This window comes from Alosa sapidissima, chromosome 13, assembly GCF_018492685.1.
Source record: "Alosa sapidissima isolate fAloSap1 chromosome 13, fAloSap1.pri, whole genome shotgun sequence".
Classification (NCBI taxonomy): domain Eukaryota; kingdom Metazoa; phylum Chordata; class Actinopteri; order Clupeiformes; family Clupeidae; genus Alosa; species Alosa sapidissima.
This window is the reverse complement of record NC_055969.1, coordinates 28352929-28423685: the sequence shown is the minus strand read 5'-3', so window position 1 is coordinate 28423685 and position 70757 is coordinate 28352929. Positions and strand designations below refer to the sequence as shown.

The window sequence follows — 70757 nt, the reverse complement described above, 5'->3', positions numbered from 1 at the left end:
AGGGAGTACCTCGTGCTTTTCCCTAGTGGGATGTCTAATGTAGTCATTCTTCTTGCTCTTTGGTTTGCCTGCATTTTCTTCCAACAATCTAGGAGCCGCTGAAATGTCAGAAAGCAAAGTCTCTTTCTTGGCATGAGCCACTGGTTTGTCCAAGCCTTTGCTGTTCCTCTGGGCCAGCCTGGTCTCAAAAGTGTCCGTCTTGTTCTTTGCCCCTACTGTTTTCTGTTTGACTCCACTGTCCATACGCACTGAGGGTTCAGTAGTGCTGATTTTATCACTTGCCGTTTTTTGCTTGGCTCCATTCTCAACCTCAGCCAGTGGCACTGCTTCTGTTTTTCCTGTTGCCACAGCCTGATGGTGTTTCTTCTTTCTCTTCCCCTGGGCTTTGGGGGTGATTTTCTCTGTGATGACTATGGTCTCAATTACAGTCACCGTTCCATCCTCACAACTGGCATCGGCTAACGAGGAGCTGCTTTGAAACTTGGGATGAACGTTCTCTTGTTTCTTGGAGACGTGTGCTGTCGAGTGATGGCCTCCTGACTTGTCCTTGTGCCTGAAGCGGCCTTTGCCCTCAGCAGCCTTGGAGGTCTTGTGAGACATTGCGGCGCTCTGTATTTGTTCTATCTCACTCTTCGGTTTGGCCGTATTTAAAGGGTTGTGTCTTACAACACACTGAGGGAGATATGGACTGTAGTTTGTGTCAAGAGTGAGGCAGGCCACGCGGTCCTGCTCCGAAACCGCAAAGCGTTCACCTGTCGCTATGAGCAGCTTAGTACATTCTTTGCTAAGGTCACTCGCCTTACGCAAGGACTCTTGGTCAGCGCACTTGTCAGAACACAAATCAGTCAGAGCAGCTTGCTCGTCAGAAGAAGAGGACGCGTATGCGGGAGAGGAGGACTCACGACTGGTGGATGTGTCTGTGGTGTCAGAGGGACTTCTGAGCTCACACGTCACATGTTCGCCAGGCTTCTTGGCAGTGGGAAGCTTTAGATGGGACTTCAAATGATTCCGAGCGTATGGAGGAAGGAGAGAGGCAAGGATGCTGCCATGTGAGTTTATCCAAGTGTGAGGCTCCTCTGGCAGGCCCCTGGCACCAAGGTGGTCCCCTGGCAAAGAGCAGTTAATGGGTGTCTGGAGAGTGTTGCCGAGGCTAGAGTGGCAGAGAGGGGCTAAGGGCATAATAAACTGTGGAAATCCGCTCTTCTCCCTCTGTAGTTGAGATCCACACCCCGGTGAACCTGTCTGGTCCGAACTGCAGGTCAAGGGTCCTGTGTCTGTGGCCGAGCGTGTTGTGCACACACTGTGCCCTCCTTCAAGCCTGACTGTAGGAACTGCTCGGCTGGAGTAATCGGAGATGTTCAGCGAGCCATAACTCCGTTCACCTTCCTCCTCAATGCTCAAGACGGGCAGGGACTTGCCGTCCTCGTTCACCTCCCACAGAGCGGTGGGCTCTGCCTGAAGAGGGTAGAAAAGGCTTAACGTTTAGGCTTGTGACTTCCAGGGAATCCTGAAGACTGCCAAAAGGGCACGTTCAAAAAGGCTGAAGACCACGCTCAAGAGGCTACGATATTACACAAACAAACACAAACAGTTTAGATCAATGGACTGCCAGACTAACATTCCACTTGTATTCATTTTCCATATCGGTTTCCATGTAGTCACCGTTTCACTCTTTGCGTACTTACCTTGCTGGAGTATTAACTTTACTTAGTCCCAAACCCATGATGCCTTACTGAAGGAGTCCAGTGGGCATTTAGGCTCAGTCGAATTCCATCACTGTTATATGTGGCACACTATCTACGTAAGTCATATACAGTAACACTGAGCCAATGAGAAGGGTCTTCCTCGCTGGCGGGCCAGTTAGATGTGTGAGAGTGGAGCGGACTGAGTTACTGAGGGATCTGACGGAGTCGTGTTTCAGTGCTCACTGCTCCCCACCACCACATAGCCCCACACCGCCACTCCTACTGGGTGTGTGCTATTATCATGCACCCATCTATAATTAGCCTCTTGCTTTCCTTATCTATTTTTTTCTTCTACTTCCTATCCAGTTGCAGCTGTCAGTCTTAGTAAATGTTTTTGTGTCATTGTGTGTGTGTGTGTGTGGTGTGTGTGTGTACGTGTGTGTGTGTGTGTACGTGTGTATGTGTGTGTACGTGTGTACACGTTTCACGTGAGTATATATGTGTGAGCTCCCACGTGTTCCTAGTATGTTTTCAACTGTCTTTAATGTTATGAAAGTGTACTAGCCTGCAGGTCAGTGAATACATGACTGTATGCATCTGTGTACGCGGCTTGTGATTTATATAGCTATAATGTTTCCAGGCAAACTGAGATCCTCACAGTCCTCCTGGTCACTCTGCAAGCATTTGTGCACCTCAACCTGACTCCACACCTCTGCCAGCACTCAGCTACCGTATCATAATAAATACTGCAAACAATGACAGAAATGTCTGGCATTGCAGCATGCTATATTAAGGGTATCAAGGACAAACAATAAAGGTTTGACCCAGCTTCAAACAGATCCTCACAGAGAAAATACATATAGTCATGACATACTTTAAGTATGTATATGTACATCTACTTGACACTTGATACACTAAAACCTCTGAAACACAGGCCGGTGTAGGAAGTAGGCTGCTTCCTCTTTATGAGCAGAAAAATGAATAGCCTTTGTCAAAACAGACACATGATTGCAATGGAGATAGTGATGCTTGCTCACCTTTACATATTGTTGTCCACCGCTTTCGTATGCAAGCTGTAAGGAAGGTGGTACCTGGTGGTATAACTCCGCAAAATGGTCTGTCTGAATCCTATAGCCGTCCCCATAAAGCATGTCAGCGGGAAAGTCAGATGGGTGTATACAAGAGTCACCCACCGAGAGTGTGTCACAGGAAGCCCCCATGTCACTGGGCAGAGCCGTTCCCTTCTGTGAGGGCGGTGGAAGGCGGCAGCATGTTAACGGGTCTGATGTCAGTCCTCTGGGGTCGGCTTGTGTTTCCGTTCTGACCTCAGCTGAGTGATGTCCATCCAGAACCAACAGATTTTGTGGGAGGGTAGTGAGCACCTGTCCCCTGTGAGCTGATCCATCTGGGCTTTGCTCCACTGCCTGGTCCTGGATCGCCATGCTGGCCTCTGGCTGCCTCTCACCGCTGAACGGATCCTCTGGATGGGCAGACAGAGCGGGAGCCCAGTCCGAGAGCGCACTGACCCAGCTGTCCGTGGACGACCATCTCTCGACAGGTGGCCTCCAGAAAGCAGAGTCACTGACTGACCTGCTAGTGGTCGCTCCCCTCGGGGAACCGGACTCCTTTGTGTTGTGTGTTGATGCACCAGAGCTCCTCCTGGTGGGAGAATGCCCCCACTCGTCCAAAATAGACTCCTCATTCTCCTCACCTGCCAGGAACTGGCAAGCATCCAGCCACAACTCATGAGGCGAATCAGAGTCCTCCGACTTGAAACCAACTCCTTCTTTTCCTGCGGAGACATCGGCTAAGTCTCCCAGGGCAACAGCTGCCTGCCTCTGACCTGTCTCTGACTGATCCCACTTACCACTGTCACTTAGCGAGTGGCTGTCTGTCGCTGGATTCTGGAAGTTATGGGTCAAGGGATGGGTGACAAAGGCTCCATCAGTAATACAAGCCTCCACCGTTTCATCTTCAGAGCTAATCTCAGCAGCTTTCGTGGTGAAATTCTCAGCAGTCTGCATCAGAAGATGTTTGTCACAGTAACCTAAAGCCTCATCCTCACAGTCATGGCTAAGTCTATGGTCCGCTGTTAATGACTCCTTAAGATACTGTGATACAGTGTATGTGTTAGAGTCCCCACTAAGCATACAGTCTCCCTCAGTGTTACCTTCCTGGAAACCCTGAGGTTCCTCTGTCGTCAGAGTCTCTGAAGGCTGACCTAAGGCTTGTGTTTCAAAATGTCCGAGTTGGCTATCTTCTTCTGTACTGCCACTATCTATCTGTGTCCATCTTTCTGCCTCACATGCACCTCTGACCTCTTCTCCATCAGGAGCACATTGAAATGGAGGCTCCTCAACCACCACATTAGTCATCTGTGTCAATTCAAGAGAGTCACAGTTCATGCACTTCTCTATGACACCCTCCCTAGTCTCCTCTTGTGTGTCAGTGAGATGAGGGTCTGTTTCTAGGTATTGTGCATCACATACAAAGTCCGTTCTGGTGTCAGGCATTAGGTCGATTGCACTGCTAGATGTGGGATGCATACTGCAGGCCTCAGGATTACTCAAAAGGTTCATGGTACTGTTTGTGTTGGGGGTGATGTGATCTGTAGAGCTGTGTACAGGTGGGCTACTAGGAAGAGAATAAAGAGCCATGTTAGTGTCAGTGGGAGAAGTGACTGGCTCCTGGTTCCTGGGTACAGAGAGGGTGAATGGGTCCACTGTGCTTTCTAAAAGTGGGTTGAGCTGGTCCATGCTACCCTCTATGGCAAGGGTAGTGAAGACTATGCCAGTGTCACTGGAAGGGCTGGCAGGATCTTTGCACATCTCTACCTGTCGACTGATGAAAGTGCAGCCTTCTACGGGGGAATTTAACTCCCTGCCACTTGGCAATGAAGACATACTAGTGTCCAAACTAGAGTAGCTAGAGTCTGTTGGAGAGATGGTGGGATCATTGCAAATGTCTAAATCTCCTAAAAAGGAATTCAGGCATCTGGCCGGTATACTAGTGGCCAAATGAGAGCTGTTAGTGTCGGGGGTTGGACTGATGGACATAATGCTACAGTCTACAGGAGGCCAGCAGGGCTCCACGCCTGGGTCTGTGAGAGGGCCAGCAAAGACGTCACTGTCCTCAATCTGATCAATGTCACTGCTGGCTTTCCTCTCAGTCAGAGGAGTTAAAGTGGACTGTGCCTGGATAAGGCACATGTCCTGGGCTGTTGGGTCAGCCCTGCTGGTGTCCAGATGACCTCCAGTCATTGTTGTGATTAAGCCTACAATCACACTGTTGGGCTCACTCTCTGAAAGTGGGGCACTGCAGGGTGAGAAAGAAAGAGAGAGAAAAGGAGAGAGAGATAGATAGAGAGAGAGAGAAATAGAGAGAGAGAGAGAGAGAGAGAGAGAGATTGTCAAATGATGACATTCCACATTCCAGAGGCCGATAAATGAAGGTTGATCACAAATAATGTGCGAATAATACTTCTATCATGTGAGCTGCCACAGCTCTCCTTAGCTTAATCCACATGCATCAACATGCTTTCATCCACAAGCATGTTACCATGAGACAGCTGGGGCTTTGAGCCTTCTGATCCATCCAAACTCTGAGTATTCATATTCATACTCATCCTCTTGTCTGTCATTCATGTCAGTCATGTCATTCATGAAGTCTTAATCTCGACCTGTGGAAAGAGCAGAGGAGACGCAGAGGTTGCAGAGGCAAATGAGATGCTCCTCAGTTCAGTGTTGGAAGCAGAGAGGTTTCTTAGACCTAAATCTGCTCTGTAATCATTACAATTTCATATTCCTGGAGGAGTGTAAACAGCGCCTAGGCTGTAATTAGAATAGTGTTTGAGGAGATTGGTGGCGCTGTTCCCAGATGGCCAGAAGCATCCCAGGCGCCTCCAGACTCCCTCCTGATCCCCTTGAGAACATGGGCCCATCTGATACAGCTCTGATATAGCTCTCCTGTGGAACTTGGACACTCACCCACACTCACTACTCCAAGTGCCAATTACTTTCTTTGGTCACATTCTACATAATGTAGCCAGACGACCTTTGGACATAGTACAGTAGGGATCAAGTGTATTGCCACTGTTAAGACAAAATACAGAAATGCTCTACATTTTTTGCTCTGAAGTCTTTGGTTGGATTTAAAATTGATACCACCTGCCAAAGTTCAATACAGAATGCTGCCTCCCTTTTTGAGCCAGGATCTAGTTCAACTATTAAGTTAATTTACTTTTTTTGAGTGCCAGTTTAGTCAGGAATGTAATGTGATTAATCATACATGCCTTAAGCCCTGTAAGCCCTGAATGAATGAAGTTCATACATACAGGGCTTAATGCATGTATGATTAATCACATTACATTCAATGAACCACTCACATATTGATGTGATGAGGTTTGTGAGTGCTCATATGATGTATGTATATTCAGTTTGTTTTGGAGATTTAATGAGGCACTAGTCTTAGTCATTCAGTGCCTCCATGCAGGGAGCTACCCAGTGGTGTGAGCAGTGTTGGAGGAATTGGTCTCATTCTATCCCTCTGAGAAAGCGGAGATGGAGCTGAAGACTACAGGTTGGAGCATGCATGGGTGCTATATGGTTACTCATGAGTCTAAATGGAGGCCGCACAGTTTCCATGATTAAAAGAGTCACAGGCACACAGACTATTAGAGGTTACTGCTGTTTCTGTATTTAATAACAGCTCTATAAGGGTTCTTGCAATGTTTTATATTTTGAAACCCTGTGTAAAACTGCACCTAATAGCGAATGAAACTTCTCTGTGGAGAGAAGCACATCTGAGAACAAATGAAGAATTGCTTTCAATGTAAAATAATCTGATAGCTTGATTTGTTGCAGTTGTTTTGTACCCAAACAAAGTAGCAGTCAGAATGCAAAACAAAAAAAAGATCACTTCAGATTGACTGTAGGCTCCACTCTTGGAAAATTGCACTAGATGACAGCCCAGTTGACAGCATGATCTTCCATCCTGAGACATTGACACTGTTCACAACTACTTACAAGGGTGTCATTTGTTATTGTGTGAACCTCCAAATGTGTTGTTGTTTTGCAGTAGTACATAGACTTTGAATGGAAAAAAATGAACACTAACAAGTATTTATACAAGTATTTAACCTGGCTCTCTTGTACCAGGGAAGTTGATCACTGGATTAAAAGGGTTTGATCTATTGACCTCCACATGATTTTATTTAAGGTTCAATAAAACTGTCATCACCTGTTTGCAGAGTAGTATCATAACACAAGTTGTATTCCTGTCCTACTCCTCTTCCCTTTAACTAAGAATACAGTGACCATGCAAAGGATGATGTAGTATTGTCATTGTTTGTCTTGGGTAAATTAGCAACAAAAAAGCACATTTATGCAGAATGCTTCCAAATAATTAAAACAAAATTGAATTATCTACAATTATTAGGATATTCTTTACTGCATACACAACACGGTTCTGATGACTTTACCAGTCTTAAGACATACAGTAGAGCAAGTCAATGCAGTAAGGATTTGAATACAAAATACTATCTGAGAAAGTCTGCAAAAATGACTTGTAGTCAATTTATAGATTCCATCAGTAAACAACTAATGAAATTAGTTGAATGCTTGCTTTTAGTCTAAACATGCTTCTTAACTAATCATAACTAATGATCAGTCGAAAGCATACTACTCATAAACATGCCAGGCTAAGTCTCTGTCCCCAGACTGTCTTGTGTCCCCAGGCTCAGCTACCACTGAATTAAAGCACATGCTGCGTTAATTACCCCTGAATGCGAGGCCTTGGCCGTCACAATGGACCTGTCTTTCCTTCAGGATATTTCCAGAATGTTTTTACATACCTTTTTAACAGCCGTAAGACTATAACTGACCAGTGATATAGGGCACAGGACCATATTCACGCAAAGGACTGTAGGGACTTGGGGAGGTGGGCTCTATTTTTAGCTGTTGTCCCCCCTAAGTACAAAGTCAGTTACCTGATAGCTTAGACATGTGCCGGCTCTGGCCACTTAACACCACATGGCTATATTTGCCCTCTTTTTCACTGATCGTCCATCATGGATCCCTCTACTTTCTCTCTGACTGTTTTCTTTTAATCAGCGGCGGGCTGTGAAATCAGAGGATGGGGACGGCCGGAGTGCTTTCAGATGGCCCCGAGCCTTGGCGCCAGTGCCGCACAGCTTCCATGCCAAGTATCGGGGTCTTGGTATTCAGCGACATTTTAATGTACCACATGGGAATAGGAACGCAGTTTTGTTGAGAGATTTGTGGATTAGTGCAATTTCTGGGTCCTGTGAGGAGTTTAGAGCTATAAGAGGTCATTAATACACTGTATATTCATGTTTTTATGCTCTCAGGTCTTCTCCCCCTCTCTGTCTGTCGGTGTGTCTCTCCTCGGCTCTCCCTCAGGGAGTGCTACGACGCACGTGTGAGTGAAATGTGAGGTGCCTTGACAGGTGGTTGTTTTCATAAACCTCCATGACATGGTTCTATTGCTCAATTCGAGGAACACATAGGAAATTGGCAACGGGTGGATGGTATTGTGACATGGAAAATTTCTCTCCATCGCTTCACTGATGAGTTGAATTTACTGCCAAGAGAGGCGCATAGAGACGCCTTACAGTCACTTCGGCTTCTACGGTTTGGCACAGCAGGTAGACATTCTTAAGTGTTATACATCTTCTTAAGGTGGACACATGTTACTTATTCTTACTTTTTCTTTTTGTTTTTATCGATCGTTTAATATAACAAATACCAAAGCTGATGTGACGTGAGTCTGGGAATGGTTTGTTTTGTTTTGAGGTCCTTCTTTAAGTGCAGTCTAACAGCTGATAAACTGAAAGATAAGATCTGAGCTGGAGTCTCAAGGATGAAGGAGTTTCTGGCATCACTTTGATCTCAAGTCATGAATAGTTTCCACACACAAACACACACACACACACACACACACACACACACACGCATACACACGCACACGCACGCACAACACACACACACACACACACACACACACACACACACACACGAGCGCGCACACACACACGAGCGCGCACACACACACGAGCGCACACACACGCACGCACGCACGCACGCACACATGCACATGCACATGCACACACACACACACACACACACACGCACACGCACGCACACACACGCACACACACACACACACACACACACACACACACACACACACACACACAAAAACACACACACACACACACACACACGCACAAAAACACACACACACACACACAAAAACACACACACACACACACACACACACACACACACACACACACACACACACACACACACACACACACACACACACACACACACACACTTGCATCTGCCTAGTCACTCAATCACACACATTCTCTCACATATTTCTCTTAGGTTGTCTCCTGACCATCCTACAGGAGCATCTTTGAGATTTGGTGACTTTTAAAATAGCCCAGGTTTGGTTTCCCTGCGAAGGATTGCTAAGCCTCCTGGGAACAAAACGTTTGTGTCTTGCCACTCCTCACCCTCATCTCACCCCACAGTGTCCCCTCAAACCTTTAGTCTCACCATGTTAGCATTCAACATGTCTGCCTACGCCTTATCGAATGAACAGCTTAAGGTCAGGAAGCATGACTACACTTAGCTGCTTACACTTGTGTTATCAGCTCAGCTTGAACTCGCAAATATCACAACACACACAGACCTAAACAAGACTCGCCAATGGGCTTGCACTTACAGTACTAAGTATGTAAGTATTCACGTTAGAACTATTTATGTATTTTTCTGTGTCTATTTGGTGAGTTATCCATTTTGTCCAAACTGTACAAGTGTATCAATTTGTAGATCATACTTATTGAAAATCCACCTAGCAACCACCTTTCTCAAGTGACATTATTTGTATAGTGATAAGTCTGAGACTATTTTTCCATCATATGACAAACTAGCTACATCTCTGGCTCCATTTCACATTACGTAAGCCCTGATACAGGCTGGCAAGTGAATGGAAGAATGGAAAGCGTCTATGCATGTGAGTGATTTACACAGAGGTGTAATTTATGATCTCTCAGGTCCTCATTCATTGTTAGTAAAAGGGAGACAGGTGTGAAGGTGCCTGGAGGTCCTCTAAACTCAGCAGGGCTGTTCGTATGTGTTTAATGAGGGCCAGAAACATTGGCCAAGTGTGGCTGATATGAGTAGCGGGGGTGGGGGGGGGGGGTTTGGGAGGCTAGGTTAGAGATTTACAATGACAACATATGTCCAGCACGCACGCACGCACGTACGCACACACACACACACACACACACACACACACACACACACACACACACACACACACACACACACACACACACACACACATAAAGCCTAACACGTCTCTAGGACACAGTTTTGAAATGCCACAAGCACTTTCTTAAGGCATAGTTGCATGAGGCCAAGCATACACGCAGGACACCTGTCTGAGTGAGATTTGAACTTAAAGCACTAATATATTCCTGCCACCTGAACTGTCCACAGTTGTAAAGAATCCATCTGCAATTAATTTCCCTGGGGCAATTTGAAATTCTGAACTAATGGGCAGTTGCTTTCCTGTCCTGACATGACTGACATCCATGTAGTCTTCATGCCATATCAAGGAACAAAGTGGCGCCTCTGATAATGACCACTACACTGTAAATTCAAGTGTGACCACTAGTCAGAGGACTGCTGCAAAACAGATGGTTTATCAAAGAGGGTATCAACAGCTCTGTTATGACTGCTATGTGCTGCTAGATTTCAGTTTACAGTGCTGTAGGCACCTGACAGGTCAGATTAGCCATAACAAAATCTGCACTGAGATTTCACAAAGCAATAAAGGCCAGTTGCTATTTTAAGCAATATGTTGAATGTCAAGTCTACTTTTAAGTCAAGCACTCAAGTACTGAAGTCAAGTACTGAATAATAATCTCGTCTTACGAGCCATGGAAGAGTATACACACATGCACACACACACAAACACACACACACACACGCATTCATCATCTTACAAGTGATGGAGGAGTATACACACACACACACACACACATACAAACACACACACACACATGCATCCTCTTACGAGTCATTGAAGAGTATACACACACGCGTGCGCGCGCACACACACACACACACACGCACGCACGCACGCACGCACGCACACACACACACACACACACACACACACACACATTCAAACAAGCACACACACACACGCATCATCTTACGAGGCATTGAAGAGTATACACACACGCACACAGCCACACACACACACTCACACACACACACACATGCATCACCTTACAAGTAATTGAAGATATACACACACACACACACACACACACACACCGATGCATTACCTTACAAGTGATTGAAGAGTATACACACACACACACACACACACACACACACACACACAAACACACACACACACACACACACACATTGTGCATGAGCAGAGTTGTATTTCAGTATAAGATGTGGCAATTCAATTCAATCAATTATTTGATTATAAGAGCTGTATTTCATTTTTAAGATGTGGCAAATCATACTTACAGTAGTATACTATAGTGATACACAATATCACTAATATGATATCAGCTCACATTGTGTGTTCTCACTAATATGATATCAGCTCACATTGTGAGTTCTCACTAATATGATATCAGCTCACAATTGTAAGTTCTCACTAATATGATATCAGCTCACATTGTGTGTTCTCACTAATATGATATCAGCTCACATTGTGTGTTCTCTGTGTGTGAGTGCACATGTGTAGTATTCACAGAATGCATGTGTGTAACTGCAGTTAGGTGTATGTGGGTTAAGTCTATACGTATGTGTCACTCATAGATTTAGGGGTTGATGGGTGTGTGTCCTCTTTGGCCTGAGTTGGGTATGCGTCTGTGGCAGCGGTGTGGCCCGCGGCAGTGTCGTGTTTCTGCGGTGGGGGTAAATTTAAACGCTGCCGTGGCTCTGGAAGGCGCCTGGAGCTCCGGCTGCGTGCTGTGACTCACGCCGGCAGGCCAGCTGGACGCGCTGGGTGTCACACGCGTAACTCAGACTGCCCTTTGCCTGCCCTCTCCGTCCCGTAAGCGCCCCCCCTGAGGAGGCCGACAACACGGCCTCTGCCTCACACATCCAGGGGGCGATGGCTTTGAGTTCCTGGGGCGCTGAGAAGCCTCCGCACCCACATTGAACAGGTCCAGTCATTTAAAAGGCATGGGGCAGAGTGATTGGTGAGATTAACAGAGTGCCACAGGAAAGTTGGAGGGCCGCTGTGTACAGCCTGTCTTATGTCATCATCATGTGTGGTCTCATAAACAGTGTCCTGTTCAAAAGAGCTACATTTCAACTCTTACGTCATTGCATAATAAATATAACCAGTATTTACTCATTTTTCAGAAATGAACCTTTACATTTAAGTTCTGCCAGTAATTGTGGTTTAGTCATCGATTGCTAATATTTCACTTTATTTATGTCACTTAAAGGTACACTGCGTAACTTTGTTGCAAAATAACTTTGTTCACATTCATGTGCTGACAACATTTTAACATATAGATGATATAACTGTTATACCTTACTGGATAAAATCTTTTTTAAATGCATTTATATCCTCCTAACAGGAAATCGTTCAGCAATCCAGATCGATTAGGAGCTGTTACTATATCTAAATTGAAATGTTTATGAATGACTGAATTACAGACATATGAATAGCCTATTAGGACCACTTTTCTGATATTATGCCAACTGACAAGCATCAACAATCTTGTCTAAATATAGTTTATTATGTTTATGTTTATTTTCCTAGAGCAGAAAATATGTGCATTTACTTGGTCTATTCACAGCTCTTTCAAAACCAAGGGTCTCAAACGTGTGGTCGTACACAAGTACAGAAATAGTAGTCACCTGTCACAAGATGCCAGCTATGTCCAGACAATTGGGTCAGTTATCTGACCCACACAGTTAACACTGTCATCCCTTAACAGCTTCTCCCATTAACAATGTAAGAGGAATTGTTTTGACGTGTCTTTGAGCTGAATGGTTAAGAAAGTCTAATCATGTACTGTCCAAATGTATTTGAACTGGCTTCTCTTATCCATCTCATATGGTTTACAGGGTTCAGACTTTTAGTGTTATTATTACTTTTACCACAAATGTAATTTCTTCTTCATTATGCTATGTGTGGCTGGCTGGTGGAATTTCGACTCCCAATACGTTACTTAATATGGCCACTGGAGGGGGCTATCTGACATAAAAAGATTCACACCCCATTCCCACTGAGAAAGCACTAATGCCAAGTTCAAAATGGTTCATAATTACAGGTTCACAAAAATAAAAAATAATAATTGGCCGACACATAAAGTTAATAATGTGGAATATTGAACATAATGTGGCTACTTGATTACCACCATCTCTGACTTAATGGGCACTTAGGGACAAAAAGGCTCTGTGAATGATTCATTCAACCACAAGAGGAAAAATAATGGAAGGAAAATGAGAACAGAGAAGAGGAATAGCAAAGAAAGAAAGAAAAGCAAGAAGAAGAGAACGTGAGAGGAGGATGGGGAGGGGCACACACATCACCATTTAAAGCACCGGCACATTGTGGAGCATTAGAATCTGAATTAGCATGAATTCATTTACATTACCTTATTACATATCCTTTCCTATCTAAAATCACAATGGCAATATATACACTTCAATATGAGCCCTAGTACCTACAGGGTCTTGTGTTTTTTTCCCTGATATCACATCGTCCACTTCAGTGAGGCTTCCCATGGCTGGCCTTCAGGAAGAGGTACGGCTTCTCAATCAGTACGGTCAGCACGTAGCCCAGAGAGAGGCTCAGAGCAGTGTGGCCCAGGAACAGGTACAACTGGACGAGAGAGGTCAGAGTTACAAATACAAACTGAAAAGGGAAAACATAACGGTCAGTAAAGAGGATAAATGGGAAACACTCACAAAGTTGAGGTCAGTGTAGTGAATGGCCGTTTCCCGTTTGCCATTGTAGAGAATGATGAGCATGGGGTGGATGAGATAACAGGCGAAGCTGATGTTGGACAGAGGAATCCACACGCTCAGAGACAGAATCCTATCCACAAACCCTACACAGGTGCAGAGAGAACACATGACTGTAACAGCTATCATAGACCATAACCATAGCAACGCACAATAACAACTTGTCCATTCCTCTAGTCTCCTCAGTCCAGTCCAGTCCAGGCCAGGCAGTCTGCCCTGGCCAGTGGCTGCCCTCACCTCCATAGCCCTCCTCACAGGCCAGGATGACCCAGGCCAGCGCCAGGGCCCACAGGGTGCGGTGAAGACCCTGGTAGATGGCATGGGGCAGGGAGGGTCCCGGGGGGACTTCCCTCAGGCTGTAGGCCAGGCCCACCACAGCCATCATCACAGACAGAGAGGAGAACCAGCCCAGACCTGCCTGCCACTGACAGCACAAGGGAAACAAAGGACAACAAGGAAACCAGAGGATCAGGAACATTATATCACAAATCAGCAACAATACAGCTCAGATGGTGCAATTGAACTTACTGTGACTTTTACATCAAAGCAATTTGATTAAAGGGACACCAGGCAAGCCTGACGCTTTTTCTCTACGAAACTCCCCCTCACTCGGTCTGAAGCTCTTTTCCTTTTCTTTGCATCTTCCATTAAGAGTTTTCGCTGCTTCTTCGCCGGCTCTGCCATTATACACACGTTTGCAACAATCGCTAGCGTTTCGTTAGCTTGTCTCTGTGCTGTGGATGCAGGATGTAAACTGATCCTGCTTTGGTCGGCGGTTACGATACACTGAACTTGCAAGCGGGATATTCCTACAGGCAGTAGGGGCGGGCGAGAGAGTCTTCATTCGCCCTGTAATGAGTCATTTAACCATATACCGACTTACGAAGATGAGTAATTAACACGAAAACGTTGCCTGGTGTCCCCTTAAGACTTGCTGTGTCAATGATAATAATGATCCAGGAATTTACCCGATGTCTCACAAAGGGTCCACTTTTGGTCGTCATATAGATTCCCGCAAGGATGCCAACCAGATATGGTCCATATCTAGTGTAGGGTTTGTTGTAATAATACTGAAAGTAGCTCTCAAATGATCTGTGAATAAAGTAAAAAAAACAGGCGCAATACCAGGGATTAACACTTGAAGGGTGCTGCGTTAACTCTCCAGTGTCAGATTCAGGGGCGAAAGGAAAAAATAAAAAGGGCACTAACAGTACAACATCACTCACCAATGTTGCCACTAGGACAGAGCAGAGCAGAGCAGAGCATTTTATCCCGCCCCTCTTGACCCCCCTCCCTGAGTCCACCAGTGAAACACCAGCAGTGACCATGAACTAGCTGACTTACAGTGTGGTGGGCTGGTGAACAGGCAGACGCAAGACGGCTGTGAGGAGGGCACTGGTCAAGCACGTCAGCACCATGAGAAGGACCGCCACAGCTGCAAGCACCCTCTTGTTCCTGAACCACAGGTAACAGTGCACTGAGAGCATAGTTGTCAACAAACAAACAAACAAGCAAACACAAGCAAACACAACAACAGAGTAAGGAAAGACAGAGTACGCACAATAACTCACCATCTGTATAGAAGTATGAGTATAGGGGTGGTGATGTAGAACTGAAAGTCGATGGATAGGTACCAGGTCCATGGTGCACACTTAAAGAAAAACAGCCATTAGACCCCAAAACTCACACATCTCCCTCAGTCCACCTCTGCACTAAGGATTAGCAGAGGTGCTGTATAATAACTCACATCTGACCAGGCAAAGGTACGCACTATGTCAGTGATGGTGAAAAGATTGTTCACCAGCAGCAGGTTTGACCACCAGTATTTCTTACAGTTCAGGATCTCGTCATCAGCGATGAACCAGAAAGCCCCTCGCTGGACGACAGAGAAAAGACCAATGGCCAGGCACACAATGAAGAGGTGGAGAGGCTGAACTCTGACACAAAAGAAATAAATCAGCACTGTTAAATTCAACAATTCTGGAAAAAAAAAAATCAATCCTGCTCTCTCGTCTTTTGCTTCCAAGGGTAGCACACTGTTATATATTATACAGTATATGTGTCTGTACATCGCAGTACTCTGGTTATACGGCTCTGAAATAGCCCTGTCTGTTGTTAAACATGTCCTGTCTACTATAGATTTGAAAGGCTTACCTCTTAAACCTCTTGAACAGGAAATGTGTCACAAGTCCTGGGCTCAGTTTATCCTCTGATCTCTGAATGGAAGCCAAAAGGGACTTGGCACTCAAAAGACCTCTGAGACACACAGGAGAGATACTTTCAGTAAAAAGTGTGGTTTTGTGTGTGTGAATCTGTGTGTGTGTGTGTGTGTGTGTGTGGAGGGGGGAGGGGGGTATTTCTCGAGATGTGAAAATGTCAACAACACCATCACCATTCCATTATAATTATAATCCTAAACAGATCTGTAATTGTGCACCTGTGCTCCACTACACTATGTGCTCCACTACACTATGTGCCCCACTACACTATGTGCTCCACTACACTATGTGCTCCACTACACTATGCGTTACCCCAGCAGCAGGAAGGAGTCCACAGCCAGATACACAGGACCACTGAATGCAAACACATAGAGAGGGCTCCTCTCCACTCTCTCTTTCCAGCGCTTAGCATTATCTGAAAGGGACAAACACAGAACAGTATAAGTGTGTGTCTGTGTGTCTGTGTGTGTGTGTGTGTGTGTGTGTGTGTGTGTGTGTGTGTGTGTGTGTGTGTGTGTGTCTGTGTGTGTGTGTGTGTGTGTCTGTGTGTGTGTGTGTGTCTGTGTGTGTGTGTGTGTGTGTGTGTGTGTGTGTGTGTGTGTGTGTCTGTGTGTGTGTGTGTCTGTGTGTGTGTGTGTACGTGTCTGTGTGTGTGTGTGTGTGTGTGTGTCTGTGTGTGTGTCTGTGTCTCTCTCTGTGTGTGTGTCTGTGTCTGTGTGTGTGTGTGTCTGTGTGTGTGTCAGTGTGTGTCTGTGTGTGTGTGTGCGTCTGTGTGTGTGTGTGTGGATAAAAATTGATTAGCGATATGAGTGTACTGCATGATCATTTGATCCGTGCTGGTTATTTGAAGAGTACTTGATGCGCTGCGTTACCCAGGTTGTTCCATGCACTGAGCTGCACGTTGTGGCCTGAGAGGATCCAGAGCAGGCTGAGCATGCGGATGCCGTTGAGGGAGGAATAGCTGTCAGCACTGCCTGACCCCACGCTCAGGCCTCCCGCGCTCAGACCTCCCGCGCTGCTGTCCTGCAGGGAGAGGCTCAGGACTCCCGCGCTGCTGTCCTGCAGGGAGAGGCTCTGCAGCCAGGACAAGAAGCGACCTGCAAGGGACACGGCCATTCAGTCACCAAACACTCTGATTTGTTTCTGTTTCGTTTAAGTATATTTTGGGACTTTTTGCCTTTTATTCAGACTGGACAGTGAAGAGTGACAGGAGGGGGAGCGAGAGATGGGGTGGGCTTGGGAAATTACTGCGGGAGCGGCTGGATTCAAACTCGGGTCCCCGTGAGCGCCTGGACCCAAATGTGCTACAGATGCTGGCTCAGCACCCCCAGTACACTCTGAACCCTCAGGCAGTCTGACTTAACCCCCTAACACAACCATCACACAGAAATGACACCATTCTACTGGGTGCAAGACTAAGTACCCATATGGAAAAAGTATGTTGGTCATAGACAATACTCACAGGATAAATCTGTAGCAAAGTGTTTGCATATTTCACACTAACATGGCAACTTCAACATGCAAGGTAGATTATATACATACTATTTTTGTTTTACTGTATATGAACAGGGGAACAATTGTGTGTGTTAATACCTTTATTGTACATACCAGTAGTATAGACCCTTTCAATCTGTTCCTAGAGGGTTTCCGGTTGAAACGTTCAAAACTAATGCAGATATTTTTTTATTTAAAATTAATCTGACAATTAGTGTAATTCTCTACAAAATGCCAACTTTAAAACTTTTTTTTCCATCTTTGGTTGTTCCAAAGATACCATTAGCTCAATGTTGTTTTCTGTGCCACCGGAAATGCCTTAGGAATGCACACACTGTATTTGTTTAGGCAGTGGAAAGAGTCTATATAAAAATAAACAACTTTAAAGATTTTTCCTTATTGCACTTAAACTTTCCTTCTGACAAGTGATATAATTAAATAAATGACTCACAGTCATTGTACTAATGGGCTCTCAGTGAGAAATCATTTGAGGAAGTTGTTATAAGTGTGTGCCTAATGGTTGACGTCAACATTTTCTCGCTGCAAGCCATTTGGAAACGACGTCTAAACCAGATGGAGTGGTGAGTGGAGCATTATAGCCTAAGGATGTACATACTACAACACATCAAATGATTTGTCACAATGTAATGCTTGCATACTTGAATTTAGAGAAACTACCCAGTCAAAAAAATATCCATGAGACCAATCCATAGTCATGCTACTTTAAGCACTGTACTGAAGCGGCAGCCAAGAAAAGACTTAGGTCACACATGTACGAATAAGCAAACACAATACATCTGAGAGATTCCTTTAAATCTTCAGCTACAATAAAGGACCATTCCATTACAGCCTGTTACTATCACAAAAAAACATGATTCTTTTTAGACCTCTTTATAATAATTACAGACTATTATCATGCCTCTAGCACTTCAAATAGAAGGCATCTACACGGCACTTTTCCACTCTGAGAGCACTCAAAAATCAGTCACACCGCGCCTCCATCTACCAATGACACAGCCTGCTTTTCAAGGTGCTATTTCCTAACACAGTTGGGGTTCACTGCATTGCTCAAGTTCACTTTGGGACACATTCAGCTCATAGCAGGCTGATACTGAGACCTCTCTGATTCCATAATGCTTTACACAGCCAATCCACTCTTATAGAAATTTTAGATAGCCTTTCACAATAACATAATAGCACAGTAATTACTTATAACAATATTTAAAATCCCTGTAGTAAAATGTTTTAAAATATATTGTATGTATGCTACAAATTGCTCCATATATCCTGGTCCTCTGCTCCTCTACAAGCGTGTTGGTCTTGTGAAGTGATGTGGCACTAGTGTGATTGACTAGTACTTCTAACGATTGAGCAGCATGTGTGCATCCCTGTGTTTTGTGGGCGTGGTGGTGTATGTACACTTACTCTTTGCGCTGCTGTCCTCGCTGGCTTTGCCGTCTGAGTTTGTGCTGCTGTCATCAGGGCTGCCATTGTCTGCTTGACTGGCTGGAGAGCCGTTGGAGAGCAGGCTGCCATAGCAACTGGGGTCAGAGGTCAGGGGGATGTCAGGGCTGGGGGTGACCGCCCTCTGGCGCTTCAACCTGAGAAGGGCCACGTAAAGGCTAGCCACCAAGGGCACGGTCACAAGCACAGCGCACACAAACCTGAGGGGAGAAATGGTCAACCACACAACAATTAGCCCATTTCACAAGATGGGGCCGCTGTGTAAATCAACTTCCTGTGGAACAGCACTGTCCCATTGACAGCAAAAGAAAAGTCCACAGGAAAGACAAAAGCAGGAAGACGTTTTACCCTGCCAATTAAGGCATCATTAACATCAACGAGGCCGGACACCTGGACACTGTGAAATTGGTCTATTCATTGAAACATACTGTTTTCAGTCTAACTATACAAAAAACTCCATTTGTAAGAACTGTAGGAGACACACACAAAGACAGACAGAGCAAAGGCACACAGATAGCTAGATCATTTGGATTACTCCTCACAGACAGATGACTGCAGAGGGGTCAGGAGGGGTCATGTGGGTACTAAGGCAGTGGGTCATGTAGATGCCCAACGTGGAGTCAGACAGAAGTGGAGATGGCACCGGGGGTATTAGAGACTCCTCTTTCGATTGTAACATATCTAAAGACAAACATACACACACACACATAGTACACATGTAACAGATAATACACTTGTACAGCAATAATAAATATAAGGTTAAACATATTACCGTAAACTACCAGAGTCTGCACATCTGCCTCTGTACATGAGTCAGGAACACAAATCCCAACAAAGTACTGAACTTCTTCCTGCATATCAGCACAAAGATGTGGTATTTTGGGAGATGTGCTATTTTGATATGTGGTATTCAGATATCATAGGCTCTACCAAGATAACATTTTACATAGCGATGCAGTCACCTGCTTGAGGAACACCTGGCAGTACTGCCCTCTGAAGCCTGGCGCACTGACAGACAGGCACTCGCGTAGAGAGCCAGGTCTGTTCACGTTCCCGCCCTTCACATCACTGCCCAGCTTCCCAAACGCATCATACACTGCATTCACACAAAACGTCTTCAGCTCAACGTGACTCAATGACAAAGAGACAAGTTCAGTCATGAGAGAGAAGATGAGATCAGATGAAAGACATTTGATCTATAGGTCAGGGTTTTGAGGTGCACCAGTTAAATGATAATGATAAAAGAGACTCAACATATGGATTTATTTGTCGACCTGCAATAGCTTTCAAGACATGCCATTCACCTTAAAAAGTGCATATAGAATAAACAGTTTTATAAAACTGTTATGCGCATTGGATAGTAATACAGATAGAGAGACTATACAGAACCCTCCGTCCAGTAGAGAGCCCTGTACTCCAAGCAGTACAGGTAGAAACTGGAAAGTTTGATCACGCACCATTTTGATGCTGTGGTTTTTTTGATGCTGTGGTTTATCAAGCTTCTAATTCACGTGTTCAAGAAAAGTCCAAATTAATGAAATCATATGCAAAACGTGCCCCAAAAGAATATGAGTTGTTGGAAAAAATGGTTCAGACTTACTGAGAGCTGCATACTTTGCTGGTTTGTCTTTGCTGAGCTCCAGAAGAAACATCCGGGTGTCCTGCATGCACCTGTGAGAGACATTGAAAGCTTCAGTGATGGAGAGGAACAGGAGGCAGGTGGTCACCTCGCTCCAGACAAGCAGCATCTTGTGTGAAAGCTCAACATTTTTTTTGTGCATTTGGAGATTTAAATATCAAAACACAGACACCTGACCACAGACACTGACGACAAGTGGTCATGCCTTTTAATAAGTGATTATCCATGTCAAATCAGGCCTTTGAGAATCAACCACTGAGCACGCTCCAGTAGCTGAGCTGCATCACACTTCATCACAGACACCCTAGGCACTGACAACAGGCACAGACACAGCATGTAAAGGCCTTACTTGTCTTAAAGACAGACATAGCGAGATGAATTTCATTTACATTCACTTAATGGCTCTTAGGAATGACAATGAGCATGTTGTTGAGGTGATGCTGTGTATGGGAGGCGCGGACCTCTCTTGGCTCCTGCGTGATTAAGTGGAGCACTGGCACCGCCGTGAGAGCCAGCTGCTACTGTTTCCGTCTGCACTAAAAGGTCAGCGGTGTGCTTTACACGGAAACTAGACCTTTGCTCGTAGCACGCACGACAGCACTCTTGGCAACTGTGCATTGATCTCACATCACGGAGGATGTCACTTTAATTGCAGAGCGGCCGCTGGCTGAAAGGGCCGTGAGGGGAACAAAGAGATGACGAGGAGATGGTTGACGTCGCTGGGGAGATGCACATCAAACCTCATTCACTTCACTTAGTCATTTTCGTAAATGGCCACAGAAAGGAGAAAAGAAGGATTGAATGCCACTCCTGGTAATAGAGACTTGTATGACAAGGCCATGACTTGAAGAGAGTTTATGTTTATTGTTTACTGAGAACAGGTCTGTACACAAACATCTAATATCTCTACTGAACAGCAGCAAGACACCTTCTAAGTAACAGATAACAACCACTGATGGCTTCTGTCATGCATATTATTGACAAATATTCAGACGCTCAAAACATAAAAACCTGGTCCTTTAACGGGAACAGTGGAACCAAAACATACTTAAACAGCATTTTCTTCAGCATGTTCCCAGATAACTGTTCTTTTGTCTTTAATGTAAAACATAACTTGAAAAGGGAAACTAATGAACTTTAGCTACAATGACCTGCTGATTAGTGGGGGGAAAAAAACAAAAAAATGGATTTCCAGTCTAAATATTATTTATTTAAACTTATTTAAACTTAAGACATTCTTTTCTTCCGTCGTACTTGTTTTCCTTTGGCCACTTGTCACTCTTGCTCCTGACGAGGTTAGTCTAGGGGCTGACTCAACATGTCCCTGTGCTGGGCTGCGTTGCGCTGCACGCTGAGAGCTCCCCGTGGCTAGGCCACGCTGTTAATTGGCAAGTCACAAAGAAAAGAACATCTGGCACTCCCCTTTCCAGCACTGAGACAGCCAGAGAAACCCAAGCTCTCAGTGGGCCTGCAAAGCACTTCTGATTGGACCAGCATGCAGGGAAGGCTCATGAACACACCTGCTCGGCAGGAGTGGAGGCAACACATCTCTAAGGCAGCCATGTTAACAACAGAGGCAGAGATCTGCTAAGCAGAGCATGAGCGCCGTACACACATATGAGAGCAAAGCATTGAGAGATGTGGATGCAATTAATCCAAATACCAATGATTTAGACCATGTCTGGAGACACTGAAAAAGGCTAAAACATACAATGTATGTTTATGTTTAGAGGCTGCAAGAGAGGCCTGTTATCACAACTGCTGTGGTATGACAGGATTGCCTGAGAACATGAATTAAGACACACAAAGAGAACCAAAAATACATGGTATGGGCCACGAGCTTGAAGAGCACATACAGAATCACATTAGCCTCAGTGGAAGTTCCGCACAACTTAGCCATTTTCATAGGTACTGCGTCGAGAGAGGAAGAAAAACAATGCATTCACTGCCGGTTTCAGGAGCTCAACATGACCTCTAGTGGACTTCTTCAGGAATGGTCAAGAGAGAAAGGCTACCTCCACCTCCTCTCTGGCCCTTTGAAACCGACTGATTGTCCGTGCACAGTGTGCACACCACACCTGTGCAGGTGCTGAGAGTCTATCAGAACACAACTGTGCAGGTGCTGAGAGTCTATCAGAACACACCTGTGCAGGTGCTGAGAGTCTATCAGAACACACCTGTGCAGGTGCTGAGAGTCTATCAGAACATTCTGTGGACCTTAGCAGCAGTGAGGAATGGAGCACTACCAGTACGAAAAAATACAGGATGAGGATGAAAAAAATAAAAACTCTATAAAAAGATCTACTCAACATCCATACAAACACATATTGAAAGTGTAAAAAAAGTTTTTTAGATATTTAAATACATAAATCTGTTTTCTTTTTAAATATATTACATATTTTTAAACACACAAAGGCCTTTTTGTGTGTGATATATCTATACATTTGTCATATACATGTTTATATGTACATTTCTGGGGGTCGTGGGAGATGGACAAACATCCACTTTTTGTCGTTTCTGGTTCAAAGGTCACCGAAGGGCCTTGGGCTTCGGACGGACAGATGGGGGGACCTCCAGTCACTTGTCGGCTGCCCCTAGCCTCTTGGAGCGGATAAAGGCCATACCATGTGTCCTCATGTGTGTGTTCAGGGCGCCCTCCGTCTCGAAGGTCCTACCGCAGACTTTGCACGTGTCAGATGCCCCCTCTGCCACTTCGGGGCCCTCCGGCTGACCAGGGGCGGTGCGGTGGCGACCCAGGCTGGCCGGCTCCTTGAGCTTGTGCACGATGAAGAGGTGTCGGGCCAGCGAGGGGTGCGACGTGTAGCAGAGGCCGCACTCGCGGCACTGGAAGGACGAGCCGTCGGAGCGGTGCTGCGGGATGTGCTCGTGGAAGCGTAGCAGGTCCTCGGTGCTGAAGTTGCACACGCCGCAGCGGTGGACCTTGCACACGCTCACCTTCAGCTTCTTCAGCGGCTGCCCTCCAGGGCCGTCGCCGCCCGCCGGACCCTCCCCGTCCGGCCCCTGCTCTCCCTCCCCCTGGCCACCCTGCTGCTTGGGCTCATCGGCAGCCTGCTGCTTGCGTTTGGGACTGGCCACCTGGAGAGGACACACACACACACACACACACACACACACACAAGAACATGAATCATGCAGTACAACTCTTCATATCTATAATTCATACAATTTGCATTTGGATGATTGTAGCGTAATTAATGTGAATTGTGATTTCTGTGGTCATTACAAAAAGAACACAGTTACTCTACATCTACACAGTTGTGGTCCATAGGTAAGACTACACAGTTGTGGTCCATAGGTAAGACCACAAAGTTGTGGTCCATAGGTAAGACTACAGGATGTACCTGGGAAAGGTGCTTGTCTACATTGGCCTCAGTGGTTGCGATGTCTCCCGCTGGCTTCCCCTCTCCAGCCTTGAGGTCATGCGTGAGCTGGATGTGCTTCTCCAGCATCAGCCTCTTAGTGAAGGTGCGGGTGGCCTCTGGGCAATGCCTACACACACGCCAGACAAAATGTCAGTGGAGTCATTCTGTAACTGATGCCTCTGGACCTCATGCCTAGCAGCAACACCACTCATGTCTAAATCAGTGGCACAGAAATAGACTACTGAAAAAACATCCATGGTAAGCTGGGAGCACTCACGGGCAAGTGTAGACCTTGCGGAGGCCTTTGTGTTTGATGCGGTTGTGTCGGCACAGGCTGTGGGAAGAGCTAAAGGACTTGTCACACAGCCGGCATGGATGCTTCTTCAGTTGCTGCAAGTCCACAGTGACAGGGGAGAGACACAGGGAGGAGGTAAAACGCAAAGATAGAATTGAACATTTCCCCCTATCCACTCCCGTCCACACCTATCATGTTCTACACTCTCACCGATTTCTCAGGTGGTGACTGGAGCACTCCTACCTTGCCGTGTTCCCTCTTTACGTGAGCGATGTAGACCTCTCTCTGGGTGAAGAGCCGGTTGCAGTCGCGGCAGGTCCATCCCGGGTTCTGGGGCTTCTTTGGGCTCTCTGGGCCAATGCTGCTCTTCTTCAGTGGGGACACAGGCTTCTTCTCTCCCTTGTCCACACCATTGAAGGAGCCCACCTCTCTGTTGTTAGCATTGGGGCCCATGGAGTTTGTGGCCTTGGTGCTCAGTGGCAGGTTGATCCCCAGGTTTGGAGGCCCCTCGATGGTCTTTAAAGTGCCATGTAGGGACTACAAGAATGAAAACAGGACATCACACAGGATTAGTGGCTTAAAGTGTATCCCTAACCTGCATGTCATCATCTAATATGGCCTCATCAACACTAATTAAAGAAACATCTGCATATCCAAAAGTGGTTGTTCTATCACAGTGTACTCAGACTAGCTCTGCTAATCCAGCAAACAAGCTCTGCTAATCATGTCAGTCATTATTACCATAACATAAGGTTTTGCTAAGCTGTGATTGCCAATGCAGTCATTTGTAGCGTTGTGTATGAGGAGGCTGAGTAAGATCTCACACCTTTATGTGGTCCAGCATTAGCTGCTTCTGCGCATAGTGCATGGTGCAGTCGGGGCACTTGAACACAGACACCCTCTGACTGGCCAAGTGCTGGTCAAAGTGGGTGTAGAGGAGGGTCTGCTGGGTGAACACTGTGTCACACATGGAACATTTGTAGATTAACCTGCGGGAAATAGAGGTTGAAATCAGGCTAATTATATATTGACCACCATGTTGGATGTCTGACCATACAAATATAGAAACATTTCTGCCACTGGAAATGCTCGTGGTCTGTATCTCATGATTCCATTCATGCCAAACTGCAGCACTGCACTTGTTTTTAATGGACAGATCCTTGAGCTGCCCACCATAGTGCTTCATATCACTGACAACACTAGCAACACTAAAGGCTTTAGGCCTACTACTCCTAACATTCATTCAAAGATAACAGCAGCGTCATATTTGAAGATGAAAAAGCAGAACATACTTTGTACAGTGTAGCTAAATATAACAGAGAGTTTGGGATTACTAATTCCATCTCTCATCATAACATCACTCATGTCATGATCATTTGGTAATAAAGAACAAAGTAAATTAATATTCTGGGTGCCATCTGACCTTAGTACACACTGTGAGTATTACTGCACACAGTACACAGTTACTTAGTACACACTGTGCTATGAGTACTAGTGTACATTCTGTTCCATTATATAAGTACAATGTATCACTACACTATCACTGTCAGTGCTTACGCACGATTACATAATATTATAATGAAGATGCCCATAGTAATTACTCAATAGACCCTTTCAAGAGAGTTCCATTATCAGCATCATAGTGGACCCTTTCAAGAGAGTTCCATTCTCAGCATCATAGTGGACCCTTTCAAGAGAGTTCCATTCTCAGCATCATAGTTGGCCCCACAAGGCTTCTGTTTTAACATTCCATATGTTATCTTAATGCAGAGGAAGTAGATTGGGGCCCAAATAGAACGTTCAAGCATTGTTTTTGTTTTTATTGTTGAAAGGGTCTATAGGGTTACTAAAATACAAGCTGTTGCCTTTGGATTCATTTACACACAAACTGCAACAAAGACAGTGTTCCATAAACAGATAGTTCTTTCAGCACATGTATTTGAGGGACTTTATTGGCGACAGGTCAGCGGCAGCTGGGGGTTTGATGAGAGGGTGCTGATGGAGGAGAGGTGGACGGAGCAGAAGGTCAGAGAGGGGAAATGAGCTGCGCCCAAAGCTCCCATACATAATGCCTTTAAGTCCACTACAGCTCCTAACACCAGATGAAGAAGCCCCAAGACAGATCAATTTGATCCAACTATCAGGTAGCACTATGGTGGGCAGCTCAAGGATCTGTCCATTAAAAACAAGTGCAGTTTGGCATGAATGGAATCATGAGATACAGACCACGAGCATTTCCAGTTGCAGAAATGTGTTATACTGTAGCATCTCAATATAATCAACTTAAAAACACATGTGATGCAGTGTGGAACACTGTATGTTCATAAAGTATTCAGACCCCTTCACTTATTTTCCCCTCATTAACCTACGTTCAATACTGCATAATGACAACACAAAAACTGGATTTTAGAATTTTCTGCAAATTTATTAAAAAGGAAAAAGTGTGCTTATGTCACACTGACATAAGCATGTGGACGCTTACTTAGTTCAAACACCGTTGGCAGCAATTGCAGCCAGTCTGCTTGGGCATGACACAACACACATCTGCCTTACCAAGTTGCAATAATACAAAATGTGAAAAAAGAGAAGGGGTATGAACTTACTACTAAATACACTGTACCACATTTCCCAAGATATATATCCCAGAACAGCCTGAGAGGGCTTGTAATGAATTCCTTTAAGAAGATTACAAGTACATTACATACTTGTATCACACTTTGCGCCACCTAGCGTGGGTGCACAATAGGGCCCAGAGTCTTTAATCTTAGACTTCTCCTCACTGGCATTGCTATACAAATACTCATTCCATACTCATCCCCTCGGTTAGCTTCAGGGTGTAATTTAGCATAGGAACTTATACAACTTTTCTGATCTCAGATTCTGGAAAATCAGTAACCTTAAAGGAACCATATGTAAGAAATGTATTTCAATTAATCATAAAATGGCCCTGATATGTGACTAGACATTAGGAAATCATGTTCATTTCCAATACTTGTGACTACACACTGACAACAGTAGTCCGGCCAGGATATTGCCATTTAAAAAGTGAAGTTGCAGCCCTCAACTGATATTGATGTTGTGTTTTGTCATGTCATGTTGTGTTTTGGCCTGATGCGCCAAGTGATTGCAGTACCAGTTTTGGCCACAATCTTACATATGGTTCCTTTGAAGTAGCATACCTGGATATGTCACCAAACTTCTGGAATAAACCTCCCAACCCCACCCCAAGGTGGTTGCGTAGACACTTACTTGGGCTCTCCGATTTTCACCCCTGGGTGTTGAGTGTAGGCATGGGAATGAGTGCCTGGTGCAGATTTGAAGGCCATGGGGCAGATGGGGCATTTATAGAAGATTTCACAATGAGAGCCCTGAATGTGAGACTTCAGAGCAGCTATATCTGCAAAGATGACGCTGCAATGAACACAACTGAAGACACAAAAACACACACACACACACACACACACACACACACACACACACACACACACACACACACACACACACACACGCACACACACACACACGCACACAGGGAGAGAAAAAAATAATGCCTTTAAAACCTAAAAGCAGTGTTCAAAATGTCACAACTCATGGACATCTTTCATAATAAGAAATGAACAACTCAGGGACGTCTTTCATAATAACAACTGATACTTTTACTCGGGTCATAAAATATTAGCATTTATTCAGTCAATTCCGATCATGGCAAGAGAACTAAGGATTTCTCAGAGGATCTGCCTTACAAGACTCCTGACTGCTCACAAGAAACCTCATCTGACCACCCACAAGATGCATAACTGGTGCAGGCAATAACTGAGACTGTTGAATTATATATGGTAACATCTCTGAAGTATAGGAGGATCTGATTGACCTAAATAGGTAATTTATGCAAATACTCATAACTGAGTTTTAAACCCATTCATTACTTAAGTTTACTCTAAAGCTTAATACCACTATTTAGCAGAAACTGTATGTATGTGATGTGATGTGACCATGCGTGAGCATGCTCTTAAACAACCCCTAAGAGACTAGTCTCAATTAAATCTTTTATCTAGCAACCACCAACTTCAGACTAGACATTAGAATAAGAGATTCTGACACAGTACTGAGTATACAGTACACAGCCACTGGTATAAACAAAAGCACTTATACGTTACAACCACTGAAATGTAGCACAGTCACAAAGAGATGAAACTGACCGGTAGCCAACTCTGCGGGTGTAGTGAAGGCAGTTCTTGGTGACATGAGACTGGAAGTGCACAGAACGACAAATGGCTCCACACTCAGGACAGATGTATGGGGACTTGTGCTGGTGGATGCGCTGGTGAGATGCAAAACTGCAGTGGTTGGGCAGCAGCATTTGACAGATGGTGCAGGTCTTCTAATTAGTAAGGAGAGAAAATGGGACAATTATTGTCATTAAATGACCCTAAATTCAATGAGAGAGTTATTGTTTATTAAAACATTAGATTATACTGTTTGCTTAAAATATATAATATATACAACAAGTACAAGTATAGCACTAAATATACTGAAAATAATAATAATGATTAAACATGATAAAACAAACAAAAAATGTTTCATATCCCAATCCACCTAATTTGAATTGTTACATTAACAGACACATTAATGTAGACACAAACCTGACCACTTGACTCTGATCCCTGTTGGTAGTGCATGGCTAGTGCTGACTCATCTTGAAACATCTCACTGCACTCCAGACATTTGAGGTTGTGTCTGCAAAGTCTGGAAGCATCCTCATCGAGGGGCATGGCAGCCACAAGTGGAGCAGAGGAAGGGGCAGATATTACGGCTGACACGGTCGACTTCCCCTGGGCACTGGCTACAGAGGAGCTGAGAGACCCCGATGAGACGGTGGTGGACAAGAGCGAAGGAGCAGAGAAGGGCAGTGATGAAGAGGAGATCATCTGATCCGCGGGGATGGGCTTCAGGATGAGGTGGGAGCACTGCATCACCACACCCTTGTCCTTGTGTCCCCGGGCGTGGGACAGTAGACTGCACTTGTTGTAGAACACCAAGTTCCTGGTGCAGTGGTTGCAGGTGACCTCGATACGTACACTCCGCCTTTCGTAGTGTTGGGACAGGCTCTTCTCCAGCGCAAAGGAGTCACCACACTCGAGGCACTTGTAGCCCCGTGATGGAATCGATATACAGGCAGCCGAGGGAGGGCTGAGATTGGGAACATACACCGGTACTGGGTTGATGCTACTCAGCACTTTGTTGAATGCTTCCACAACTGAACTCTGAGAACTGGCCAGAACCTGCACCCGAGACACCTTCTTTGGGGGCTGGCTCACCACCATGGCCTGTTTGATTGGCTGCTGGGGCTTGGAGAGGACCTGGTGAAGCTCGGAGGGGGTGGCAGAGGCCTGTGGGAGCAGGTTGAGGTTGGTGAGGTGGACTGTCTTTGGCACAAGTTTGGCATTCGCCAGACTGGAGGCAGGCACCATCACCGTCTGCTGCTGGATTGCATTGGCAGCTTTCAAGATGGCACTACTGGCACTCTGCATTGAGGCAGCAGGGATGACAGTGGCCTTCACTGTGGTGTTGTTAGCCAACTTCAGGTTGATCACCTGAGAGCCAGCTGTTTTGACTGCTGATACTGGGAGGAAAGCTGTGGCCACAGGTTTGATGGTCACCTGCTTGGTGACCTCGATTGTTGAGCTGCCTGAAGTGGCCATGACTGTGGTAGGTAATGCTGCCCGAGTTGGAGATGAAAACACTGCATTGGAAGTTGGAGAGGTCAAACTGGAGACCACAATTGAGTCCGTCGCTTTCTTCAGGCCATCAGGGTCAAACTCTGGCAACACTCGGGTGACTGTTCTCTTGATCTGACCTGATGATGTCTTGATGGTTTTGATTCTGACCTTTGGGATAACAGGAATGGACCCTGCAGGGGATGATGGCGACCCTTTACTGCTGCCCTCACTAGTGACACTGCAAGGACTTTCAGGCTGTTTGGAAAGCATCTTCCTGGCTACCTCTAGAGCTGTCTCCTGCTCCTGGGGCTTGTCCCTGGTCTCCATAGTGGAATCTTGCAGGGCAGTAGGGGACTCTGGAACAGTAGAATCTGAGGAGGCTTTCTTTGCACTGAGAGCTGCAATTGCTGCGATACAAGATGAGAGCTTAGCCGACGATTTAGCTTTGGCTTGGGAGAGATTGGACACACTTAGAGGTTCTGATGTTTCTTTAATCTCAGAGGCCTTTGGAGCAACTGCCTGTAACTGCTCCTCTGATTTTCTTGGTTTCAGAGGGTTCTGAGAGTGTGAAGCTGAGGAACTATTACTACTGTTGCCATTTTCAAGTTTGGATCTCACAAACTGTACATTAGAACCTGATTTTGAAATACCACCTCCAATGAGTCCAGTTAAGGGGTTTGGCCTAAAGCATGGAAGGTTGTTCTGTCTGTCCGCTGGGTCATCCACCTCAATTTTGTCATCATCATCAAACTCCTCAGCACTGGAGATGGGGCTGAACTGGTTGAAGGAGGGGTTGTTGGCTGGAGGGCCATGGCTGTCTGTCTTCAAGGGCTTCCCACCCTCTTTGCTATACCGGTCACTTGAGCACATGCCCAGAAAACCATTTTGCAGGCCGTTGCCGACTGAAGGGTGAACATCTTTGTCTGAGAGTGGCTGCTCACAAGAGTCAACATTTCTGACATTTTTGACAATAACACTAACTCCCACATCAGGGGCAGAGGGCATCTGGTTATCATCATCATGGTGGACGTTGTGCTTCAGCTGTCCCTCGTGGTCTTCATGTCCTGATTCAATGGCTGCCTTTGGGTCAACCATGTCAGGGATATCAAAGGCCGCAAGCAGGTCGTCAAAGTCCGGGGTTTTCATATCGCCCATGATCTTCACACAACGTGCTGAAAAGCTAGGGAATAAATAAACAAAGTGAAACAAAAAGAAAATGATTAGATTTGCTTAATAATTATTTTAAAAGGGCATGTATTATCCTGGACCTAATAAGTTATAAAGTGCCAAACTCTGACCTTCTTCTGATCTGACCTTCTACCTTCTGGTACACATCCACATTTACAGAGCACTCTGGCAACCATCAATCACTATGTATTAATCAGCATTTGGTACGGCCTGTACTGACTGCAGGGTCCACCTCAGGAACTGGGGAACAGACCCTTTCTTGTTGTTGACAGTAAACCAAACTCAATCCTTTCCCACTATTCACATTATTTGCTGCTGGTCCTCCTCCTCGTTTCATTGTGTTGCTTTCACTTGTGTTGGTTTTCACTAAGGCTACATAGAGCAATGTATGAAAATTCATTGAAATACAATGCATTTTGTATAACCATTATTCATTTTTATCATAAGAAATGTTATTGAAGCCTGAGGCAAACTGCAGTCACCACTAATTCCTGAGGAATCTTACTATAGAGTGTTCAGGAACACCCTGCAGTGACATCCATATCACCTTGCCCTTCCATACAGAAAAATTAGGTGGAGGACAATTTTTGGACCAAACTACATTTTTTAATACACTGGCACAGAAAACAATTTTAAAAACATTTGAAAGCATGTTCTATGTGACACTGTAAACAGCAATGGCTTAATAGTAGCTGCATGGTTCATCCTACTTAGTAAAATCATAACAACCCTCATCCATGGTTTTAAATAGCATAGTGCTGTAAAACTTGATCTGGGTTATTCAGGAAATATTTTGGTAGAGTGGATCTAAGTCTGCATGTAAAATATGCTATTATGCTACATTAATATATCATCAATATAAAACATTATATTATAGATTCACAAGCACACATGACCATATCTACTACTAATATATCATCAATATAAAACATTATATTATAGATTCACAAGCACACGTGACCATATCTACTACTATAAATCCAAAATATCAATTCTATCCTATTCTATTTGGGGTTCCCTGTTACTGATTTGACTATTCCCACACATTTAAATTTGTATTTATAGCCATCATACATCAACTCTGTTCCTGAAGGAGCACTTCTAAAGCTAATGTCAAATAATATGATGGTATGAACCTCGACTTATGTCATACCGTAAGGACACACCAGATACACACACACACACACACACACACACACACACACACACAAATGAAGCTGCTAGGTTTCGGCAAACAGTAACTAAGTGCTCTAACGTGCCTGACAAAATCACCAATGTTTCTGCGGTCTTTGTACAAATAAAAATTGTGCTGCTTGAAATCATATCAATGCAAGCTTCCCAATTTTCATTTGATTACTGATGAATGATATAGGAAAAGTAAATGTTTGAATGAACAGGATCTTTCTGACTAATCACGTCAGTCAACAATGCAGCACAGGATGCCCTGTACCTCACACAAAGAAAAAAAAAATCAGACAAGGGCACACAAAAACAGTTCAAATACAAATGTGCTGATAGGATGACAGAATAATAACGATGTTCAACTGGGATACACAAGCCCTTAGTGTTGATGGTGATGCTTGGATGCTGAATGGCCAGCACAGATGACAGAGTGATTTCCTCTGTTTTAGTCTCATCAGATGCCATTTCCTTTCCATGAGCAACAAATAACCTTCTGGATCATGCTAAATGAACAAGTGCAATTTAATGAATACAAATGTCAGCCAGAAAAAAAATGGTAAGATGATTGGGTGTTTATATAGGTAAATTGAAGGTGTTCTCTGTTGAAAAAATAGTATGCATATGAGAGACAAGAACGTGCGCGCGCTGCACAGCAGTGAGCGCGTCTTCCACAGAGAGACAAAAGACCAAGGAGCGGGGGGGAGGCTCAGAGTTGCTAGCTGGGTTAGCAGCGGCAGCCACAGCTGCTGCCTTTATTAAAATGGATGGGTGCACTGCGGCCAGACTCCATTACCTCCTCTCACATCTGCACGATCCACAAATATGGGCCAGCCCGGCCTGTTAGATCATGCTGAGGGGCATGCAAAGCATTGAAGAGAGGAAAATAAGAAGAAAGAATGAATGTATTGGCAGAGCTGAGGCCTAGCACAAAAAAACGGACAATAGACATCTGGTATCATCCAGCTCAATGCTAAATTACCCAGGATATGCCCTGCTTGCTCTGGATATTCCCTCAGTCCAGCCATTTCAAAAGGACATGCCCTTTTTCACCGTTAACACAGTAGTTCACATAAAGCCAGAAGGGCACAGTCTCACACAGTCACACAAACAGCACTATGGAGAAACATGCAAGTCAGCCACTCCTCACCCGCACTGCTGCAGCTGCCGCGGCAGAGCAACAAGAAAAAGAAAAGATTCCTTCCTCTCCAGCCGCAGTCACAACATACATAACCAGAAGCAGAGCATCTGCCAGCTCCGTCTGCCCTCTCCTCGCTGCCCTCCCCCCTTCCCCGCCCCCACAGTCAAGCAGGGCCCAAAACAAGGGGGTCTCATTCTACCCAAAGAGGGGTCGGTGACCTAGGGCATGACTCTCCCTGACAGCCGAGACCCAGCAGCACAGCAGGCTGAGAGGGGGCCGTTCCCCCATCCTCGGCTCCTGCTCGCCACTCTGCCCGGCTGTCAGACACACACTTGCCCTGGGTAGAGCACCTCCTCAGCTGCCCTGATCCCTGAGACGGCCCTGGTCTCCTTTAAGGCTCCTGGCCTCTTTTGGCTGCCCTGGGACGGCCAGCTATCTCACTGTAGCACAGTGACTGCATTGTTCATGAGCCTCCATCTGCCTGAAACCGGTTTCAGCTGGTTCCGGTCACCCCTACATAAAGGCTCTGCTGCAGAAGAGCTACACAGAGACACAAGGGGACACACTCACATGTACACACACATACATGGCTGCTTGCTTTTCTGTGGTCACGACGGAAATGTCTTTCCGATAGCAGCATAGAGGTATGGTGTGAATATAGCCAAAACATAATAACTCCCTGCTCAACCTTCTGGGGTGTTGGATGGAGATCTCTAGACATTCATGTTTCAGGAAATGAGTTGCTAATTCTGCATCATGTCCAGACAAGCCCTGATGTGCAGGGCAATCAGACAGTTATGCTCAGACATGTTGTGAATAAAACAAATCTAAAGTAAGCAGTAAGATTGCCTGCAATCAACCATATCAAAGAAAATCCCTATTACCAATACATTATAAATTCCCTGCAAATCCATGATAAATAACAGGATGAGTAACGATTCTTAGTCTGTTGTCTCTTTGTCGCTCTCTCTCTCTTCTCAGAATATGCTGCACTCTCTCTCTCTCTCTCTCTCTCTCTCTCTCTCACACACACACACACACACACACACACACACACCTAAACCGTTGCTGGGCAGGGGCAATATACCGTGGTCTGTGGTCAGTGACAAAAAAGAGAACAATAAGCCATGATACAGCTCATACAAGCTCTTGACCTCTCTTACAATTCTCTGCTTCCTTCCTCCTTCCTCATCCAGAACACATTTCTCTGTTTAAATCACTCGCTTCTATTCTATGCTCACTCTGCCTTTGCACTAGGAAACCATGGAGAAAGAATGAGGGCTTGCATGGAGCTGGGCCTTTGTTTACATGAGTACTCCGAAGCTGAGACGCCTCTCTGACTGGGCAGCAACAGCAGAAGAAAGGGAGGCAGAATGGTGAAAACAACACCAAGAAAAGGGCAAGGTGCAGAAGGTTGGTTTGGGAAACAGTAGACGCTACCATCACTCTCTATTGCAGAGGAACAACCTGGCTCAAGGACATAAATGGTTAGAATTGTCAGTGGTCAGAGGAATAAAAGCTTTCAAGCGTGGCTCTCCCCAACAAAATACTGAAACCCCAACATCTATATGTTGACATTCACAAAAAAAGTAGAAACAAATGCAGAGTTGAGGCAGAGTTGATAGCCTGACCTGAGGTTGTTACCATACCATTTCATGTGCTATATAATGCAACTATCAGCTATCATTCAGATGGAAATACATTATCATGGTAATTATATGAATATTAAATGTCCATGTAAAATACTGTAAATATGCTTTTATTATGCACATCCATTATTCAATATGACTGGTAAGAATACAAAAACAAACAAACCAAAAGAAATATCTAATTACTGGTATAATACGTAGTAGGCTATTACATATTTGTGTCCCATTGGTGTAAGAACCAATAACCCTAATTACGACTTAATAAAGGTAGCAGAGGTGTCCATCAGGGGAGTGGCCCTGACATCAGTGTCAACACAGCATGCACATCCCACCTACACAAACTCTATGGTATGTATACCCAGTCATCACAGGTCCACATAGTAGAGTACCATGACAGGAAGTAACATTTTCAGGAGACATTATGGCAAGGCTTGTATGTAAGCCTCTGACACACAAGGCCTTCTGTCACTACATCTCACCATGACCAAGGACCAGGCTGAACACACCCTCAGCACAAACAGTAAATGTCAGATGTTAGAAAGTGACCTACCTTTATTTTAGGGTAAGCAGTCTCTCAATTTGTTGGTGCTTTGAGGTAGGGAGCCATTTCCTCGGCAGGGTAGCTCAGGCAAATATCAGAGGCAAGAACAGCCATGATTCATGCACTAAGCTCTGCCAGGCTTTTACCAGCAAATTAGTGCCTGCAATGATACATTAGTGTGTGCAGGAAAGGGGATCAAAAGGGAAAGATCTCTTGGCTGTCAAAAAAGCTCTGAAAAATGTAAAGATGGATGCACGGCCTGTGAGACGGCAGACTGATTTGCTCTCACTGACGCCACTAGCAGCAGCAAGACATTAAGGGCTGCTGCTGCCCACCCCCAAGATGTTCAGGCGGTCACGTGATTACATTTGTCATATTGATGCTGGCTGCGGTGTGAAACTAATATCGCATCCACCTATTCATTCATTGCATTCATTCGTTTCTTGTCATTAATGTATAACGTTTGTTAAATTCGTAAGCATCCAGAAGGTGTTTTCTTGACGATGTAGGCTAGTCCCTAAAGCAGTAATAGCCTAGTTGCGATACAGCTGGCTTTGCAGATGCTATCTTCCTTTCCCAGAATCCCTTTCGGTAACATTTCTCTTCTATGATGATTTCAGTATTTAAATTGCGGAATATACCCCACAACATCTCAATAACCACCAGACACCAATTGCCACGCGTTTGATTAGAAGTGTGCGTGATTTTCCGACCCTCTGAACGGTAAATAGGACAAAAACCATATTGTCTATCCCATGAGCCACCGCGGCTCGGTGATGAACAGCAGCCTTTGGTCATCGCCAAAACGTATTGTTCTTATAATATGTCGACTCAGTGCCGTCGATAAGATCATGCGTTTAATTGCATTAAGAAAACATGCGCATTTTCAACTCATACGTGAACAAAAGACGTCCTGAAAATGGTCAGGGGGATACTTACCCAGCTGCCTCCGCGGTCCAGTGTTAAGCGACCATCCCTGGCTAGACATACCCAGTATCATGCACTGTGAGAGCTTGTTACACGGCAATAATACTCTGAAATAGCCTACAAATATGAAGACACCAAGATAATTAATTTATTGGGATATGTTGGAGGAGTATATGGCAAATCACATAATAATCCGGTCACAGTAATGCAGACTTCCCATATTTCCGACCTCAGAAAGGACTGACAGCCCAATTTGTGGAGGGTAGCCGACTGATTTTCCCATAAGCCTTTGCCCAGAGCAAGGTTGTGTATCAATATTCCACGTAGCCTACATAGGTGGCAAACCGTAGGCTATAATTAATTCAATTAACAATAGTTGTTAATGAGACTATTTTTCGAAATATTGGAATTCACATGTGTTTCAAAATTGGACAGATTTAGCTGTAAGCAGCGATGGGAATAGGCTATAGGCCCAACTACTATAGTAGCAAATTGTAGCTTCACACAGTGATGTCAGCAACGTTGTAGTCATGACTTTAGGCTTGAAAATGTGAGTGGCCCTGGCAAGAGTTTTGCTGTTTTGTCACTCAATCGTCCTTTGGATCTATCCCTAGGCTGGATGTAGGCCTTAGCCTATAAAAGACACATTTTGGAAAGGAAGCATTAAGCAGGGAAGCACTATTGGTGCTTTCACAGACTGAAAATATTACAACATTCATATTTTAGCACTCAAATCTGTTTAACACTGATAGTCTAGGCCTAGGCTATCACGAATAGGCTAATCTTTTTGGTAAAAACAGATGCTCCATAAACCACATGATCGTTTTCCTATTTTTAGAATAAAAGGCCATAGGCCTACTAAGAATGAAAATATGAAAATTGATAGCTACCTCTCAATATTGCACAATTATAGGTCTAAGACAGCAATCATGACCTCCAATGTTTTTAAAGGCAAACGTGTTGGAGTTAACAGACACTCTGTTGAAAGCTGCCAGGCTGCAAGAGCTCATCAAATTATACCTCTGCGTTGAGACGAGTATTGTGAATATGACACCTCAAGCCAAACCATGAAGGCTACCTTTCATTATAATTTTATCAGAAATATTCTCAATGCTGCCCTCTAGTGGTGTGTTTGATTTTAAGCACTGGATAGATCAACGCTGCCTTGATTAATAGCGGGTGCCACTTTACTTTGAACATTTTTTTTGTATTAGCCTATTAATATTCGTTCAGGTGTTTTTTGTTTTGTTTTGAGATTTGGAATTAATTTCACTCTTAATGTTTAAGTGGGGGCCTTTAGCAAGTTTTTATGTAGCCTAAACTAGTAATTTAATAATATTTTCAAACTTCACATTTCCAGAAATGAAATGTCTACCATGATGAGACGCCTGAAAATACTGCTGTTTGACATGATAACCAGATGGAAAATACAAGCAAATAAAAATAATCGAGAGATTAGGAAATAGGCTACATAGGCTATATCAGAGAAGAGAGGTCAGAGATCTTAAGACATCCTGAAGCGAAAATGTGGTACAATTGAAAAATACATTGTCTTGCAGGAGCATGTAGCCTTATATAATAAAGGGTAAGAACATGTTCAGAAAGATCAAAAGAGAGGTTAGTGGATGTCTTTCAATGAAAATGATTCACGATAACTCATGAAACTGATGTGAATTTTCAGCTTAATGAATATAATTGTCTGGTGCACTGACAACTGTCTTACTGGATATTTCAATGATAACATTATAACCTAAAGCTATGTATACCCCTTGTATGTGTGTGTGTGTGTGTGTGTATCTCTCTCTTTCGCTCTCTCTCTCTCTCTCTCTGTGTGTGTGTGTGTGTGTGAGTGTGTGTGTGTGTGCTGTATTTCACACTGATTTGAGACATTATTAGATCTATTTTGTTATTATTATCTGTGTATTTGAAAAGTATTTATTCTAAAGGAGTATTAGATGTCCTGGCCATTTCAGTCTTTCAGCTTTGGAGTAAGATCATTTATTGGCAATATATAAATGTGCTTATCTGGAGCAAACATTCTTGCTTTGCATAAATGCATGACCATTGACCTCTCATGAATCTACCAACAAGTTTGTGTTGTAGGCCTTCCTATTGATAGTTAGTAGTTGATGAAAGTATGGAGGCCTTCACTAGCAATATTATAATATATGTATGTTTGTATCATATCAAAAACGTGCAAATATGCAAAAAACACCAGACTTTGGCAGACTTTAGTAGCCTAGGCCTATAGTCTCAAAACAAGTCACTAGCTCATGAAGTGGTTTCCAGTCATAAAACAGGTGGCCCATAAATTAGATGCAAGTTTTATCACAAAATAAACCAATACAATCTAACATTGAATGGTTCACTTACTGCAAACATGTTATCAAAAGCCAAGCCTGGAAAGTGTGGTCATATACCCAGCTGACTGAGGACGGATCCCCCTCATCATAATTAATGAATTACATTGACACTTCCCTCTGAGGTCATATCTGTCCACACAATGCCGAATAATGACAGACTCTTTCAGTATGTCAGTTTGCATTTCATCTCAGCCGCCTGCTATAATTTCGAAACGCTGACGTAAAGCCTCGTAGGAGGGAATCGTTTTAAAGCGTTCAGACTCCACCAAGGGCATAATAGCACTGACACTATCATTTAATAGCCTAAACAAACTAAACGTCAGTCTTGCTCTTATGATTCTTTAGGTTTCGTCACGGCGTCGTATAAATTCACTGATTATGCCAATTGGTCACACACTTTTAGCGCTCAAAGAGAAGAGTTCACCCAAACAACGGAATACGGATTTTCTGACGCGGTTTAGGATATTTCTCATTGGCAATGTGCCTTCCTTGGAGATGCAGGCAACTTATTGCAATAGTAATAATTTTAACGTCCGTCGTCTGCGATGGTCAGTTAGATAATTCTGGAAAGATGTATCCACGGGGTAACCACTGGGCTGTAGGTGAGAAACATTTTTTTTTACTCTGACTACTTGTTATTACATGCCACAGCTTTGAACGGTCATTGGCTTATTTTCCACTAACCTCTAGCTCAAACACGTTGTTTGCAAATGTAGTGAAAACAAGACTGAGCAGCAACCAACTGTCTGGCACTTAACAAGCCTAGGTTGAAACTCCATGCGCGCCATCAATATGTTCTATTCATAATCAAATCATTCAAATCACTGGTCACAACAGTTTTGTGGATGGGTGTAATGGGATGTTGTAGTGTGATGTTGTTTTGACAAGTTCAACTCAAATGTAACAAAATGTAGTTTCACAAGAAACTGTGAAACTAGCTACAGAGTGAGGGATAATATAGCTATTAGGATATAACCAGAGGACACACACTGATGTTATGGAGAGATCGGGTAGTGTTAAGGAAGTGTTATCACCACATTAGTATTATCCATCTCAGCTACCTTTCTTTCAGTTTTTTGTGTTTTTTCTTTAGTCATAATTATGTGTTTTAGCCATTTAGGCTAGTCATTTGCTTCTCTCGCCCAGAAATGCAAATCCTGAAGCTGTATACGAATGAAAAATAATTGATGGTATTAGAAATACAGTGGTTGGTGGAGTTCTAAAAGCATGGTGACTATATGCATAGTTTTAGCTGATGTGCTGATAGTGTTTACTTTTGGTTAAAAGCCAATGCACATTTGGTTGCCAGTACAGTGACATGCATTTGGTTAAAAGCCAATCTACCTGCAGACAGTGATATACCATTTCTTTTGTTTTTTATTCAACTATCTATCTTGCCTCTGCAGGGCATCTGATGGGCAAGAAGAGCACAGATACTCAGATTGAGTCTGAGGAGAGGGACAGAGATATGGGTCAGTTTGCTACATCATCATCAACTGGAGGCAGAGAACTGGACAGGACATTGGGGCCATCCTCTCCCTTCTGGGCTTTCATCAGAACCTTGCTGACCACAGAACAGGATGAGGTGCCAGTCAGCCAAAACATAAAGCACATCCAGAAAATACTGGAAGAAAGAAGGCAGGCGGATGAACAGAGGGAGCTACACAGACATTTAAAAGAGGTGGGTGTGACATGGTGGTCCGCTTGACATGGGGACAAAAAAGATGGTGTCCTCTGCAGAGAGAGAGAGAGAGAGAGAGAGAGAGAGAGAGAGAGAGATGCTACATAGCATTAGGATTGAACCATTGAGCAAAGTTATAAGGCTGATCAGGGTTGAGTGCTGAGGTGTGATCTCAACTGTACGATGAAGATGACAAAGAGAGTAATTAAAGATGGACACATTGAAACAAGCAAAGAAAACCACCTTGCTTTGGCTGTCCATTGTTTGTAATCTCTACTTTTCTTTTGTGTCTGTATCTGCAGGTGGCAGACTGGTTGTTACAGGCTTTGGTGAGGAAGCAGAGCAAATCCAGCTAGATACCAGGCTCAGTGGTTTGCCTTGATGCAGAGACAATGTGTGGTATCAGACGTTTCCTTTACTTTGGACACCTCGTTGAAGTCAAGCTTCAGAGGAAAATACAACATATTAAATAATAATATATATAATGCATACTATTTCAGGCTGATTGTACGTATATTACATTGAATAAAGTCCTAGGTTATATTTTTGTATGTGGACCCCTTCCTGTCAACAGTCACTATATACTTACTGTTTTATATGAATTTATCCACCAGCATTAACTTACAACTCACCATTTTGTGAAGATAAATCTCAATAAATTTGTTTCTATTGGAAAACTCTTTTATGTCATTTTAGCTTTGTATGTTCAGCACACTGTTTACATGATAGACAGCCTGTTTTTAATTTGAGTCTTCTTCATATCAACTGGTTGCCCAAAATGTTAACAGGCTTTGACATCTGCCTGTAATGACATCTTAATGTTGGCTCATTGGTTTGATATATACTACTGGCATTGAAAGAGGTTATAGCCCACAGTACAGAACAGAGACCAATGACCACATCAGCCACAAGGTGGCAGAAACAGATCACAATAAGATAGTTTCAAATATAATAGACACATCCCTAGTGTCCTTGGTGTGAAAGTAATGGAAATGAGCTTATCAACAAGTTGGCTTTCTTGTCTTTCAAACCGAAAAAAACACAAATAAACAATCAAAAAAACACCAATAAACAATCAAGCCTAAACCTCCACTGCTAACTACTGACCTTCAGAGTCAATACAAACAGGCTCTTCAATGTGGAGTTGTCTCTTCAGAGGTGGATGCGGTCTTTGTGACAGAACACTAATGGGACACTCAGGGAATATAATTACGGTCTTAGTTGTCCACGACAATAATGGCTGAAAACTGATGGGGCCATCTCCCTCTCAGTTTGTTACCTTACAACAATACATTCAATTAAGAAGGTCCAGGGTCTCTCAATGAAAAATGTTAATTGGAACCAATGTCTTTAGTTAAACACATAAAGTGCATCCTTGTTCGCACAACTGGGGACATGCTTTTGTGCACTTGTTTTCTTTGGCTTAGGGCCCACTAATTTAGATAGTAAAAGTAAGCTGAGACTATGTGCCTGTTATGGTTGACACCTGCTGCCTGTGAAACCAGAGATATTGAGTCACACAAGACGCAACAATCTTCAAAACCGTTATCCCTGAGCATAGGACAAAAGCAGCGGTTGTATGAGATCAATTAATTCCATCACTTTTCTGAATACCTAATAGTGGGTTCAACGTGATGGGGTACAGAGTTGACCCATTATGCCACTAGAGGGAGATACTGACCACGTTTTTGAAGTGATATGCTGTCATGAAGCCTGTGAAGGTTGGCCTGCACGCCCTTATGGTGTAAGTAATAGCTTTGCCACACAGCCCAGAACTTCCACAGTCCTTGCAACACCCTGGATCAGTCAAAATATGTCAAAGAGAAGGACCAGGTAAGATTAGCACACATTTGTTATCACACAATTGTGTATTTCTTCTAAATATTTCATTGCGAATTGAGATTAAAAAGTTAAAATATTTGATACTGAAATATCAAGACATTCAGAACTGTCATGCTCTGTAGAGTGCATGAATAAATGAGGAGGTTGGTTCCAAAACGCTATACCCTTTATTTTCATGAATTTTCATAAATATATTTTTTAAAATTTTGTTTTCCAGTTATTGTTATTTGATTTATCTTTCCTCGATCAAAACATCACAACTGCAATTTTCTTTATATTACCTGAAATACAATATTAAATTACATGACTTAGTGTTTAAAAAAAAATGGAGATATAGGGCCCTATCATGCACCTGGCGCAGGATGGCGCAAAGTGTGACGCAAGGCTTATTCTTATCTTACAGGGGTGTGGCAATTAACATAAGATGTGTCCTGGCGCATGATCCAAAATTCGTTATCTTACACCCTCTAAAAATCATTACGCCACTGACCAAGAAAACCTGGTCTACAGCGAAAGGCGCATATAAAGCACAGCTGAAGACGCACTGTCACAAGATGTAAGCAGCAACTCCTCTGCAGGATAAATATCCTTAGGATTTTTATTCAGTCATTCGAACATTATTAGGGTAAGTGGTTACCCCTTGTCAGTCAATAGTGAAAGTATTTAACTGTGTAGAACTGTTTTGTCATTACGAGACTACGGTGATGTTAGTTTCACTTTGCCTATAATAAATAATAGGCGAGTGCAGATGCATGTAGGCTTTACTCTGTTAGTCACAAACAGGTTTTGTTTTAGTAAAGCAAGGTTTAGTGGGATCCCTGTTCCATACGGTCTCGCGTGCAATCAAATTCCTTCAAATGCGTCGCTGACTATCGATGCGCTGTTTGAAGTTGTACTGCTTGCTGTTAAAGGGAATGACAGATGTCATCCTCATTGGTTTAAAGGATGTTACACCAAAACACACCCATGATTGATTAAGAAACATAAGAACAACCCTTTTGTGCCCCGCGCCCAGCGTTTAATCACAATATCACGGCATTAAATTAGTGAATATGGACTGGCAACGCCTTTAATGTCTATAAACGTTGCGCCTCTGACCATCCGTCTCTGAACGCCAAGATAGGGCCCATAGCATTTTGGAACTAAACTCTTCAACTGTTGTGATAAATTATGAAAATGAATTAAAAAAATAGGAAAAAACATTTAGGAATGCATTTAATGCTGATTGGTGATGACACAGAAATGTATTTACACCTTTAAAAATAAATCTAGGTACAGAATAGAGTTGGAAAACAACATAAAGTGATATTAAAAGCATGGTTCAAACCAAATTAGTGCAATAAATAGATTGTCTTTGCATGTTATCATTACAGAAAACTAATGGAAAGCAAATGGAAAGAGATCATTCTTCCATTCATTTTCCTCAGGTCAGGATTGTCACAAAAATCATGTGTGAAAAGCCATTTGCAAATCTGTATTAGATAAATGGCACCCACACAACAAAGAACGCAGTATATAATGGCTGTACATGATTTATTTACAGTCACTGATATAACCTCTTGAGTATCAGCGACATCAAGGGATTCTCCAGAACATCAGCATTCACAGCATTATGCAGCATGCTGGATGACACATTTCTGATCATCAGGTCCTGGGATATGTACCCAAAACATCTCAGGATCCCCGGAAAAGAGTTCCACCAGAGTTCATGTTTATGAGTTCAGTGTTCATGATTTTAACTCGGACCCCTCACCATGTCTTCCCAATAGATTGAATATGCTCTTTGGCTTTCATTCGAAGTGATGCAATACTAGTGTTGCGGGGGTCTGAGTCCTCCAGTGACATTTTGTCCATGAACCCTGAGCACTGGTAAGGAGGCGGAGGGCACATGCTACCGATGTGGGGCAGACCGTGGCTCAGTGAAGGAGCACTGAGGAAGGGTGGGGGTGTGTAGCTGCCGGAGAGGCCTTGCTGGGGCCCCATGAAGCCAGGTAGCGACTGGAGGGACGTGGAGCTGGAGAGGGGGGTGCTGAGCCAGGGCTCCAGGCTGAGGCCCGAGCTCAGCGCTTGGGGAGACGAGCGGCTGAAAGACAACAAGGAGGTCGCAGAGTCTTGGAGCTTGATGGAGCTCACTTCCAGTTTCTCTTGACGACGCCACTTGGCTCGGCGGTTCTGAAACCACACCTGAAATCAAACAGTACACAATTAGGCTTCCATTCTGCTCGTGTGGTAATGGTGCTATTATGCATGCCTAAAGCTTTAGCCTTATATAAACCTGGAAGATGTGTATCCGCAATTCCGCATGTTCTTACATGTTCTTTCACATGTTACATGTGTTAACTCCCTTTAACCTTCAGTTAGTTTATTTAGGACCATTAGGCTATAAAGTAACCTAATTAAAAACATTTAGAATAATGTAATAGGCAATTAGGCCTAATTGAATAATGTGAAATTGAATCATTGAAATATTTGTACAGGGTGTAAAAATACAAAATTGGTCTTTTGGCCATTTATTTTCTAGTGAAGACATTCCTGAAGAGAGGAAATTCCAATAGTTTAACTAATGATGTTGTAAAGTGCAATGTGCTCATTGCAATTTAATTTGAATATTCACCTATATCAGAAGTATAGCCTATCAGAAGATTTTCAGAAAATGTATCCTATACTGAAATATATAAACTAATATTTGCAATATAATAATGATGAAATCTGAAATGGAAGGCGCCACATCTCAAATGAAGAAAGCACAATACTTAGGTCTATCTACATTATTTGAAATAAAACTAAATGGATAGTCTAAAATGACCATCAACCCGATATAAATGCAGCGTCAGTCAAAATCAATAGCAAATGGCTCGTTATATTAGCTACTCACTGCAACCCACCGAAAGTTAGGCCATAAATTAAGCTGCATTTTTTTTGTTTAACATTTAAAATCAGGATATGCCGACCTCATAACCTTTACTAAATAAATTAAAAACCCAAATGGTATGAACGTTTTTGTGTAAAATGTCCTTCAGCTAAGAGTATTATTTGAATGTTGCACTGTAAATATTGTAGCCTATATTTTTTGCTTTATTTCAGGGTTTATGATCCTAATAAAGTAGTCAATCTAAATGTTTTTAGTTTCTGTTTAAAGATGTGGACGATTTTATGTAATAGGCCTACCATTGGACATATTATATCTGACCTCAACAAATCAATTAGGCTACATAAATACACGGATGCTTACCTGCACGCGGACCTCTGGCAGGTTAACTTTGAGCGCGAGTTCCTCTCTGCTATATACGTCAGGGTAATGCGACTTCTCGAAGGCACGCTCAAGTTCGTGCAACTGAAAGGTCGTAAACGTGGTTCTATTTCTGCGGTGTTTCTTCTTCGGATTTTCATCATCAGATAGTTTACAGTCTCCATCAGCCACGGAACTGACCGCAGAATTTGGTCTAGAGGAACAGCAAACACCTGCAAAAGGCGAAAGAGCAAAACAGTTAAAGCAGGGTGGTTTACAATTGTTGCTATTAAGGCCTACATTAGGCTGAAAATATAGGGTAGGCTATGATTCACCACGCTAGGGGACTATAGAAATTAAAAGTACCCTAGATAGACAAGATAGCCACAAACATGTCAAAGTTCTACCAGAATTCACAGACACTTACTCTGAAAAGTTTCTGAGTTATGTTCCTTCCTAAGCGGCGAGACAGCAGGAGTGTGACCTCTGTGTGCGTCCGGAGCAACTCGTGGTGATCCATTATAAACGTACGTCGAATGAAACATATTCCCGTCTTTAAATCCCAAGATTGCTTCAATGCTATGGACTCTGGTAGAATTGCCCGGGCTTCGGGCTAACCGTGGAGAAGTTGACAGACTTTCTTCCATTCTCTGAGTCTCACAACCAAGCAGTCTCATTGAATTGCCGCAGCAAGGAGAAACTTACCACAGTAGGTTATAGCAAGTGCTGTCAAATTAAGCTATCAAAAACTTTCTCAGGGCACTGGAAACTCACGGTTTCTAAAACATATAGCTAAGTGTAGTCTGCTCTCTGTTGAATTACTTGTGGCAACCTTCTAGGTCACAGTCTGTAACAGTGAAGATGCTGTTTACTCCGGGCGCTTTTAAAGGAGTCCCTCCTCCCTCTCCGGATCAGTCTTTGTGTGAGTGACAGCCCCTCTCCTCTGATGCGCAGGGACCGTTAGATTTACACTGGATTCTCAGGACAGAGGGACAACCAACTCCGCCCAAAGTGTGGCCATCCCAGTCAACCGCCTCACATAATAAATGTTCATAATAAAAACCATTTTTTCATCTTCCAGATGTCAGCGGCCCACTATACAGAGAATGATTTAAGGTGGGGGAAAATCTTCTGATCAGGTCAGATGTTGAAAGGGGATGCAGCGATGAGGCAAAGATCCTTGATTACTCCTAACTCATAATAAAAACGGATCTTAAAAATGTCACTCTAATGCGTATAGTGCACAAGGGCCAATATAGGGTAGCCTACCAGAGCAAATAATAAAGGTCTGATGTAACAATGAAAAATATAGGCCTACCAGTTTAGGCTACTATTTAACATATATATAGGCATTAGACCACGTGTTTTTTTTAGTGCGAAATAATGTTTTTATATTCTTGTCGGGCTACGGCTGTTCAATGGGCTAAACCGTCGTTAATTTCGTTATTCGTGAATGGTGTCGCGTAAAAGCTGTGGAAAAGAAATTGGAAAAGCAAAGATTTGACGCCCAATTTTGGACATTTACAGAATGGAGGGTTCATGATCTCATGGATCAGGCATGCAGAGTCTGTAAAGCTACCCTACAATTGAAGCGCAGTTAATTGGAAAAATGTCCTAATATCTTGAATGTTGAGAGGATGTGTGTAATTGCCTCTAAACAAAGATCGACAGCAGTTTGGTAATCCTATGACCACACGCTGCTTAAGGGGATTATTTTTTTTCTTCTAGTTTAAACTTAATAGCCTACCATTTAGCTCTCCTGCAATAACTCAACAAACCTAGGTAATGATTTATTGTCACAATTCGCAAATTAACTTATCTTCATTAATGTGGCAGTTTTTAACGGCGAGCACCTATGAATCTGTTATTAACGACGTGATTTTAGACCTGTTGGGAATGTAGGCCATGTTTATTATCACATTGCAATAGATAGAATACTTTTTTAAAGTTAATAATTTCCTGATTACAGTGTTGTCATGTGCAGTGTATCAGGCTATAGCCTAGACCTATTGGATTTACTTACTTAACAAAACAGAAACTATGGATTATTGAGGGTTTTTCAGGAAATGATAGAACTAATGCTCCATCCTCAACCAGAAATATTTTTCTGTGTTGATTTTTTATAGAGACATGAATGATGAGCAGGGCACATCCATGATTGGTCATGTCGATGAGCATGAATGCCATGTCATCCCCTTTTCTGTATAGCCATCCTAATATGGGCCAAATTACTTAAACAAGTCTGACAGTCATTTAACTTGAGTGGATGACAGCCTTAGCTGCATTGATCCTATTAGCTGTTAAGCTTTTGAACTCAAAATCCAAGGCATTTTGCACAGGGGCACACATGAAATTCACAAGACTGAGGATTTTTTCACTCAAACTAATCACTTCTCTACAAAAGTTCCACAGTAATCACCAATTAAATAAAGACCCATTCCTCTCATCTGTATTCTTGTATGGTGTTTGTGTAAATCTGGTACTTAGAGCCTAAGCTAATTCATTTAATCTTAACACATGGATGAAGTCCAAGTTACTACATCTTTGTGTGTAAAATACAGTCCTTTTGGGGCTTTGCATCTTAAATGCATGTTATCATGATTACTCAAGTGATTTACCACAGTAAGTAAGCTGACTGTTGAGGTGTATTATTTACAAGACAAACATGTGTTAATTAAGTAAAGATAACACGAGATTACACACTTTGGATAGCCTATATGTTTAATTAAATTCGTTTCATTCATACTGAACACATAATAATCCGTAATGAGAAACACAGTTTTGGTATTCTTTGATGCAGGGCACCATATCTATGACTTTAATTCACTGTCAATAGAGAGGGCAAATACCTAACAATAGACCATGAGTACGCACAACGTCTAGCCCGACATCACTATACATTCTATATTTTCACATTTGTGTTGCCTTTGCTAAAATAAGTTAATGATAAACAAATCTAATGAATATCTAATAATATTCATTTTATGGTATATATTCCATTTGTTTTTGCATCATAGGTATTTCCCTGGTCCTTGTCCTAGACTGAATGTTTGATACAGTTGTTCCCCAAATACATGTGTTTGTGTAAATACACATGGGGGTGAATCAGTGTCTCAGTCAGGAGCAGCACAGAAAGCAGCTGTTGGAGATGCTAACAGTGACAATATTGTGGGTTCAAAGGCTCAAGCGTATCTGTAGGCTACTGTAATATATATACTAAGGGAAGCGTTCTAATTACAAATAACAGGCACAGTTATATATCACAGTTTTATTAAGTAAAACAATCAGCATTCATTTTAGCCAGCATTTACATGATTGTATACTTGAACAGAGTAAATCACTTCTTACATATGCAACGAATAAAGAATTGCTAAACACACATTTTCCCTGGCGTAACATTCAGCAAAATAAAGGAAGCTGTTGCTGCTGCTGATCTTACACTCATTTCTGTGAAATAGCAGGTATGAAGCCTAGCAATGTTGTTATAACACGCTGATATGAACGATGAAGCATACTTAACATGAATTCACCAGTGATATTATTTTAGATAAATAAAAATATTTAGAAATATGTATATATGTCATACTTTGTTAACATATTTCAAAGTTCTGTAATTGCACTGTAGCTTCCTAGGGTCCTGGGCTTAGAGGGAGGACAGAAAAAGAAAAGGGGAACATCTAAGACATGTTTTATTCATACATCACATACAAAAAAATCTATCCCACAGGATATTAGGGTGAGGATGCACATCAATGGGCATGATTCAGAGAAATCTTTGGGCAAGAGAGGAGGTTCCAATGACATCAGCTATGAGGTTCGTCCAACCAGCCAGCAAGCCAACAGTGATCAAAGCAAGGGGAGGAGAGCATGTCTCTGAACCTGCAATTTCTTGAGAGCCAGAATTAATGACCTGTTTCCCTTATCATTTATAACTTTCGCTTCTTTTTCTTTTGTAAGTTGTCATTTCCCCCGTTACATGACAGAACACTTCTCCTCGGCCTTGCTTTTCACCTCTGCCATGGTTGCTGAGGCCTTCTCCTTGATCTGGTCCATGTCCATGTTCTGCAGGTTCTGCATCTGGCCCAGGATGGAGTCCTTCTCCTCTTCCTCTGTGGCGTCCTCGTCCACCATCTTCAGCAGCTCCTCAGGCACGTCCACGTCATCACCTGCCATCTGGATCATGTTCTCATCCTGTTCACTCTGTGAGGAGAGGCAGGTCAGTTACAGGGATTACACACCTTTTGATTGGTTGAACTGGATGTGGGGTGTAGTAGGAGATTCCCATGGATTCAAATACTGAAGGTTATTTGATTGATAAAAATGTGACTATCAACTGACTCGGCACATTAGAAAATGTTTAATTCTGTCACCCACACAGCTGATTATCATTTTATTTGGACACAGAGGTGAACTTCAATTTGCCCAAAAAAGCTACACCCAAAATAACCTAATAGAAACTAAATGGGGCAAACATGACCCGTTACTTGTTAAGTGGTTCGCTGTTGCTGAATGATAATTGTCTGAGAGATTTAAGCAATGCAAGTTATAATTGCTTGGTATCTCTGCGTTTATTGAGAACACAAAAACCACAGTTCAGGAGATAATTATTCCCGCATTAGATTGTTAACTTGTGATTAATTCATATTTCCAATTGAAGGTTATAGCTTACTGCTGTCTGTGAAACTACATAGTTTTTTTGTCATTTCAGTAACACTTGTCAATTTAGGCACAGTGCACAGTGCTGGCTGTTTACATACCAGCTTGCTAGTTATTACTGCAGTCTGCTAGCTATTCAGAATTCACACCACAATCATTCAGAAAAGTTGAAAAACATCTGTCTGTCTGACTATGACAATGACATGAAAATAGTCCTCTCTCGGCAGATTGAGCCTCAAAATGCCCTTGTTAAATAACCAGATTAAATATACAAACAAATTATGATGCATAATAGTGATTGTCTGTAAGGCTTCATGTGTTGTTAAATGCTTTGATTTTAATTAAAGGTGCAGTCAGGGACTTTACTTCAAGCCTATAATTTTTTTTGTCGCATTCAGCAATCATCCCTCCTCAGTCCAGGCTCCGAAAACTGGAAACGAACAAAGTGGGGTCAGCCTGTCCCCCAACCAAAAATAAAACCCTGCGTGGAATTTCTCTGGGAATGCTGAAGGTAGGGCTGAGTTACCTCTCTGGCGTGTTTCGTTTGGTCCTTGGTTAAAATATAATGTACGATTTTTGCTCAAAAGCATCTGAATATACACATAAACACGAACAAAATATACACAAACATATACACAATATACACATAAACACGAACAAACGCGCCTGCCTGCATCTGACTGCACCTTTAAGCTTTCAGGCAAGTTTACCATTTATACAACCGACAACAAACTCTATTGGGATGTGTTGTCGTTGTTTTTGAATAATTTACATATATTGACACTTTTTGAATTTGGATAAATGATCAGATTTCTATTGGATGGGTGCCTTTATCACCATGCGTATCACATTCAAAGAACTAAACACGAACCAAAGGACCAGAGTGACAAAGTAATAAAGAACAAAGTTAAAGATTCCAGTGTAGGCTTTGATCCCTTTAACACCAACAAGCATTTTTCAGACATATAAACACTTCCATTTGGAATGCCGGCCTACCTTTTGCTCACTCTCCATTCTGCCTTTCCTTTAAGTCCAAAAGTATTCCACAGTGATAGATAGATCCCCAGTGAGGATGGGTGAAGTGAGTCGGTCTGTATTAGAGCAGCGTGACTGTGACTGTGCGGTGTGGAGAGATGGACACCTCAGCCGTGAGTGGCAGATGGCTGGAGCAGCCAGGGAAGGACTAACGCTAAGGACACAGTATGGCACACGCAAAGTCCTCAAGTGATTTAGTTAACTCACTGGTGTGCTAATCTTTTGGCATTTGTAGGCCTCGATCGTTTCCTTATTGGTCGCAATAGTTTCCTAGAGTGGGGGTGGGTATGAATCTGGGCAGCTGGGTAGATTTTCTTTTTCCCTACAGGTGCTGCATCATTACCTGTCACATGGCCTGGGCCTTGGACAAGACATGGGCCATGTCCTGTAGACGTGTGACCGCGCACATTCTTTTTCACCATTTTGGATGGGTGCTGGATCAGAGAAATGACTCCAAAAGTAAAATATAAGAGTGATCTTAAACCTTCCAAAGGAGCTATATGGTGTCCAGATCACTCTCTCTTATTTTACCATGTCCTGTAGACACACTATGCTGCCTGATGCTACCTGTTGTTTAAGTCACTTCCTAGTTTAGTTAGGGCTTCGACTACCTCACATAGTTAGGTGTCTTACCTTCGGCAAGCGGTATTTGTCTCTAAGGCACACCCGGAGCGTGGCCCTCTCAGCCTTCTTGTTTAAGAACTCTGAATCTCTCTCCATCCTGTCGCACAAAAATCACACAAAAATAATTTGGCATAGGTATACCAGACACTTTTGATACACATTTTAATCTGAGTGCTAGAGTTAGCTAGGAAAAGACCCTTTCAATATGTTCCCAGAGGGAAGTAAATTGGGATTAAAATATATCAGAAAAGGGCCACACATCAAAACATCACAAAACAAAAAACAGTATTTTTGTTATATTGGCAACTCAGGCCATGATCCCGCATTAGGTCAGAACACCCAAATCACTAGTTTGTGAAGTTCCAACTATTCACAGTGACAACAGTCAGCCACAACAGTTGTGCTTTCATTGTTGCACAGGTGTGCTGTCCTTCACTGTAATAGGTACAGTAGGAGCTCTGTATGACCTGTAGGGCTGAAGGTTTCAGATGAGGTGAAGGGCTAAAATGGTTCAGACTGCTAATCTCATTGTTCATCCAGGGATGCAGTGACACCTGAGCCCAAGTCACGTGCCACATGCTCCAGCAGTGCCATGGATGGACTCAGTCAGGCAGGTGACACTCAGACATGGCTCAAGCTAAACATGAGCCGTTTGTATCTCTACAAAATGAATACGGTTTCTACTAAATTAATAAGGTTACTGTTTCCTCTCTTAATAAATCACACTAACAGGAACACACACACACACACATGTAACCGAGGTCAGTTCGTCAGCCGCTAACGGTCCTCGAACCCGCCACCACAACACACACCGGCATGGGAGTCGAACGCAATATCCACTGAGCTAAAAGCCCAGGCTTCCAACTCAGCTAGAAGGTTAGGGGTGTGAGGATTTACAGACAACTAGCATGCTAGCTCAGTGTTCACCTCCATTACACTCACTCACACACACACACACACACACACACACACACTCTATTCTATTATATGGCATTATTGATAAAAAAATATTGTTGCTATAATGTAGACTGGAAACACATAGTTAGCTAATTAAATGTAAGGATTATGAGTTGAACAGATTTACTCAGACAGATTTAGGATTAGGCAAAGATGCAATGTTGACAACAACCTTTCTAATAGCAGGTGGTGAAGACAATCTAAAGACGCTACTTTTGTGTCATTGTATTCAATATACTATTAGAATACAGAAACATACAGGAAGTGACAAGTGAGACACAGTACTACAATGTTTGCTTCAATCTTGTTGTTGGTTGGTTGGATGGTTATTTGTTAAACACAGGGCATCCATTCAGTGGCCACTGGAAACATTGGGAAGGGGCCTGACATTCCATCACAGGCCAGAAAGCCTAATCACGTTATGTAATGTCCTTCCTCTTAAGTTGGTGGTGTTTTGACCACAAGCAATTTATTCACCTACAAACCAATAAATCATCCATATAAACCATATAAACCAATAAATCATCCATATAAACCAATAAATCACCATTATATATTGACAAAATATGTTCTGTACATTATCGATATATTGTTTAAAAATATATACCATGGCTATGGAGTGTTCATATCACTCTGGTAGATCAGAGGCTTTTTGTGTATTGTTTATAAAAGTGCTGTTAGCTACAGATAACAAATCAAAAACCTTGTTCTGTCACACCCATGTTGAGAATTGCTGAGCAGAACCTCCACGCTGTCAATTCCTATTAAAATTCTGCTGACATTGTACCCTGTCTGATCTGGCATCTAGTAAATACATTTAATGAACCATAATGGAGACTGTGATCTGTATAAGCATCCATTCTCTTTGGCTGAAATATCAGGTATAACTCTGATAATGGGCCAACTAAATCCACACACAACTTAAATACTCCACACACTTCATTTAAACTGACAAAAGAACATAAGCCATCACAACAGACTTCAAAGCATTTGTCTATTTTTGTTCACTTCCCTGAGCATGTTTCTATAAAACAGTAGGCCTGTGTTTACCTGGGCTAAGCCCCTGTCTTGAGGGCAGCTAAGCTGCCTGTTCCTGTGACGTTTACTCTCTGATGTCATCACCACCATGATCAGTACTTTTTTTTTATTGTCACAAAGCTCCACCTTTTCTGATGCAATTCTAAAATGAAACAGTTACATTTGTAATTAGTTTGGAATCCATGTGATAACAAAGTTAAGTATCATACAGTGGTGTATCATTAATCTTCATCTTGATGACCATAAAACACAAGTGTTTAGAAGCAATGTTTATCGGATTCACACTTTGTATTGCAGGTATGGTCATCAGCTTAGAGAGAAAATGATGTGTTGGGATGTTAAAAAGACGTTATGGTGCAGGTTATATAGAAAAAAACACCATGTTACGTGTGACATGTCTACTGTCATCGTTTGACCTTTGGAAAAAAAATTATGGCAGATGTGAGTTTTGAAAACCACTGAGGATAAAGGTCAAACAAAATGGCGAGATAAGAATGCTTGCTACACCTTTGTTTACAATCATCCATAGCTCTGACATCCCAACATGATTAAAATGTGCATATGGCCATTAAGTGTTGCTAAACGGTTTCTAAATAGGCTGCTATCTGCTGCACGTCATCAGATGAGCTGATGGCGCTCATTTGCCGTCTCCTGAGGCTAAAATGGCGGCGCATTGCCCCAGTACTTACTTCTCCTCCACCAGTTGCTTCTGGTACTCCTCATACTCCTCACGGGTCATGCCAGCAGCGGCAGCGGGGTCCTTGGGGGTCTCCTCCTCAGCTTTGTCTTGACCCCCCATTACTCCCGACAGGGGGTTACCTATCATGGTCTTGATAAGGAAAGCCATTTTTGCCCTATGGGAATCTGGAGAGATTCAGATGTAAATTTGTAATTGAATCAAAACTCCAGTAGTGTAATGGCCCCTGGTTGGATTCCTAGCAGTGCCTAGTCTGTGTAACCAATCTGCTGCCTATCTCTCTATCTGTTGTGAAGGGCACACTGTGACGACTGAGCAGACGCCAAAAAAAGAAAAAAAAAAAACACACACACAGTTATGCTGGGGCTGTAATCCCGGATTAAACCTCCCCACTGCACTATTCTGAGGGGCAGATGGCCTGGGCTTGTTTTTATCAATTTATACTCTCTACCCAAAGAGTGGAAGTGATGGTCTAAAACAGATGAAAATGTCTCCTCTGAAAATGAGAGCTTGTGCTTTGCCACTAAAGGTCACCATGAAATTTGGGCTTTTGGAAAATACATTGACACTGTCTTTCCTCCGCCGTAGCGTCGGACCGACCGTCCCCGCCCACTCACCCTTAATCACATTACCTAAGACAGGGGCTAGCCAATGTCCTGCGGCCAAATCGTCCAGAGATTTACCCATCCATTTATACTCCTGAGCCCAGGGAGGGAGGGAGGGAGAGAGAGAGACAGAGAGAGATAGAGAGAGAGAGGGAATGGAGGGGGGATGGAGGGAAGTGGACAGGGAGCACGAGCAGGGATTATCCCACTGTTTATCTGCTAGGGCTGTGTGGCTCTTCCCCTTGCCCATTGTCCAGCCCTGTGAGGGGTGCTGGAGAGTGCAGTGTGGGGGAGAGCCCACTGTGGCCCCACTCCCCACTAACGCATGTCCACCTCCGCAGGACCACAGACCCCTCACATCACACCACATCCCCCTCTGAGTGCAGTGGAGGGGAAAGCAGACCCAGCCGGAGCCAGCAGGCAACAAGTGGTGCTGTCACGATCTTTCTCCTTGCTCACTGAGCCAGGGTATCAGATGTGAGCATTACTGCACATATTAGTTATGCATATTAATTGTGCTTGTCTGAGAAAGCATCAGCTCTTAAATGTATGGCCAACCTAAATGCGTAGATTGATTTTGAGGTTGTATAAGGTAATGAAAAAATTGTTCTCAAAATCCATAGATCCACAGGCCATTGGTATATTATAAAAGTTGTAAAGAGTTTTCAGATCTACAGTGTATGGTGGATAATGGGAGGAAGGCTAACATGTCCAAATCTGAGCCACTAGCATTATTGATGGTTGATAGCTGCTTACAGTTAGGATGTATTCAGTTGCACCACTCTGCAGCTGACCCTTCTTCAGTGTTATTAATTAGCTCGGCACCAAGCCTGGTCACCAAGTAATTATCACAACAAATAACTACAAACATGCATACGGTTTTGGCAATGTATTAGAAAGAGCATTTATTATAGATCATCTGATATCTGAGGTGAAGTTATATTATTTGCACATCCATAGGTGGCATAGTGGCATTCCATCAAATTGGTAAATGTGCAACACACATGTGCAACACACTATTCTAGTAGCCACACAGACTGGGCTGTTCTTCAAAGCATCTCTTTTCTGCCCTTCGAGCAGGATGGCTCAAAGCTGTGTGTACATGTGTGTGAGAAAGAGAGACCGGTTGGAAAATATTGCAGCGTGCTCATGTGATATTGTGTGCCAGTGGTTGGCGAGTGTAACAGATGTGGCAGACTATTTATGGCAAAGCCATGGTATATAATCCCCAGTGTTGATGGGGGGGGGGGGGGGTCAGGAAGTCAAGTGTATACTGTAAAATATACACAGCAAGTATTGTAGGATGATAAGGGTATAGGACGATGGATAAGAGGATGTATATTTGAAAGTAAGGAGAGGAGAGAGGGGACACAGATGAAGACATCCACTATACTGCTATTCAGAGGATGTTTCACCTTTTTCTAACATCATCCTCCTCCTCAATTATGATATATTCTCATTTGTGCAATCAACTCTTCATTCTCAGAAAAAAATACAAATCCAACTGAATGATTGTTTCTGGTGGACATAAAAGTACTCAATATCTTTGGTCAGATAGATTTGCTCATACCCTCCTCCACAGTGAAAATGGGCTACATATTGTAGATTCTATATCCAGAGAGTAAGCAGCCTTTCCCATAGTACAGGTCTTGACAGTTTGCTTGCCAACTCCACAACTCTTTAAAATCTGAATGTACACCGACTACAGTATAATTAAGCATCCATTAGCAAGTACCAGCAGACCGATGACCAGACAACATCACAACATAAAGAGGCAAGCACCTTGCAATGTTGTAGGTGATGTTATATTTCTCTCTCTCTCAAGTTCGGATGTATTAATATACACACCTGTGATGTGATTACAAACAGTCAACAAACAAAAGATCTGGTTTGTGTTCAATTTATGTAAATAATTATTTTTCTTCAAACACTTCAATCATACAAAAACACACATTCAGAATATTCAGTCATGATTGCGATTGCCAATATGGCGGTCACATGCAAGCCTTATTTGCCACAGGTTTCAATGTTTGAGACGGGACAGTGGTTCAATTCTTGAAGGCAGAGCTCACTGTGAGCTCTGCTTCAATTCTTGAAGGCAGAGCTCAGAGAACTGAAAAATAGACTGGGGAGGATGAATTTCCATTCATGTCATCTCAGCATCTGAAAGAATATAATACATCTAATTCTTTGAGAATCCTAATGAACACACATTCATTTCAGAAATTACTCATTCACTCTGTGCATTTCAAAGCAAATTAAAACTCAGGAATTAAAAAAATGTCTCTCGAGGAAAATACTTCAGTTTTCAAGTACAATAATTTACCATTTATGAACAAAACAAACCAGCAATTAACAAAAAAAAAAGAAAAGAAAACCATTAACAAAATAAACAACACTCCCTTATGTCCACAATGTGTGCTTGGATGAGAATAGTGAGATGTTATCAAAAGAATTTCTTGGCAGCTGCCTCTTGTTGACTTCTGTGAAGGAAAAAGAGGAAAGACAAATGTAAGCAGACGCTATCATCAGTAAGAGGTGTATTACTGTGTTAAACTGCTTTAATGTGTCATTCCCTCAGCAGAATTGAACGTCCTGCCAATTCATACCTGTACATAATGTATCCAAAGAAGAGGATGGACTGGATGACCACAAACACCACAAAGTGAGTGGTGGACAGACAGGAGGGCATAGGGGGCATCTCTGGACATTTCACCTTCTCACTTGGACCCTGGGCACCGAAGGATAAATACCACAACGTCAGACAGATGCTAATCCCAGACAATTATGCTAGCCTACATGTGATCAAAGTGGCCAAATCCTTTCCCTATGGCGCCTGCAAAGCACTACACGTGTAACATTTTAACTTACATGTTGTGTGTTTCTATTTTGTGAGTATAAACAACTGCAATAGTAAATGATATAGCTACTGTTGTTGACAGTAAGAAACATTGTGCAGCTTTGTTTATTGACTTGTCAAAGGTTTTTGACACTGTTAATCACAGGTTACTTCTTGAAAAACTAACCTCTTATGGTCTAGATGAAGTTTCCTTTAAATGGTTTCAAAACTACCTCTCTAATAGAACACAGTGGGTAGATGTGACGGGATCAACCCCAGAGCCATTGAGACTAAATAATGGTGTTCCATAGGGCTCAATTTTGGGGCCACTGTTGTTTACATTATATATCAATGACATCTGTGCTTCAATAGAAAATTGTAGAGTGCATTTCTATGCAGATGACACAATCCTTTATGCCTATTTACTAGATTGAGAAAGTGTGACCTTTAACATCTGTTCCCATTTGGCTAGATAACAAACTATCATTTAGAACACATGTGCTTGATCTCACAAAAAAGGTAAAAATTAAATTAGGCGCACTTTATAGGAATAGGTATTGCTTTTCTTTAGAAAGCAGAATGGCCATTATTCAAGCAACTATAATGTCAGTCCTAGACTATGGTGATATTGTGTATATGCATGCAGCCCCTTCCACTCTGAAATCACTTGATGCAGTTTACCACAGTTCACTACGTTTTATAACTGGAGATGGGTTTAAAACTCATCACTGTAAATTATACCAAAATGTAGGATGGTCTTTCCTCTATGATAGGAGGGAAAGGCATCGCCTCCTTTTTGTTTATAAGGCATTACTGGGAAAGTTACCTTTTTACCTAACTTCTCTTCTGAACATGAAATCAATCTGCCACAATACACGCTCACAGGGTTTTATATCTCTTCAAACTCCTCAAATTAAATCTGAATTTGGTAAATTAGCTTTTACATTTTTTGCATCTAATAAATGGAACAAATTGCAAGAGTTATTGAAATTAGATAGGTTTGTGTCACTAGACCAATTCAAGGGTATGATTGATGATATGGCTGTTGTACGATGTTCTTGCTTTGACTAATATTTAGACCTTTTATATAATTATTATTATTTATACATTCCCCTTCTTTTCTTTCTATTTATTATTATTATTATAATAAATATATTGTATCTTTTTATTGTTCTTGTTTTGTTATTTTGATTATTGTTGTTGCATGTTTTGTAACTCAGGGCATTGCTGTAAAAGAGCTTGATGCTCAGTCAATTTCTCCCTGAATAAAAAACAGTTGATGATGATAAAATAATCATATTGAGGATACATCATGTTAAGGCAATTGCCTATCCCATTCCTCATAATGATGACATGCTCATATGGTAATACATTTTTGTACAAGAGAAAGTCTTGTGTAGGGGTTAATTCAGGAATTCTATACTTCTATCATCATATTAACTTTGGCATGCTATGCAGATCCACTCCTGCTAGATATTATGGTTTCCTTACTGGATTTTTCTGGATGATATGCTCAACGTTTCTCTTGACCACGTGCAGGTGTTCCTTGATGTCGTTGAAGTGCTGGATGGTCTCGTAGCTGCTCAAGGCCCCCCCAGCAGCCTGCTGGACATGCTGGGCAGATTCCACCTGCTTCAGAGAGGCTGACAGAGAATTCCTGGGGATGAGGAGAGCAAGAGGCCAGTGTCAGGACAAATGTTTAGACCATTCTCTGACTAGCCTGGAGTCTTATTACTTTATCTTGTATACTAAACAAAAATGTAAACACTTGTTTCTGCTCCCATTTTTCTTGAACTGAAGTAAAATATGCAAGATTTCTTACACACAAAAGGCGTAATTCTATAAAATGATAAAAATCTGCGTTATTGAGAACTTCACTTTTATCCACCCCACATGTATAACATGTCACCATTTTTGTACAGGCAATCTCCAGAGCCTGTGAACTGAATGTAATGGTGAACTAGATGTCGCTCAGTAGAGTTGACCACACTTGTGAACAAATAATATTTTTGTTCAGTTTATTATATGCTTGCTCATTGTGGTACTGAAGATAAGCAGAATTCTGTTTTCATGAAATAATCCTTTTAACCTGCAGGTTTTATGGTTGTCAAGTAACACGTACAATTTTTACTTTATTTTTCAACTTCAAGAGCAGTGCCACTGAGTCACATAGTCAACTGAAACCATACTATTTCCAAACAAAGGATAAATTCTAACATTATATCTCAGAGCTTTTAATCAGTCTAAGAATAAAAGAATCCTTAATCTCCTTTTCTATGGTGTGCCGATGCAATTGCTCATCTGCCAACATGACATATCATCTCCTTGTGCTGTCAACACACATTCTCAATGAAATGGGCTCCACTGGAGAAAGCTTTATGGTGGCTAGCAATGAACAGACACAAAAGCACACAATTAAACATCTTAGACAAAGATGAAGTAGAACATGCTCATTTATCAGTGCTCAGTGCCGTCACCTCAACAAACGAAAAAGCCACCATGAATATTGAATAAAATGCTATGAAGTCTCTCTGCAGACACTAACAAGGACTTCACAGGGGTAGCGACACTTACAAGGTATGAACTCTGAGAAAACATGAGAGTGACATCCTGCTGGCATAGCAGTGCTGCTGGGCCATTAGCACCCTGGTGGTTGTGTAGCTCAGGGGGGCTGAGAGGTTATGTTGCCCCTAGTGGCCTACCAGAGTCATGGCACAAGGAACAATTTCCTGACAAAGCATTTCTAATCCAAATATCACAATGAAATACCCCAAACTAATCCCCTAAGCTTTTTCTTAACATTCCCTAAAGGCTATACATCCTTCAACAGACTCACCCCTACATTAAGACTAGCATGATTGCTAAATTAATCACTCTGAAATATGTTCTGTCCTTCTGAGACCACCCCCAGCCCACCTCTACCACCACGGAGAACACACATTTGAAATTAGTACGGCTTCCCCAAACACAATCTGGAACAGTCCTTTACTGACCCGTCCCCCCACCCGCTTACTGTAACCTGACACAATGACCCATGTTTCTGATTTCTTTTGTCTAGATTACCAATGATTAGTGATACAACACAGTTTGTACAGCATAGAGGAAACTAAATGATCAGAGATACACTATTCATAGCTGAGCCCATGTCTCATGAAAGAGTATCTTGCAAAGTGAACCATTTTAAATATGCAGGGAAGGATTGCTCCTGAAATCAATGGTAGCTGAGAGGAATTTCTGTGAGTTCTGAGCAAATATGGCAGTGGCATCCTAAAACTGTAATCTCCAAGGGTCAGCTCAAATATGGGATGTGTATTAAAAGATGAGAGATTTAATAATTTAATGACAAACACAACTTAGAGTCAAGATCCTGCTGGTGATTAAATTATATTTTCTGATTGCACACAACTACTGGCATTCTTCTGCCCACCATCTATCCTCTAGAAATCTAAGACGATTTCAGAAATTAAATCAAAATAGAAAATGTTTGACAAATGAAAGAAATTGGAGAGACATAAGCAGGCAGTCCTTGGAGACCAGCTCAAGCAAGAAAGCAATCAGATGCAGACCATGTTTGGTGCTGTGTATGAAGGATGTATTTAAAAGCCACAGTCTAATCCTTTCAGGGCATACAGCACCAAGACATGTTCTTTTCTTCCCCTGACAAATGTTAGGGCACTGAGGGGGCCAGCACAAGCAATTTCTGAAATTTGTTTCTCAAGAGGAAAAAAAAAGATTATTAGACATAAATCTCTCCAGAGAAACAAAGTGAACATTTATTAAAACCTTCATCTAATCTTTATCTAGGAGGAGTGACCCATTTAGCTGGCTAAAGCCTTTTTTGCAGAGTAATTTTGCAAGGGGCTAAGATAAGTCAATATCATAATTCACTTTTCAAAACAAGGGTCAAGACTCATTTGCTTTACATAATCTATAGGATAATACAGACCCATCATGTATTAATAAAGCATTGTGGAGGAGATTCTGCATATGAATGAATTCACACTAAGCAAGCTGATGAGGCTAAAAGAGCAATCACTTGTACATTGATTGATAATCAGTGTCTATACTAATTTAATCAAGTGGCAATTCCTTTGCATTTGCAGATTTGTGCCTTTTCCAGTTGTCTATGGGATTACACAATGCAAAAGACAGCCTATGTGATGGCCCCACGGATGACTGTTGATTGTTTAATCATGATCCAGAGAGCAGCTGACTGAGGGCATCTGCTACAGACGCCCAGAGGTGCAGAAGTGTCAGAGTGTTTAAAGATGCCTTAATACACTAACGATTTGTGTCATGTCCTAACCAGCCGCTCTCTCAAGGCCAGCTAAGCGATTTCAGGACAAATTGATTTTTTCTTGAACTGCAGTCATGACCAATTTTCAGGGAAAAACTAAATGTTGCTTTCCGTGTTAGGATACATCACTTGAGAACAGAGTGTAGGCCACCTTATAATCTCTGCTGTGTACAAACATACAGAAAGTGAACTTAATTCCAACAAAAACAAAGAATGCGATGACTGACAATCACTTTAGTAAGTAATTGATTTTTATGACATTTAGGTCGAAAGACAGTAAACAAAGTCTTTAGGTATCTAATCCTGACTTTGTGAAGTTTCAATGTATTTCTGTCTGATCCATCAACTGTATTATCCGACATAATTTGTATTGTTATAAAATCTCCCAGTCAACACCTTTGCTTTGAAGATCCTCAGATACAACAACAAGTCTAAAAAAATATGTTATTGCTGTTAAGTCAAAAACAAGAGCTGACGTCAGAAATACTGTATATTTAATCAGGCTTAGGAAGAACCACCACGGCCAGGTCTTCACTGGAGCTTCAAGGTCTCAACTTACCATTCAGTCTTCTAATCGGAATTATCCACAGATCATATGAAATCATTGTCATCTTCTCACCATGAGGCATAGTAAAGAAGCAGCACAAAAAACTAATCGTGGGTGCTTGACTTGGCATTGGGCTTAGCTCACTGTGACAACACCACACTTCAGTTTTTTGTAATTACAGACGTGATGCCCCCATGCCCCCACACTGCACTTGCCACAATGTTCTCATGACCAAATCACAGCAAGAGTCTGGCAAAGAACCCAAGGCCAAATATGGTTTATGGAAGAGATTAGGGCAGAGAAGGTTGTTCTCCCAGTGGGGGGCTTGTCCAGCATGAGGGAGAGGATGCTAGAAGGCAGGGGGATGGCAGGGGAGGGTTTAAGGTATTACAACAGGAGACGATCCCCATGTCAGATGGCTCACAGGAGAAGGAAATGAGCAAAGAAGCTTGATAATGGGACAGGGCTCCACACTTCTCAACTGGGTGGTTTACCAGATTTACTCGTGGGTTTACCACTGAGATTTAACACTTTATTGCCCTGGATTTCCCCATTGTTTGGTTGGGAAATTAGGCCTTCATGTCTAGCCCCATCTGGGTCTATGTGTGCAAGCACATGTCTCTGTGTGTGTGTGTGTGTGTGTGTGTGTGTGTGTGTGTGTGTGTGTGTGTGTTCACACTCACCTCATGTCATTCAGGCTGTTCAGAACTTCACGTTGTGTTGTGATGATTGTGTCAATGTCTTGACTGGGAGCCTACAATGGGTCATCATTGAGTTATTCCATATTTAGTTGCAGAATATTTCATTTTTCACTTTTGATATTAGCTGGGTGACTGAGTATATGATCACATACATTTCTGTCAATGTATTTACTGCAATGTGTGCGAGTGAAAAAAAACAGAGGTCCTAGTATTTTCATCTGGTGGTGCTCGTAATGCCAACACAGACTTTTGCTCCCTAGAACCTTACATCAAGCAGTCAGCAAGAAATCTAGGCGTCATCTTTGATTCAGATTTTAAAATGGAGAAACAAATAAACTCTAGTCAAATCAAGTTTCTTGATGTTATCTGAGGTCAAGCCCTTTTTATTTTTAACAATTTTGAAAAGGTGATTCATGCCTTCATTTCATCACGCCTTGACTATTGTAATCTTGAATTTCCCCTTGAGGATCAATAAAGTATCTATCTATCTATCTATCTATCTATCTATCTATCTATCAAACTATCTATGCCCTCTATGCTGGCGCTAGCTGTTCTTCCCTAGCCCGCCTTCAGCTAGTCCAAAAAGCAGCTGCCCGTCTCCTGACTGAAAGCGAGAGCACATTACCCCAGTGCTTGCTGCCCTTCACCGGCTTCCTGTTCGTATTAGGATTCATTTTAAAATTCTACTATTTGTTTTTAAATCTTTAAATGGGCTCGCACCTTCTTATCTGTCAGAACTTTTAAAACCACATGCTCCATCAAGGGCACTTAGGTCTGCTGACCAAGGCCGCCTTGTACCGGTAGTCCCACCATCAAGGTTAAAGAGCAGGGGGGACCGGGCTTTTGCAGTAATTGGTCCTAAACTATGGAATGAGCTCCAACTACATATAAGATTGGCTTCTTCTTTGCCTGTTTTTAAATCACATCTTAAAACTTACTTTTACTCCCTGGCTTCTAACTTAGTATAAGTGCTTACTCAATCTATTTTATTTTCTATTTTGTACTGTTGGTCTTTTACATAATTTACTGATATGTTTGTTTGTACCATTCCCCCTGCTCTTGTGTGTTGATCATTCATTATCTGTCTATCAGGTTTTCTCAACTTGTTCTTATTGTGCAGCACTTTGGTCAACTGGTGTTGTGTTTAAAATGCTTTATAAATAAACATGACTTGACTTGACTTGAGTAGGGGTGAGTAGACACGATGCCATACCTGGCCAGACTGGGTCTGTGCTCCACGTTTGGACACCTCGTCGGTGAGGACGGACACGTAGCGTCTCTGCTCGTCCAGGATCATGGCCAGCTGCCTGTTGAGCTGCTTGATCTCCAGGTGAATGCGGTTCTGGCCCTCAAACACCTGCCGGATCTCACGGTCATTCACACTCTCATACAGGTCATCAACTGTGCGGGACAGAGACGGGAAGGAGCCTCAGCCAAGCGGGATCATGGGAACACTAAATACATGACGGGTGCTGACTGATGATTACGATGCACAGAAAAATAAGATGGAAGGAACGATGGAATGCATGAAAAATGCAGATGGTTTTACAGACACACACATAACAAGGAAGATAGGAGAAAGGGAACACATAGAGAAAGAGAGAGTGAGAAACGGAGAAAAAGAGAGAGAGAGAAACAGAGAGCCACAGAAGCGAGAGCTGCGCTCTGACTCACCGGGTTCTCCCTGCACATCTGGGTGCTCCTTCTGGAACTCCTCCTTCTTCTTGTCCAGCTCTTGTTGGAAGTTCATAAACTCCTCCTGGTATTTGTCCTGCTCTTCTTTAGGAATTTCTTGTTCAACTGGAGGCTTCACTCGAGAGGGGGGAACAAAAGGAAGCACAGGACATTAAGCTATCGCGGAGAGCTGCATGAATCGCCTCACTGCCCCCCTCCCCAACACAGACACACACACTTACTCACACTCACACACACACACACACTCACTCACTCTATTCAGCCTGGAGAACAAGTAGGAAATCTGAGGGTAGTTTTTTTGACGCTGTTCTAAGCAGAAACTCACCAATTGTTGACCAGGCTCTGTTAGTCGGAACACAAGGAAGGACAGGACATCATGGTCGTCTGGGAAGGGAAACAGGGGAACAAACAACAACAAAAAAACAGGGGAACAAACAACAACAAAAACATTTAAATTCAGTTATCAGTGAAATGTGCAATCACAGGATCATTTTGAACTGAACAATTAAATCAAAAGAATCATATAAATATTACTTTAATTGTCTGATTGGATATTCTATCCTTCTCAGTAAAGCATGGTATCTCTCTACTGGCATGGAATGAGGGTAAAGTGCACGCTGCCTTTCTAAGGCCAGAGCACAATGGCACCTCACCTGCTAAACCTCCAGTAGCTGCGGAGATGCCAAAGAAGCCCTCTGCCGGGATGACCATGTTCTCCACACGAGCACAGAACTCATAGTCTTCCTTATCCGGGGTGAAACCATTATTGATCATGATCTAAGAGAGAAGAAAATGTGTAGTTAAAAACACAGAATAATCTGGATGGTGTTTGTACCCTCCACCCACATGCTCCCTGCGATGTTTGTCCCACAGCCAGGATAATAAATTGAGAACCACTATGCTAGAAAGACAACCATATGAATCAGCACTTTGGCTCTTAAACCAGTGTTTCCCATACATTGACTTATTTGTGGCGGCCCACCACAATATCAACATTGACCACCACACAATGATTTTCCAGGTTGTACTAAATTGTGCTTAAATCTGGTTAGCATCATAACCACGCTGTGCTAATTGTTAAAAACTGTTGTATTCAAGTTCATTCTGCAAACCAACCACCACAAATGGAATTTAATTCTGTGGGAAACACTGTAAACAGTTCCTTATGTTCTAATCCATGAACTGGCCTTGACATTAGCCCATGACCTGTGCGGGCTTGACATTAGCCCATGACCTTTACTTCCACATCATCTCTAGATTTGACCTAGGAGTGTTCATTTAACCAGCCCTGATAGATACCGTTAATGTCTTCTTGTAGTAAGTGATTTTGGCACGGACTGGATAGGGCTTGTTTCGGAAGTCCCTTAAGCATGTGCCCAAGGACTGCGTTGTTCCGTCACTGCAAAAGATCATGGAATAATAATTACAACTATCTGACCTAGAAACACAACCCTGTAAGTATTGTAATATTTCAGGGCTCATCTAGTAAAATGAGTGACACAGCTTTCCAGAATGAGTAGTCATTAATGGTCTGCATTTTAATTGAAAGTGGTGAGAGACAGGGAGTAAGACTGGCAATATATTTATGGTGAGTGAAATCTGTGACAGCGCTGGGGCCTACAGTAGAGCACAGAAGTGATTTAATGCTTTCACTGCCCCAGGCAGATTAGGCCAAACAGGGGATTATTCCCCCCTCCCTGACCACAAATAATCATATTTTCTAATCTTCTTTAAGTTGTGAAAATTACTGTGATGATGTCATAAAAAGGAGGAAAGCTTTACTTACTTCTGATGGTCGTAAACAAGGTTTCCATTGTTGCCAACGATGACGACGGCGGGGTTATTTTTCTAAATATCATTGTGACGAGAGAGGGAGGAAGATTAATCTCTATTTATTTACCTGCTCACCTTTTCCGCCCAGACAAATACTGAGCGGATGATTAAGATTATATGCTCCCTTGGCATTGTTTACATACATAATGCCCCCATAAGCATATTGTGTTTTGACTGAACTTTAAATAGAAGGTAAACAAGCAGCATTTGACCAAACAAGTTATTGAACCATATATTGCAGACAAATAACAGACTATCTACCCCTTTAAACATCCCAGTGTAAAGATGGCTGCTTACCTTTCCATCGTTGTCGAAGGAGTCAAAGAAGATCCCAACTCCATTCCACTGGTCGGCTGCACCATACACGGGCCCAGTCAAGCCCTGGCCTGCTGTGAACCACATTGCCTGTGGGCACATGCACACACATTTATTTAAATCACACACCTTTGTGGTGATGAAATGCTTGTGCAAGCCTACGCTATGCAGGCCTATGACACATTCTTCTTTCCTTCTCTTTCCCTAGCATGAGCTGCCTGTGTCTGTGTGGCAAGCTTTAACATTCAGGCCCAGCAAATGTAGTTAAATCAATATTTCACCCATTTATCAGCCAGCACCTTAATAACAGCTGTACTTTGAGCAGTGAGACAGAAACCATACATAACTCAGAATATTTCTGATGAACAAAGGTCTTAATGGGTGCTGCTTTTACCATCATTATACGTTCCCTAAAAGTGAGAAATTATTTATATATTAAATAACAACAATAATGAATATATAAATGCATACTGTGTTTTGTTGGGTTATCATTTCACACAAAAACTTCTTTCAGCGGGTTAAATAGTATTGAATAAAGGCTGGGTTAAATAGTATTGGATAAAGGCCTCCTGGCCAAAATGCTTCACTTGACTCTAATTAAAATGACATTCTCACTCAATTCTCAAAAAACCTGAGAAGTAACAAAGTCAGGGAAATAAGCATGATTATCAAAATCACCTGACTGCTGTTAACTTATAAAGCAAACGAGTGATCCTGAAAAACAATGCACAGACTACAAACAACGGCCAATCAGGCATGCAGCGCAGGTGCACTGGAGCTGTGCTGGAGAGGGAGAAAAGAGGGTCCAGTGTGCTCACCAGACCATCCGCTCCCATCCTCCCACGGCCGGACACTCGGAAGGTGACCTCAGCCTCCCAGTGCTGGAAATTGATCGTGTTTTTAGTCCACACCGAACCCTTCTGACTCCGCAGTGATGGGGTGATGCGGATTTGGTCTGAGCTGGGGATGGCATCTGGGAACAGGAAAGCAGGGAAGCACAGATGAGCCAATCCATAGAACAACTAAGCTGTGGCCAATTTGTGGTTCTACATGAGTGAACTCGATAATTTTTCTGCACATGTAAGCTTCTTCACTGTTGACACTTATGACAGCTACTTTTTGAATTGTGAGATTCACTGAAATAATGGGAATGTAGGCCTGAATGTAACTGCTAGGCCTACTTGTCGCGATGCTTTGACCATCTGGCAATAGGCTTGTTTGTTTTAAGTTTGTTTAGACTAAAAGTCACTCGCAGCTGCGTGTCAGAAGCAGGTTGACTAGATAATGTGGCTCTAAAGTAACATGTGCTAACTCACTAGATTCTATCACACATTACCCTCCCAAATCAGGAGAGCCTTGCCAACTCAGATAAGTCTGCTTTATCTATAAAGATTGTATACAGTTTAAGTGGGACAATCCTAATGGGCGAAGCATGAAATAGGAAATATGCACTCAAGCAGCACTCAGACTTTTTTCTTCACAATAGGCTTCTATGATATTCGGATTGTAGCAAGCAAGTCAATTCTCTTAACAAGCATCAGTGAGACATAACGGTGACAGAGCAACCGGTTTGGCTAGCTGACATAAACTTACTTCCAGTGTGAACCCAAAAGGGAACGCTGCCGTCGCTTTGAGACAAGTGCGGTCCTTTGAAACTATACTTGTATTCAAACCGTCGATGTGGCGTGTCTTCGCCTGTCGAAGTGCCGGCAACTATTTCGGCATAAATAGGACATAACAATATAGATACTATTAATAAATACACATCAGCAGTCAGGCACTTCGCTATGGACACCGCCATCTTTCAGTTGCACTGCTGACGTAGCGTAGAGGGGAGAGGATGACGGGAATGCCTGAAGGGCCAACAGGGCGCTCTCTGATTGGGTGGACATCTGACAGCGGCTGTTTGCTGGAAGAGTATTTCACAAGCTAATTTGCTCTACTGGCCCCTTTCCCTTAAATACAGAAGGTTATTTTGTGTACTGTCACACATCCAAATAGCATTTTGCTAATTCAACACAGACACTGATTCATTGTTTCGTAAATGTAGGCTATCTGAGTTTCATTTGGAATTCATGGACTCACAGCCATGTTTCAGGTGAGGAATAAAATTGGAAGTTAAGGAATCAGAGCTAGGCCTATATTTCAAGGTTTTAATCATGCATACTAACCTAAAATCATGAATCTTTCAGCCAAGTCAGACAACACATTGTTATACAGTCTGCAACTATTTAGGCATGATTGTATTACCAAATATGACTGCAAATCCAGATTGACTGCATTTTTGAAATTTTAAACTACAATTTTCACTTACAATCTTCAATTTGTGTTTATGGAAATGTGTGTGTATCCATGCAGATGACACAATTATTTAATGCACCTATAGCACTTGAGAATGTATATAGGGCCAGGCTAAATCAAAGTCTAAAGGCTCTAGTAGTATAGTCAAATTGTAGAAGTTCTATCTGGCCCCCATTGGCCCCCACCAACCACTTCCTGCACTCCAGACCTAACCTTTGACATTGAATAATAAAATTGAGCAAGTGGGGGAAACTAAGCTTCTTGGCGTTATGTTGGCTGTATAGATCCATACATGTGGATGCATAGATTAAAAATATTATTGCAAAATATAACAAAATTGGGAGGAATATGTCCATTACAAATTTGCCTATAAGGTTGTCTGCTTTTCTAACACCTATCTTGACCAAACAAGTTCTACAGATTCTAGTTCTACCTTGTTAAGACTAGAATGGTCAATGGTCAAATGCCGCTAAAAGATTTAGGCAAACTGTTACTCCAGAGCAGAGCAGAGCCTTGCTTTTCAATACCCACCAAGGTCATGTATAGCTTGACTCTGGCTGAAAGTTGAAGAAAGACTGATAGCATCACTCCTGACTTTTGTGAGAGATGTTAAATTTGCTGAAAATCCCTGTTACTAAGTGTATAAACGTATACTCAGTTCTAACAAACAACTGCCACATGGACTCCATGCAATTCCTATACCTAGAACACAAGCAATACAAAGCACAGTACACTGAGCCATGGTACTGTATCAAGACATGGCCTTACACCTGTAACCAACACATTAATATGAATACATGAATTGATGAATTAATATGAATTTGTTCTGAGATTTCACTTTGTATGTCTATTCAGTGCATATAAATCCAATGTATTTCAATATTCAACTGAGTGAGAGAGAGAATACAGCTAAACATTTTTTTTT

General features: G+C 42.7%; 7 protein-coding genes across 8 annotated transcripts in view; 1 reads left to right on the top strand and 6 right to left on the bottom strand.

The window, feature by feature from the left end:
• The window catches only part of alpk2 (alpha-kinase 2), a 7771-nt gene extending 5854 nt beyond the window's left edge, over nt 1–1917 (bottom strand). The window contains exons 1-2 of the mRNA XM_042058937.1: nt 1686–1917; nt 1–1455 (exon numbers count right to left, since the gene is read on the bottom strand). The exon at nt 1–1455 is cut by the window's left edge and continues 115 nt beyond it. Of these exons, the coding sequence (XP_041914871.1) occupies nt 1–1179 (1179 nt within the window). The 5' untranslated portion in view covers nt 1180–1455; nt 1686–1917. The remainder of the gene's footprint in view (nt 1456–1685) is intronic.
• Nucleotides 1918–11609: 9692 nt separating this feature from the next.
• Nucleotides 11610–23156, bottom strand: oacyl (O-acyltransferase like). The gene is made up of 17 exons (XM_042058938.1): nt 23024–23156; nt 20516–20586; nt 19878–20011; nt 19688–19766; nt 19458–19596; nt 18877–19115; nt 16830–17054; nt 16270–16372; nt 15893–15994; nt 15510–15675; nt 15310–15389; nt 15083–15193; nt 14707–14830; nt 13976–14162; nt 13682–13824; nt 13442–13595; nt 11610–12047 (listed from the first exon to the last, which is right to left on the bottom strand). Exons 1-16 carry the CDS (start codon nt 23053–23055, stop codon nt 13482–13484), a joined length of 2049 nt encoding a protein of 682 aa, XP_041914872.1. The 5' UTR covers nt 23056–23156; the 3' UTR covers nt 11610–12047; nt 13442–13481.
• znf532 (zinc finger protein 532) lies at nt 21436–37528 on the bottom strand. Of its 2 annotated transcripts, XM_042058935.1 has the most exons (10): nt 37468–37528; nt 35660–36694; nt 28876–31132; nt 28432–28613; nt 27482–27658; nt 25059–25221; nt 24476–24769; nt 24215–24327; nt 23917–24064; nt 21436–23650 (listed from the first exon to the last, which is right to left on the bottom strand). In XM_042058935.1, exons 3-10 carry the CDS (start codon nt 31105–31107, stop codon nt 23132–23134), a joined length of 3828 nt encoding a protein of 1275 aa, XP_041914869.1. In that variant the 5' UTR covers nt 31108–31132; nt 35660–36694; nt 37468–37528; the 3' UTR covers nt 21436–23131. The 2 variants fall into 2 exon arrangements, with proteins under 2 accessions (XP_041914869.1, XP_041914870.1); XM_042058936.1 differs by lacking the exon at nt 37468–37528 and having other exon boundaries at nt 28432–28610; nt 35660–36829.
• A 1644-nt stretch (nt 37529–39172) lies between these two features.
• Nucleotides 39173–41261, top strand: LOC121679885 (gastrin-releasing peptide). The gene is made up of 3 exons (XM_042058942.1): nt 39173–39542; nt 40347–40621; nt 40924–41261. The coding sequence occupies exons 1-3, from the start codon at nt 39419–39421 to the stop codon at nt 40975–40977; spliced, it is 453 nt and encodes a 150-aa protein (XP_041914876.1). The 5' UTR covers nt 39173–39418; the 3' UTR covers nt 40978–41261.
• A 2531-nt stretch (nt 41262–43792) lies between these two features.
• On the bottom strand, nt 43793–46497 carry rx3 (retinal homeobox gene 3). The gene is made up of 3 exons (XM_042058940.1): nt 46120–46497; nt 45696–45925; nt 43793–44647 (listed from the first exon to the last, which is right to left on the bottom strand). Exons 1-3 carry the CDS (start codon nt 46367–46369, stop codon nt 44213–44215), a joined length of 915 nt encoding a protein of 304 aa, XP_041914874.1. The 5' UTR covers nt 46370–46497; the 3' UTR covers nt 43793–44212.
• Nucleotides 46498–48959: 2462 nt separating this feature from the next.
• On the bottom strand, nt 48960–55009 carry cplx4a (complexin 4a). Its single transcript, XM_042058941.1, has 3 exons — nt 54692–55009; nt 52017–52104; nt 48960–49892 (listed from the first exon to the last, which is right to left on the bottom strand). The coding sequence occupies exons 1-3, from the start codon at nt 54847–54849 to the stop codon at nt 49665–49667; spliced, it is 474 nt and encodes a 157-aa protein (XP_041914875.1). The 5' UTR covers nt 54850–55009; the 3' UTR covers nt 48960–49664.
• Nucleotides 55010–57188: 2179 nt separating this feature from the next.
• lman1 (lectin, mannose-binding, 1) lies at nt 57189–69346 on the bottom strand. The gene is made up of 13 exons (XM_042058939.1): nt 69125–69346; nt 68350–68504; nt 67514–67621; nt 67170–67231; nt 66683–66782; nt 66037–66160; nt 65709–65767; nt 65363–65495; nt 64902–65089; nt 63671–63741; nt 59635–59800; nt 57914–58035; nt 57189–57787 (listed from the first exon to the last, which is right to left on the bottom strand). Exons 1-13 carry the CDS (start codon nt 69330–69332, stop codon nt 57751–57753), a joined length of 1533 nt encoding a protein of 510 aa, XP_041914873.1. The 5' UTR covers nt 69333–69346; the 3' UTR covers nt 57189–57750.
• Between the last annotated feature and the right edge of the window lie 1411 nt (nt 69347–70757).

Coding starts and splice junctions, on each gene's coding strand:
- lman1 (XM_042058939.1), bottom strand. CDS start 69,332: ATGGCGGTGTCCATAGCGAAGTGCCTGACTGCTGATGTGTATTTATTA. Junction 67,622..68,349: donor GGATGGGAGCGGATGGTCTG/GTGAGCACACTG, acceptor ATGTGCCCACAG/GCAATGTGGTTCACAGCAGG. Junction 65,768..66,036: donor AGCTACTGGAGGTTTAGCAG/GTGAGGTGCCAT, acceptor TTCCCTTCCCAG/ACGACCATGATGTCCTGTCC.
- LOC121679885 (XM_042058942.1), top strand. CDS start 39,419: ATGTGCCTTCCTTGGAGATGCAGGCAACTTATTGCAATAGTAATAATT. Junction 39,543..40,346: donor GGGTAACCACTGGGCTGTAG/GTGAGAAACATT, acceptor TTGCCTCTGCAG/GGCATCTGATGGGCAAGAAG. Junction 40,622..40,923: donor TACACAGACATTTAAAAGAG/GTGGGTGTGACA, acceptor CTGTATCTGCAG/GTGGCAGACTGGTTGTTACA.
- oacyl (XM_042058938.1), bottom strand. CDS start 23,055: ATGTTTGTCCATCTCCCACGACCCCCAGAAAT. Junction 15,995..16,269: donor GACTCCTTCCTGCTGCTGGG/GTAACGCATAGT, acceptor TGTGTGTCTCAG/AGGTCTTTTGAGTGCCAAGT. Junction 15,194..15,309: donor CTCATACTTCTATACAGATG/GTGAGTTATTGT, acceptor CCTGTGGTTCAG/GAACAAGAGGGTGCTTGCAG.
- znf532 (XM_042058935.1), bottom strand. CDS start 31,107: ATGGGCGATATGAAAACCCCGGACTTTGACGACCTGCTTGCGGCCTTT. Junction 28,614..28,875: donor GATCAGAGTCAAGTGGTCAG/GTTTGTGTCTAC, acceptor CTTACTAATTAG/AAGACCTGCACCATCTGTCA. Junction 24,065..24,214: donor CGCAAGGTCTACACTTGCCC/GTGAGTGCTCCC, acceptor GCGTGTGTGTAG/GCATTGCCCAGAGGCCACCC.
- rx3 (XM_042058940.1), bottom strand. CDS start 46,369: ATGAGACTGCTTGGTTGTGAGACTCAGAGAATGGAAGAAAGTCTGTCA. Junction 45,926..46,119: donor TAACTCAGAAACTTTTCAGA/GTAAGTGTCTGT, acceptor CGCCTTTTGCAG/GTGTTTGCTGTTCCTCTAGA. Junction 44,648..45,695: donor TGCCAGAGGTCCGCGTGCAG/GTAAGCATCCGT, acceptor GTTTGATTTCAG/GTGTGGTTTCAGAACCGCCG.
- cplx4a (XM_042058941.1), bottom strand. CDS start 54,849: ATGGCTTTCCTTATCAAGACCATGATAGGTAACCCCCTGTCGGGAGTA. Junction 52,105..54,691: donor AAGCAACTGGTGGAGGAGAA/GTAAGTACTGGG, acceptor TTTGTGCGACAG/GATGGAGAGAGATTCAGAGT. Junction 49,893..52,016: donor ACAAATACCGCTTGCCGAAG/GTAAGACACCTA, acceptor CTCTCCTCACAG/AGTGAACAGGATGAGAACAT.